The following is a 72,089-nucleotide window of genomic DNA, read 5'->3' as shown; positions in this document are numbered from 1 at the left end:
CTGGAGGCGGGAAAAGCAGACAGTTTAGTGTTGGAAGTGAAAGTGGAAGGAGGAAAGTGGTAGTAGAGCAGACTGAAGTTGGTCCGGGTGTGTGGCCCGGACGGATCAGCAAGGTTGGCAGACGGTGGTGACCGTCTGCAGGAGTGGCCTATTGGAGCTAGCCGTAAGCACCGTGGACGGGCGGTGGCCCGGCGGTACCGGACCGGTATGCAAAGAGAAGCCAGCACCATCCGGCAGGGGCTTACGGACCCCGGCAAGGCTAAGAGTCGCCGTGAATTTGCCAAATCCGTTAGCAAAGGGAACCTCCTGGGTTTCCCAGCAGCCAAGTCCCGTCAGAAGGCAACCGTCCAACCGAGAGAGGGAAACACAGTCACCGCCAAGGCTAAAGTTCCCAGGGCCAGAGTCTGCGGGCAAAAGGGGCTCCTTCGGCAACCATCCAAGCTGGGGAGCGTGTTACCGGTGGGAACCCATTGGAACCGTTACACTACATAGGTGCAGGGAAAGGCAGTCACCATCAACCTGCCGGGAGAAACAACACCGCAACCGTCTGTGGGACCCGTCCATCCAGCCGTGTGTTTTACCGAGAACTGTGTCCTCATCATTGGCTGAGTGAGTACCACCGTGCCGTGCAGCACAGCGCTGCCCCCGCGACCCTGCACCTCACCAGGCCCCGTAACCCGCCTGCCATGCATCCCTACCCCCTCACCGGGCCCCGGGACAACCAAACCCCTACCCACGGAGGGGAGAACTAACATCAAAGCTGCTCCCTGTCATCGCTCCCGGGATCCCCGTCCAGAGCAGCGGTGGTGTCACCAATATCACCACAACCGTGGGTGGCGTCACGGACAATCAAATCCCCACAATCAAATCCCCTTTTCACTCACGGGCGAGGAACGCCGCTCGAGTCCCCGGGATCCGGCCCACCGCTCGAGCCACCACCGAGCAGCAGCAGCAGTCGGACCCGAGCAGTGGGAGAGCGCAGCGTCCCCTCCTCCGCCCGTGACATTTCCATCATGTGAAATCATCAGATGTTACTTGAAAACTCATTTCTTCAAACAAGCTGGCAGCCTGCAATGACCCCTCCGCCACGTCACCCCCTGGACCCGTGGATGTTATGGTTAGTTGTGTATGGTCAGACTTTAAAAAAAAGTTTGGTTCGGGACCAGAAAATTACCCCAGATACTGAACACCAAATAAGTAAATGGAGACTCAAACTTGTGTGTTATAAAATGGCTGTAAAATGGTCGTAATAAGGGCTAAGGAGTTGCAAGTACACAATGGTTTCTTGATTTAGAAGAAGGTTTCAGCTCCATGCGACTCTGCACAAACAGCCATGTTTTCTCCCGGGGATGTTGCCAGATCCAATCGTTTAAAAAGACACAGAGAAAAGTTGAATTTCCAGTTTTTCCATTTTCCATCAAATTAAATTTCATGTGAAAAAAATATGTTTTTACATTTATTTCTGCAGTGTCTAGCATTGCATTTCAGCCACTTGTAATACTTGAAGTTCAGGTCCTGGGGTGTAATTAGCACTACAATCAATTATAGTGGATTAATTATAGTGCATAATGGTGCTCGACAATGCTTGTGTGAGCTCGTGACATTTTATCATAAATATGTTGTTGCCTAAAATAGATAATATGTAATTTGAAAGGGGTTCTCCATTTTTTTATTTTTAGAACTCTGCAATCAGACAGGTTATAAAAGTAAATGCAACCGATACCCTCACCCCTCTACTGTAAGTAAGAGCCAGAGAACTCAAGCCTCTATTTTTGGATAAAGACATGCACTGTCCTTCTTTGTTGCCAACCGTCCATTTATCTCCATGGAAAGGGACATCTAAGGACAGCTCACCCTGCTGTCCACCTGAGAACAAGAAGATAGGACACTTTGATTGTGATATATCTTAAACAGTCACCTGCCATAAATATACAGTGGCATGTAAACGTTTGGGCACCCCTGGTCAAAATTACTGTTAGTGTGAACAGTTAGGCAAATTGAAGATCAAATTATCTCTAAAAGGCATGAAGTTAAATAAGACACATTTCCTTTATTTCCATTCTTCCTTGGAGATGTCTTCCAGTTCTGTGAGATTCCTGGCTCGTCTTCCAGTTCTGTGAGGTTCCTGGCTCATCTTCCAGTTCTGTGAGATTCCTGGCTCATCTTCCAGTTCTGTGAGATTCCTGGCTCATCTTCCAGTTCTGTGAGATTCCTGGCTCGTCTTCCAGTTCTGTGAGATTCCGGGCTCGTCTTCCAGTTCTGTGAGATTCCGGGCTCGTCTTCCAGTTCTGTGAGATTCTGGGCTCGTCTTCCAGTTCTGTGGGATTCCTGGCTCGTCTTGCATGCACTGCTCTTTTGAGGTCTAGCCACAGATATTTAATTATGTTCAGATGAAGGGACTGTGAGGGCCAATGTAAAACCTTCAGCTTGTGCCTTTTGAGGTAGTCTATTGTGGATTTTGACGTGTGTTTAGGATCATTATCCATTTGTAGAAGCCATTCTCTTTTCAACTCAGCTTGCGCTTTTTGAGGTCGTCTATTGTGTTTAGGATCATAATTAGTGATGAGCGAGCATGCTTGTAACTACTCGGTACTCGCACGAGTATCGCTGTACTCGGGCTGCTAGGCGGGGACCGAGTAATCTCGCGATACTCGTGCTGTACTCGTGGTCTTCATTTCTGCATGTCGGCGCTCTTTTGAGAGCCAGCCCTCATGCAGGGATTGGCTGGCAGACCACTGCAATGCCACAGCCCTGTTAGTTGTGGAATTGCAGTGATTGGCCGGCCTGCACAGCGTGACCGAGCCTTTATACCGGCCGGCGCGCTGTGCTCTGCTCACAGCTATCCAGACAGTCAGTGCAGGGAGAGTGTCGCTTATTCAGGGAAAGCTTTGCGGCCCTTTATAGCTTTTTCAGTTGCAGGGCTGCAAACAGTGTGACCAAAAGTCCTTCTCAGGACTATTCTAGTTGTATACAGGCAGGCAGGGTATAGCCAGGTCGGAGTACAGTAGCAGAGTCCTTCTCAGGACTATTGTTGCTATATACAGGCAGGGTATAGCCAGGTCTGAATACAGGCTAGTGACCAGAAGAGTCCTTGTCAGGACTATTGTACCAGTATACAGGCAGGCAGGGTAGTGGTGACCGTATACCAGCCTTCATCATATCTGGGGCTGGTGTACACAGTGTAAAACAGTCCAGATAGTGTCTGACTTGTCTGTAATTGTCGCTCCCCAAAAAAACCTGTTAGGTTCTTATTGCGTCCGTGCTTGGTTTTTAAAACCGCACGTGTGTGCCTGTTGGTGGCAGCGTACAGGTGCACTTGTGTGCAATTTCCACAAACTTTGATATAACGCACAAGTAGTGAATATACACGTCAGCAGTGCACAGCATTGCAAAATGCGCAAGGGCATTGGCAAGGAACAAGGAAGTGGACGTGATGGTGGTGCAGGCAGAGGCCGAGGTCGTGGGCAAGCTCTAATTTCGCCACAACAAAGGGCCACATCTAGTCGCTCGCACGTCCTGTCCCAAATTCTTGGGGACCGCAGCAGTACACCGCTCTTGAACCAAGACCAGTGTCAACAGGTTGTTAGTTGGATAGCAGATAATGCTTCCAGTCAGATTGGCACCACCACAAACACTCTGTCTTCCACACGGTCAAGTGTCAGTAGCCGTGATACTGCACCGCACATTTCTGAACCTGATCCTCCTTCCTACCACCAGGCTGAGTACACGTCCTCCTCGGACATTAATGATCCCACACTTGGACACTCGGAAGAGCTGTTCACGTTTCCATTCACACATTCTGGCCTCTCGCCAGCTCATATTGAAGTGGGTCATGAGGAGATCGTCTGTACAGATGGCCAAATATTTGAGCAGCCACGTTCTCACGAAGTTGGCAACGTGTCTCAACAAGTGGTGGACGATGATGAGACACAATTGTCAGGAAGTCAGGAGGAGGAGCAGGGTGCGGAAGAGGAAGACGACGTGGTGGATGATCCAGTAACTGACCCAACCTGGCAGGAGGATATGCAGAGCGAGGACAGCAGTGCACAGGGGGAGGGAGGCGTAGCATCACAACAGGCAGTAAGAAGCAGGGTGGTGGCCCCAGGCAGAAGTCAGGCAACCGTTCCCTGGAACAACACGACGACACAAGGTGCCTGTACAAATGTTAGGTCTTCCCGAGTCTGGCAGTTTTTTAAGTTGGATCCAGATGATTCAAAAAAGGCCATTTGCAACACCTGCCGTGCCAGCATCAGCAGGGGTACCAAAACTAGCAGCCTGACCACCACCAGCATGATCAGGCACATGTCAGCCAAGCACCCGACTTTGTGGGAAGTACAACAGAGTCGAGGAGCAGTGCTTGCTGATGTCACTGCTACGTCTTCGCTGGTTGTGCATGCGAGCCAATCCCCTGTCCATGCTGCCTGCGAACAAGCCTCCTCCACTCCTGCACCTGCAGTTGCCTACGCAGAAAGAACACCATCATCAAGCACGTCCTTGTCCCAGCGCAGCGTTCAGTTATCCATTCAGCAAACCTTTGAACGCAGGCGCAAATACACTGCCAACACCCCACATGCCACAGTTCTAAATGCTAACATTTCGCGACTGCTTGCGCTGGAAATGTTGCCTTTTAGGCTGGTGGAGACAGAAGCATTCCGTGACCTGATGGCGGCAGCTGTCCCACGTTACTCGGTCCCCAGCCGCCACTATTTCTCCCGGTGTGCCGTCCCCGCGTTGCATAACCACGTGTCACAAAACATCACACGTGCCCTGAACAACGCTGTTTCACCCAAGGTCCACCTAACCACAGACACGTGGACAAGTGCTTGTGGGCAAGGCCGCTACATCTCGTTGACGGCACACTGGGTTAATATTGTGGAAGCTGGGACCCAGTCGGAGCGAGGGACGGAACACGTCCTTCCCACACCAAGGTTTGCAGGCCCTACCTCAGTCAGTGTTTCACCCACACTCTACAGCTCCGGAATGTCATGCTCTTCAGCCTCCTCCTCCTCCTGCGCATCCTCATCCACTGTACCCTCCACACCAGTCACAAGCTGGAAGCACTGCAGCACTGCCTCGGCGAAGCGGCAACAGGCTGTGCTGAAGCTAATCTGCATAGGTGACAAACCCCACAATGCAGAAGAGCTGTGGACAGCTCTGAAACAGCAGGCAGATCACTGGCTCACACCTCTGAACCTAAAGCCAGGAAAGGTCGTGTGTGACAATGGCCGGAACCTGGTGGCGGCTTTGAGGCGAGGCCAGCTGACACATGTTCCATGCGTGGCCCATGTGCTCAACCTCGTGGTTCAGCGGTTTCTAAAGTCATACCCAGAGCTGTCTGATCTGCTGGTAAAAGTTCGCCGCCTGTCTGCACATTTTTGAAAGTCACCTACTGCTTCAGCCGGCCTTGCCGGCTTTCAGCGCAGTTTGCATCTTCCGGCTCACAGACTGGTGTGTGATGTCCCCACGCGTTGGAATTCAACTCTGCACATGTTGGTCAGGATATGTGAGCAGAAGAGGGCAGTTGTTGAGTACATGCATCACCTAAGCCGTCGGGAAATGGGTCAAACTCCACACATAACACCTGAGGAGTGGAGATGGATGTCAGACCTATGTACCATCCTCCAAAACTTTGAGGACTCCACCAAGATGGTGAGTGGTGATGACGCCATTATTAGCGTCACCATACCGCTACTCTGCCTTCTAAAACGGTCTCTGCTGAAAAACAAACATGATGCATTGCAGGCGGTAACAAAGAAAAGGTATACCAAAAAGGGATCACAGCACCAAAGTTAATAGAAAAAGACTTTATTACAACATGAATACATTAATCACATATAGCCACACTTTGGAGTGAGGCACACAGGAGAACATGATTAAAAACACTTAAAAAGCCGATGGCATAGTGAACCAACCCGCCAGGAACAATATATTGAAATCACAATACAAGATAAATTTATGATATAAAACTCTCTTATGGACAAAGTTAATGTCCAGTCATACACCCAAAATGAACAGTGTTTAAGGAAGAAGGCAGTAAGTCACGTAATATAAGGACCAGTAACCGAATTCAGGCTGGTATTTAATGTTAAAGAAACAAAATTATATTCCAGTTGGTCTCTAATTGCATGTATAGCACAATTTGTACTAGTCAGATACTCGATATATTTACACAATGTGTGAGCCAATAGCAAAAGTTGGAATTTGCACTTAATACTAGACAAACAAAAGGCATATATGCAATATAGCTGGTCCACAATCACAAACAGACAACAACTGGATAAATCAAAGGAATCGCGCTCAGTTATGCCCCCAAGACTGTGCACTATAAGCCAGTAATAAATGGTAGCAATGAACTACCTAGGAAAATATCACATAGGCAAGTCCTGAACACTAGGTAGAAATACGACAGCCCTGACCTTGAATGGTAAGGGTATTGCAAACCTAATAAGGCAGGCTGGTGATGGGAGGCTGCCTACAGCATGACAATCACAGTCCCGTACTTACTACCAGGGGTGTCTAACACCCATGTGGGCAAGGGTGATGAGGAGAGTAAAGGAGTTCCTGGCGTGGTGACCCCACGCGTATCGCCACCTGTAGTGGTGGCTTCCTCAGGGGAAAAAAAATGAATTCATTTTTTTTCCCCTGAGGAAGCCACCACTACAGGTGGCGATACGCGTGGGGTCACCACGCCAGGAACTCCTTTACTCTCCTCATCACCCTTGCCCACATGGGTGTTAGACACCCCTGGTAGTAAGTACGGGACTGTGATTGTCATGCTGTAGGCAGCCTCCCATCACCAGCCTGCCTTATTAGGTTTGCAATACCCTTACCATTCAAGGTCAGGGCTGTCGTATTTCTACCTAGTGTTCAGGACTTGCCTATGTGATATTTTCCTAGGTAGTTCATTGCTACCATTTATTACTGGCTTATAGTGCACAGTCTTGGGGGCATAACTGAGCGTGATTCCTTTGATTTATCCAGTTGTTGTCTGTTTGTGATTGTGGACCAGCTATATTGCATATATGCCTTTTGTTTGTCTAGTATTAAGTGCAAATTCCAACTTTTGCTATTGGCTCACACATTGTGTAAATATATCGAGTATCTGACTAGTACAAATTGTGCTATACATGCAATTAGAGACCAACTGGAATATAATTTTGTTTCTTTAACATTAAATACCAGCCTGAATTCGGTTACTGGTCCTTATATTACGTGACTTACTGCCTTCTTCCTTAAACACTGTTCATTTTGGGTGTATGACTGGACATTAACTTTGTCCATAAGAGAGTTTTATATCATAAATTTATCTTGTATTGTGATTTCAATATATTGTTCCTGGCGGGTTGGTTCACTATGCCATCGGCTTTTTAAGTGTTTTTAATCATGTTCTCCTGTGTGCCTCACTCCAAAGTGTGGCTATATGTGATTAATGTATTCATGTTGTAATAAAGTCTTTTTCTATTAACTTTGGTGCTGTGATCCCTTTTTGGTATACCTTTTCTTTGTTACCTACTGCTGTTTTGTATACCAGGTGATCCCACCGGGTAGTGCCCTTCCCTCTTTTTCTAGTTGGATGCATTGCAGGCGGAGCGCGATGAGTTGCAGCAAGAAACAGTAGTGGGTGTGGGTGATAACACACAGCCCAGCCTCGTCTCATCACAACGTGCAGTGGAGGACTATGACGAGGAGGAGGATGAAGACATGGAGCAACTCTCCGGCCAAATTGAGGATATGACATGCACACCAGTCATATCCTCGGTTCAGCGTGGCTGGCCAGAGGACAGGGTAGATGAGGAGGAGGAGGAGGAGGAGGAGGACAGCATGTTCAGTCATCTTGTTGGTCAGGCTACTGAAGTCCTGGCTGTTAAGAGTCTGGCGCACATGGCTGACTTTATGGTAAGCTGCCTGTCTCGTGACCCTCGCGTTAAGAACATCTTGGCCGACAATCATTACTGGTTGGTAACACTGTTAGACCCACGCTACAAGGAGAACTTTTTGTCTCTTATTCCCGTGGAGGAGAGGTCAACCAAAATGCAGCATTTCCGGAAGGCCATAGTCACGGAAGTAGGCAAAGCATTCCCCTCACAAAACGCTAGCGGCATAGGTCAGGAATCAGTGGACAACCGAGGCGTACAGCCGAGAGAGGCACAAGTCCAATCCGCCAGAGGTAGGGGAACAGTCTTTAAGATGTGGGACAGTTTTCTCAGCCCCTCACGTACCACAGCCCCTGAGGTGCGGGGTAGTGCCACAAGAAATCCTAAGTTTGCCCAGATGCTGAAGGAGTACCTTGCAGATCGAACAACTGTACTCCGACATTCCTCTGTGCCTTACAATTATTGGGTATCCAAGCTGGACACGTGGCATGAATTGGCTCTCTACGCCTTGGAAGTCCTGGCCTGCCCTGCTGCTAGCGTTTTGTCAGAGCGTGTTTTTAGTGCCGCAGGTGGAATCATTACAGATAAACGCACCCGCCTGTCAACTGAAAATGCTGACAGGCTGACTCTGATCAAGATAAACAAGGGTTGGATTGGGCAGACTTCACCACACCACCAGCAAATGAGAGCGGAATTTAAAGTTTGCCATGTACCTCCACTCACCCATGGGTACACACTTCTGGACTTTGGATAATCGCTGGACTGCTCCTCCTTCTCCTCATGCGCCACCATGATGATGACCGTTACAAATTGCAATACTTAGGCCTTTGTTTCAGGTATACCCCCAGTGGTAAATTTTTTCGCCCATTCTTTGCAGAATGGACATTACAACGACAGGAGACCCGCTCCTTTGCAATGGGAACAATGTTTTGAGGCCCTCATGCACGTCTCTACCCAGGGACAACGTGGAGCCTCCCAATTTTTGGCTGCCCTGCCTAAGGGCTATACTATAATACACCCACTTCCTGACAATGGACACTTAATGTTTTGAGGCCCTCATGCACATCTCTACCCAGGGACAACGTGGAGCCTCCCAATTTTTGGCTGCCCTGCCTAAGGGCTATACTACAATAGACCCACTTCCTTACAATGGGCACTTCAGGTTTACAGGCCATCATGCACGTCTCTATCCAGGGACAATGTGGAGCCTCCCAATTTTTGGCTGCCCTGCCTAAGGGCTATACTATAATACACCCACTTCCTGACAATGGACACTTAATGTTTTGAGGCCCTCATGCACGTCTCTACCCAGGGACAACGTGGAGCCTCCCAATTTTTGGCTGCCCTGCCTAAGGGCTATACTACAATAGACCCACTTCCTTACAATGGGCACTTCAGGTTTACAGGCCATCATGCACGTCTCTATCCAGGGACAACGTGGAGCCTCCCAATTTTTGGCTGCCCTGGCAAAGGGCTATACTAAAATAGACCCACTTCCTTACAATGGGCACTTCAGGTTTACAGGCCATCATGCACGTCTCTATCCAGGGACAATGTGGAGCCTCCCAATTTTTGGCTGCCCTGCCTAAGGGCTATACTACAATAGACCCACTTCCTTACAATGGGCACTTCAGGTTTACAGGCCATCATGCACGTCTCTATCCAGGGACAATGTGGAGCCTCCCAATTTTTGGCTGCCCTGCCTAAGGGCTATACTACAATAGACCCACTTCCTTACAATGGGCACTTCAGGTTTACAGGCCATCATGCACGTCTCTATCCAGGGACAATGTGGAGCCTCCCAATTTTTGGCTGCCCTGCCTAAGGGCTATACTACAATAGACCCACTTCCTTACAATGGGCACTTCAGGTTTACAGGCCATCATGCACGTCTCTATCTAGGGACAATGTGGAGCCTCCCAATTTTTGGCTGCCCTGCCTAAGGGCTATACTACAATAGACCCACTTCCTTACAATGGGCACTTCAGGTTTACAGGCCATCATGCACGTCTCTATCCAGGGACAATGTGGAGCCTCCCAATTTTTGGCTGCCCTGCCTAAGGGCTATACTACAATAGACCCACTTCCTTACAATGGGCACTTCAGGTTTACAGGCCATCATGCACGTCTCTATCCAGGGACAATGTGGAGCCTCCCAATTTTTGGCTGCCCTGCCTAAGGGCTATACTACAATAGACCCACTTCCTTACAATGGGCACTTCAGGTTTACAGGCCATCATGCACGTCTCTATCTAGGGACAATGTGGAGCCTCCCAATTTTTGGCTGCCCTGCCTAAGGGCTATACTATAATACACCCACTTCCTGACAATGGGCACTTCAGGTTTACAGGCCATCATGCACGTCTCTATCCAGGGAAAATGTGGAGCCTCCCAATTTTTGGCTGCCCTGCCTAAGGGCTATACTACAATAGACCCACTTCCTTACAATGGGCACTTCAGGTTTACAGGCCATCATGCACGTCTCTATCCAGGGACAACGTGGAGCCTCCCAATTTTTGGCTGCCCTGGCAAAGGGCTATACTAAAATAGTCCCACTTCCTTACAATGGGCACTTCAGGTTTACAGGCCATCATGCACGTCTCTATCCAGGGACAATGTGGAGCCTCCCAATTTTTGGCTGCCCTGCCTAAGGGCTATACTACAATAGACCCACTTCCTTACAATGGGCACTTCAGGTTTACAGGCCATCATGCACGTCTCTATCCAGGGACAATGTGGAGCCTCCCAATTTTTGGCTGCCCTGCCTAAGGACTATACTATAATACACCCACTTCCTGACAATGGACACTTAATGTTTTGAGGCCCTCATGCACGTCTCTACCCAGGGACAACGTGGAGCCTCCCAATTTTTGGCTGCCCTGCCTAAGGGCTATACTACAATAGACCCACTTCCTTACAATGGGCACTTCAGGTTTACAGGCCCTCATGCACGTCTGTATGCAGGGGCATTGGTGAACCTCACAATTTTGGACTGCCCTGGCAAAGGAAAATACTACAAAGACTCACTTCCTCAAAATGGGCACATTAGACTCAAGAGGCCTTCATGTACGTCTCTTCTCAGGGACATCGGAGTGCCACACAATGTTTTCACGTAAAATCTTTCATGTATTAATCTCAAAAAGTAACATACACCAGCTCTATCTCACTATTGGGTATGTGCCCTTAACATTTCCGCCATGAAAAATCATTTTGGGGTCATTTTGGAAGGTTTTCTGGTGAGTCCGTAAAAATGGCGTAAAACGCGGACAAAATTGTTCACAGCTGTGACTTTTCAGTGATAAATGCTTCAAGGGGTCTTCCCCATGCTGTTGCCATGTCATTTGAGCACTCTTCTGAGACTTTTGTGACATTTTTAGGGTTTCTCCATGCTGCCGGGGGGTCATTTCACAAAAATACTCGGGTCTCCCATAGGATAACATTGGGCTCGTTGCTCGGCCCGAGTACACGAGTATCTTGGGAGGCTCGGCCCGAGCTTCGAGCACCCGAGCTTTTTAGTACTCGCTTATCACAAATCATAATCCATTTGTAGAAGCCATCCTATATTCAACTTCAGCTTCCTTGCTCATGGTGTTATGTTTACAACAAGAATTTTTTGAAATTTCACTGAATCCATTTGTCCCCCTACCTGTGAAATATTCCCCATGCCATTGGCTGCAACACAACCCCAAAGCATGACTGATCCATCCCTTAATGGTTGGTGAGATGTTCTTTTTCTGAAATTCAGTGCCCTTTATTTGCCACACATACCTTTCTTCATTGTGGCTAAACAGTTCTATTTTAACCTCATCCGTTCACAGGACTTGTTTCCAGATTGCCTCAGGCTTGTTTAGATGTCCTTTTGCATAGTTCTGATGCTGAATTTTATGGTGAGGACACAGGAGAGGTTTTGTTCTGATAACTCTTCCATTAAGTCAATTTTTATGCAGGTGTATATGAACAGTAGAACAATGTACCACAACTCTATTTATGACAAGTGAAAGGTTCTTTTTAAAGAAGCTCTGTCATCGGGTCAAGAAGAGGCCAGTTTGTGCTCTTACTTTAACCCTTGTCTGGTACCATGCAGTCAATATTACCTCACGTAGATTGGTACAATCAGTGTTTTTTTTCATAGTACCAGACAAGGGTTAATCCTGTTGCTCTTGCTCTCCTGAGTAAATCCTACTGACAGATTCCCTTTAAAGTCTTTGCATTATACATCAAAAGGGTTTGTTCCACCCCTACTCAAGATTACAAATTATCCCATCATTAAAGCTCTATCTGAAAATTAACCTTTCCAAAACGGAACTACTTCTATTCCCTCCGTCTCTAACCTTCCTAAACCTGACATCTTGCTCTGTGTGTGTGGCACCACAATAACTCTTAGGCCGCAGTCTCGCTGTCTGGGTGTTATACTTTACACCAATCTCTCCTTCACCACCTATATACAATCTCTCGCCCACTCTGGTCACTAGCACCTGAAGAACATCTCTAGAATCCGCCCCTTTCTCACCATGGAAACTACAAAACCCCTCACCGTGGCCCTGATCCACTCCCGCCTTGACTATTGCAATTTTCTATTAATTGGTCTCTCCCTATCTTGACTTTCTCATCTCCAGTTCCTTCTTAATGCTGCAGCCAGGTTCACCTATCTGGTTAATCGTTATTCAGATGCTTCTGCTCAGTGTTAGTTATTGCACTGGCTGCCCATATATTACAGGATCCATTCAAATTGCTTGTTCTCACCCACAAAACTCTCCACACTACGGCAGCCCCTACATCTACACCCTCATCTCTGTCTATCATCCTACCCGTTCTCTACACTCTGCAAACGACTTTCGACTAACACTAATCACAGTAAGGCTGCTTTCACACCTCCAGTTTCTGCAATGCGGCACAATCCGGCACTTTGCAGGAAAATCGCAACCGTTTTTTTTTGCTGCCAGTTGCGTTTTCTATGCATAGACTTTAATTAGTGCCGCATTGTGCCGCAAGGCCTTGCGTTCCATCCGTTTTTTGCCGTATGCGGCAGATTTAGCCGATGCGGCGCATTTTTCAATGCATGCCTATGGCGGCCGGATGCGGCGCGATGCGGCAATAACCGCATCCGGCAGCTGCATGCGGTTTTTGCCACTGCGCATGCTCAGTAGCATGCTGCAAGCGGCAAAAACCGGACTGGCCGCAAAGGAAAAACTTATGCAAAGGATGCGGTGTTTTCACCGCATCCGTTGCATAGCTTGCACAGCCGGATTGAGCCGCAGAGCTCAAGCCGGATGTGTGAAAGCAGCCTAATCCGAACCTCCCACTCCTGGATCCAAGACTTCTCCCGAGCTGCACCAATCCTCTTGTCTACCCCAAGAAACTTGGACGATCCACAACTTAATCAGCTTCAGACGCTCCCTAAAAACACATCTTTTTAGGGTGGCCTATCACTCCACTCCCTAATCAAAGTCAATTTATATAGTCCCTCCACAACTTCTCAGAACATAACTCCCCATCAAACTTCACCGCACCCAACAGTATTTCAAAGATTATCGGACTGGATCAGGCAGCCTTTACCTATCCCTCATTTCTTTGAGATGGCTGGATTATCATTCTAAATAAGCACCTGTACTTTGTCCCCCCACCCCACCTCATTGTAGATTATAAACTCTCATGAGCAGGGTTGTCTTTTTTTGCTCTAATTATTGTATTTTTTTTATAACTGTTACTTGCTTGTATATGAACCTCTGAATTGTAAAGCGCTACCGAATATATTGGCGCTATCGAAATAAAGATTATTATTATTATTATTATTATTAATAATAATAATTTGAGTCCCACTAATCTGATAAATCAACTTGATAAAATTGTGATAGCAAATAATCTACTCTCTTGCCCCATCTGTCTTTCTCTGTCTGTTTTTCTCTTTCTGTCTGTAACTTTCCCCGTCTGTCTCTTTCTCTCTGTTTCTTTCCCCATCTGTCTCTTTCCAGGTCTGCCTCTTTCCCAGGTCTGTCTCTTTCCCTGTCTGTCTCCCCATCTCTTTTCCTGTCTCTTTCACTATCTGTATTTGTCCATCTCTTTGTCTGTGTCTTTTGCCTGTCTGTCTCTTTCTCTGTTGTCCTGTCTCTATCCAGGTCTGTTTCTTTCCCCATCTGTCTTTGTCTGTCTCTCTGTCTGTGTCTGTCCCTGTCTGCCTGTCTCTGTCCCTGTCTGTCTGTCTCTGTCCCTGTCTGCCTGTCTCTGTCTGTCTCTTTCCAGGTCAGTCTCTTTCCCCATCTGTCTTTGTCTGTCTATCCAGGTCTGTTTCTTTCCCCACCTGTCTTTGTCTGTATCTCTGTCTGTGTCTGTCCCTGTCTGCCTGTCTCTGTCCCTGTCTGTCTGTCTCTGTCCCTGTCTGCCTGTCTCTGTCTGTCTCTTTCCAGGTCAGTCTCTTTCCAGGTCAGTCTCTTTCCAGGTCAGTCTCTTTCTAGGTCAGTCTCTTTTCCCGTCTGTCTCTTTTCCCATCTGTCTCTGTCTGTCTCTTTCCCCGTCTGTCTCCGTCTGTCTCTTTCCCCATTTGTCTCTGTCTGTCTTTTTCCCTGTCTGTCTCTTTTCCTGTCTGTCTGTCTCTCTCTGTCTGTCTCTCTCTATCCGTTTCCCCACCGACATCACATTACCTCACACATAAGCTTCTTATACTGTGACTGTCCTTTGTTCCTATAGCAACCATAGCAACAAAAAGAGAAGATAAAAACTCCCCCAAAAATGTATTATAAAATATACTCACAGCAGAAAAGAGGGCAACCAGTCCAGTTAGCCCAGGCCAACACATCTAATGCACAAACAGGATGCAGACAAACCTCTCAACATGATGGACACTTCACAGGTGCAAGGTAAATTGCACACTAGTGGCGTGCATAGGGCGCTGTTCACACTTGTATGCACTTGGTGTCCAGCCAGCAACCTATTACCACGCCCTTACTATTAGATATGGCGGGTTACTCGGACACTACTCACTGCAGCGGAGTGAAGCTAAGCACACAGGCAGGGCCATCGGACCCCGACCAGGCTTGGAGCTGCCGACAAAAGTCAAATCCAAATGTGACAGGAACCCCCGGGGTTCCCTAACAACTAACTCCCGATTGAAGGCAACGGCTCACACCGTGAGGATATACAGCCACCGCCACTGGCTAGTGGCTAGAAATCCGAGGGCCAGTGCCTGCGGGCAAAAAGGGCTCCTCCGGTATCTATATACCGGGGAGCTGACTACCGTTGGGAAGCCATTGGAGTCAACTCAGTACACAAAAGTGCAGGGAGAGACAGCCACCATCACCTGTCTGGGGAGAGACACTGCAGCTGGCTGCGGGACCCGTCCATCCAGCCGTTTGGTTTACCGGAGACTTTGTGCATCTTTTGCTGATTGAGTACACCCGTGCCATCCGGCACCCCGCCGCGCTGTCCCTGCAACCCTGCACCTCCTCAACCCTGCCTCCCCGTCTCACCACCGGGACCCGGGACCACCAACCCTACCCACGGAGGGGGAAAACAACATCCCAGCTGCTCCCTACCATCGCTCCTGGGATCCCCATCACCAGCCGCGGTGGTGCCCATCTTCACCACAACCCGTGGGTGGCGTCACAGACTAAATCCCCAAACAAACCACCCCCTTTTCACTCACGGGCGAGGAGCGCCACTCGGGTCCCCGGATCCGGCCCACCGCTTAAGCCACCGAGCAGCAGCAGCAGCGCCGGACCCGAGCGTTAGCGAGCGCAGCACCCCGCCACCCGCGACATGTCCATCATGTTGAGAGGTTTGTCTGCATCCTGTTTGTGCATTAGATGTGTTGGCCTGGGCTAACTGGACTGGTTGCCCTCTTTTCTGCTGTGAGTATATTTTATAATACATTTTTGGGGGAGTTTTTATCTCCTCTTTTTGTTGCTATTTTTGATATTTATCAGTGTGGGGACCCGCAAGCATGAGGATCCGTAATGAGGATTGCGGGCTTACGTACATTGGCCAATTTACAAACTAATACCTCATATATATTTTATATGTATTTTTTGCACTTTTTTATACGGGGTGCAGTCGGGCCTCTCAGTACGGCCGTGCATAGTGGAATCTCTGTCCCTTGCGTGCTGCAGTGAGTAGTGTCCGAGTAACCTGCCTAATCTAATAGTAAGGGCGTGGTAATAGGTTGCTGGCTGGACACCATGCGCATACAAGTGTGAACAGCGCCCTATGCACGCCACTAGTGTGCAATTTACCTTGCACCTGTGAAGTGTCCATCATGTTGAGAGGTTTGTCTGTATCCTGTTTGTGCATTAGAAGAAGGGCAGTGAGCCCCATAGGGGTGAATGGACCCCATGACGATCGGGAGGGTGCAAGGTTAGGAAAGGGTTAATAGGTTTGCATGGGATGGGGGATGTGTGGGAGTACAGGATTGGTAGTAGGGAGCTGTAAGGGGATTGGGGGGGGAGCAAGGAAGGGGTGGGGTGTTGGGAGAGGTATAAGAGAGGGGGGTGTGCTGTTTACCTCCCCTTTCGTCGATAGATCTTTGTGTCCCAGGACGTAGTGCTGCTGCTGCTTCCTGCCATGGCTGCCCTTGCTGAACTCCTGGAGATGGTGCGGGGGGCATCCGAGGTCGTGGGAGTGGATGCCCTGAGGCAGCAGCTGGCAGCGGTCGGTGGGGCTGGAGCGGCGCCGCCTGCTGTTCCAGCGCCCGGGCCGTGGCTACGTGCTCGGCGGGCGCGACCGCCGGAGCGCTACTCCCCCAGCTGGAGGGGGAGAATCAGATCAAGGAGCCCCTGCGGGGACCCTCCGGAGCAGCGGCGGAGCCCTCCAACTAACCTAGGGGAGCAGCCGGCCACCGGGAGGAATCCGCGACGGAGATCCCGTGGGTCGGGGGTGGGCGGAGCCTCTGCGAGGCCCACTTCCGGTCCGCGGCCTGCGCAGCACCAGACCGGAGCATGGATGACGGCAGCCCCCAGTGATGTGCCGGCTGGGGGTGGCGCTCGGCGTGCCGGATTGCCGGAGGAGACTCCCTGCAGGCCGCAGGGGAGAGCAACAGGACGGGGGACGGGAGCGGATGTGAGCGGCGAGGTCAGGAGATCGGAGGAGGGGTACGGTGGCCCGCAGGCACAGAGGAGATCGGTAGTCACGGTCCCCCCCGGCGAGGAGCGTGCTGGGGGTGGGTCCCGGCGAGGAGCAAGCTCGGCACGGCCTTCCTGCAGTCGGCAGGGAGGGAGCCCACTGAGGACGACAGGAGAAAGGGCGGCGCAGCAGTATATCACGATTACAGCGGGAAGAGACGGCGGCAGGGCGCCACGGCGGGAGAAAAGGAAGAGGTCAAGCAGGAGTCGCCCGGACGAGCGGGGTGCGGTGACCGTGGGGGTCGACGGCCGCCAGGTGCGGGCTGTCCCCTCGCTGGTTCCCCCTGAGGATTTGGGCAGCGCATCGGACTCCAGCGAGGAAGAAGGAGCAGCGGCAGGTCGGACGGAGCGGCAGCTGGAAGATCGTGGCACGGCTGTTCCGGCGTCGACTCAACGGCAGCCTGGTGAGCAGACAACAGAAATGTTACATGCTGTGGGTAGCGCGGGCGAGGGCGGGGGTTCCGTCGCGGGACGCGTTGCGCTGGGGGCGAGTGCGGTCGGGCAGTCTGGTTTACCGGGTCCAGAGTTTTGGGGGCAGCTTTTGGGGGTGTTGCAGGGGTTGTCTGCGGAACGGGGTAGTCGGACTGGGCCTGGGGCTCCGGTGGGGGCGTGGGTGGGCCCCACGGAAGTGGTGCGGACAGAAGCGCCGGTGCGCGATGTTGCGGCGGGGGACACGACCTCGGCGGCAGGTACGGGACAGGAGGCTGGTGGGGCGGCTTCCGTGGGTGCGAGTAAGGAGGCGGAAAAGGAAAAAGAAAAGGAGGATGAGGTAGTGCGTTTGGATGATAGGGCACGGAGTGAAATTTATGTGTGCTTTGAAGGGCAGTTAGGGGTTCATTTAAAAAAGGAGGTGAGGGAAAAGATTTGGAAGGGGGAGTATGTGGAAATTTTTTCCCTGCTTCCCTTGGAAAAGTTTAATTTGGATAAGGTGAAACCTAGTGATACAAAAAAGGAGAAGGAGGATGAGGAAAAACGGCGGTATAGGTTGATCCCGAGGACGTTTACTAACTGGCTACAGGCCTTTGCTATCTTAGCCAGTGTGATCGGGGAAAAGGAGCCGGAGCATTGTTCCGCCCTATTTGGATATATGGACGCGATAGGGGAAGCGTATAGAGTATACGGCGGTTTGGGGTGGTTGAGATATGATGAGCAGTTCCGGCAGCGGAAGGCTCTGCGGCCGGGAGTCCAGTGGGGCCACAAGGATATTTCTTTGTGGATGCGGTTAATGACGGCGCCGGCTCAGCCCTTTCGAGGGGGTGCCGGGAGCCCGGGTGCGAGTGGCGGGTCCTCGGCTGGACAGAAAAAGGGAGCTTGTTGGCAGTATAACGAGGGACAGTGTAAGTTCGGGGCCTCTTGTCGGTTCAGACACGAGTGTTCCGGATGTGGAGGGTCCCACCCTCTGGCCAGGTGCTTCAAGAAAGGCAAAGGAAAGGCGGGGGAGGGGTCTGGAAAAAGGGAGGACGCCAGTGAGGGTAGAGGCGATGCTTCCCTATTTAAGTAGATACCCGGATGTGCGGGCGGCGGAGTTGTTGGAACGTGGTTTTACAGAGGGCTTTCGGATTCCGTTTGAATCTGAGGCGCCGGTGTTTCGCCCGGGAAACTTGCGGTCCGCAAAAGAACATCCGGCGGTGGTGAAGGATAAGCTGCAGAAGGAGGTGGAGTTGGGGAGGATGGCGGGCCCATTCCAGGACCCGCCATTCTCTAATTTACGGATTTCCCCCCTTGGGGTGGTACCTAAGAAGGAGCCGAACAAATTTCGGCTCATTCATCATTTATCTTATCCGGCGGGATTGTCAGTGAATGATGGGATATCACCGGAATTGTCGGCGGTATGTTATGTATCGTTCGATAGGGCCTTGGAGCTGGTAAGGGTAGCGGGGCGGGGGGCCCTGATGGCAAAGGCGGATGTGGAAGCAGCTTTTCGTTTACTCCCGGTGCATCCAGAGAGCTTTCATCTCTTAGGGTGTATGTGGGATGGTGAATACTATGTGGATCGTTGCCTGCCGATGGGCTGTTCCATTTCGTGTGCTTATTTTGAGGCATTCAGTACGTTTGTGGAATGGGTAGTCAAGGAGGTGGCAGGAGTCCATTCGGTGATTCACTATTTGGATGACTTCTTTTGCGTGGGTCCGGCGGGCTCTTCGGTTTGCTCCTTGTTGTTGTTTACGTTAGAGCGGATCGCGCGGAGCCTGGGATTCCGTTGGCAAAAGACAAAACAGAAGGGCCGGTGACGGTATTATGTTTCTTAGGTATCGAAATTGATACACTGGCAATGGAATGCCGGTTGCCGGAGGGAAAGCTGTTGGATTTGAAGGCGTCGGTGCGGTTCTTGTCTCAGGCCAAGAAGGTGCGGTTGCGGGAGTTGCAGTCAGTGCTCGGAAAATTGAATTTCGCTTGTCGCATTATGCCGATGGGGCGGATATTTAATAGGAGACTGGCGAGCGCAACTGCAGGGGTAAAAGCTCCAAATCACTTTGTCAGAGTGACAAAAATGATGAAAGGGGATTTGTTGGTGTGGGAGGAGTTCTTGGACCGGTACAACGGTCGGACCCTTTGGATGAGCGAGGCGGTGTCCAATAGCCAGCTGGAATTGTACACGGATGCGGCTGGGGCGACAGGTTTTGGAGCAATTTTTCAAACGCGCTGGTGTGTGGGAAAGTGGCCGCGGCGGTGGGTGGAAGCAGGTTTGGTGAGGAATTTGGCGCTGTTGGAATTGTTTCCCATTATTGTGGCGGTGGAGTTGTGGGGCCCTGTTTTTGCTGGAAGAAGGGTTTGCATGCATTGTGACAACATGGCGGTGGTGCATTCCATCAACGCACTGTCGGCAAAATCCCCGCCGGTTGTGGGGTATTTAAGGCATCTAGTGTTGCGTTGTTTGGAGTTAAACATTTGCGTGGTGGCTCGGCATGTGCCTGGGATTCGCAACGAGGTGGCTGATGCGCTATCACGGTTTCAGTTTTGCAGGTTCAGGAAGCTGGTGCCGGAAGCGGACGCGGAGGGGGAACCTTGCCCGAACTGGCTGTGGGACCTGGCATCGGTGTAGCTTTTGAGGGAATTCGGAGATCGGTGTCTGAGGCTACTTGGTGCCGATATCAGGCGGTGTGGCAGGAATGGGCAGAGTTGGAAAGTAGGCAGTTCATGGAGTCGGGTTACCAGGGTCGAGTGTTGGGGGTACTGATGTTAATAAGTGGGGATTTTTCGGAAGGCAGGTCTGTTTCGGTGATTGGTTGCAAGTTGGCGGCGTTGGCCTTTTTGTTCCAGATGCAAGGGGTTCGGGACGCGACTAAGGATTTTCTGGTGCGACAGGCGATGAAGGGTTTTCGAAAAGGGGCTCAGTCGCGTGACTGTAGGCGGCCGGTGTCATTGCCATTGTTGGTGCGTTTGGTGGGGTGTTTAGGGGAGTTGTGTTCGTCTCCTTATGAGCGGGTGTTGTTCTCGGTAGCTTTTGTACTGGCGTTTTTTGGGGCCTTTCGTATTGGCGAATTGGTCAGCCCGACTAAGCAAGCGATGGGTGGTTTGCTGTTGGGTGATGTGATGCTGGGGGAGGATAGAGTGGAATGTCGGCTTCGTTTTTCTAAGACGGATCAGAGGGGCCGGGGGCGCTTAGTAGTGTTGTACGCTTTACCGGGGCACCAGTTGTGCCCAGTGTTACATGTGTCAGAGTTTTTAAAGGTGCGCGGCGGTTACCCTGGTGTTTTTCTTAGACATACGGACGGATTGGCTTTGTCGCGGTATCAATTCAATGCGGTGCTGAAGATGGCTCTAGCAAGGGTGGGGGAGGAGCCACGTGAGTACGGGTCTCACTCCTTCCGGATTGGGGCGGCAACGGAGGCCGCCAGGTGGGGTTTGAGTGAGGATTGTATCCGGCGGATTGGGAGGTGGGAGTCTTCCAGGTTCCGTTTGTACATTAGGCCTCACTTGGTCAGGTGATGGTCAGGGGTGGGGGATTCAAGGTTGGTGTTAGATGCCGGTTTGTGGGCAATTTCTTGTGCTGTTGCTGTTTTTATTCGTGGTCTTTGTATTTTATAGGTCCATGCCTTGTGTGGATCCTCGGGCACTCCTATGTGTATTGGGGAGCGTTACGGGCGGATGTGCGGCGTGACGGTCGGCAGCTCGGAGTGTCGGTGTCGGAAGCTCGAGTAAAGTGGCTCGGAATTCGGGGCATGACCTGGGGTAGGGTGCGCCCTGAGGTGGCTTATTATAGCCGTATGGATCGTGTCCCTGATGTGTTAATTTTGCATGTGGGAGGGAACGATTTGGGAGTAAGGTCGGCGAGGGAATTGAAAAGGGATATAAAGCTGGACCTGTTACATTTGTGGAGGGCGTTCCCGGGCATAGTTATCGTTTGGTCGGACATTATAGCTCGGACGCAGTGGCGTTTTGGGAGGTCGGTGGACCGTATTAATAGGGCTCGGAGCAAGCTGAACCGGGCTATTGGCAGGTTTGTGGCGAGAAATGGTGGGTTGGTGGTGCGGCATAGAGAATTGGAGGAGTCCACGGAGCAGTATCTAAGGAGAGATGGGGTTCACCTGACTGATGTGGGTCTGGATTTATGGATGTTGGGTTTGAGGGATGGCCTAGAGCAAGCACTGGGGTTGTGGGGGGCCCGGGCCAAGTAAGGGTGTCACTTGGCCGGCCTGTGGCGGGGTGATAGGTCCGTCTGAGAGGTTGGGAGTACCGACAGTCGGCTTGTTGGTACGAAGTCGCTCAAGGGGAGTGGCTTCGGAGTGGATGGGAACTTGTGGGCGGAGGTCCCGCAGGTTCTGGGTAGGGGTAATTAACGATGGAACGTTGTTACCCCTCACCTCGGGCCGGGTGGTCACGGCCGAGGTGGTCCTCTGGGCCGGTTTGGAGGTTACGGCCGGGGGGTTAGGAATGATGGTTTGCCTCTCGGACGGATCTATCGGTGTTTCTGGTTATACGGGTATATATGTATAAGGTTAAGTTTAACAATTGAGTGGCATGTTGGGCCACAAGTTTGGTATACATATATACGGTAAAATAAAACTGTGGCCATTCCTGCAATAAAGTCGTGGTTCTCGTCTTCATTTAGGTAGATATGGTACGGGGGGTGTGTTTTACAGGATAACCTGATTATCCCTTATAGATGCGTCATGTGTTGGCCTGGGCTTACTGGACTGGTTGTTCTCTTTTCTCCTATAGCAACCAATCACAGCTGCTATTAATATCCAGTAGTTTCAGGCTCCATTCACTTTAATGTAGGCAGGTTTTTTGGAGAGTATCTGTAAAGCGCGGGGTTACATTTTTCCGTCAAAACATAGTCTACGACGTTCCCTGGGTCACATGGAGTGTCTGTGCAAAATTTCGTGATTGTAAATGCGACGGTGCGGATTCCTTTAGTGGACATACACACATACATACATACATAGATACACACATACACACATATACACACATACAAGCACTCAGCTTTATATATTAGATGAATTGCTGAATCATTTTGGACATTTTTTTTTTTTTTTGCCGGCGTACAGTTAGGTCCAGAAATATTTGGACAGTGACACAATTTTCGCGAGTTGGGCTCTGCATGCCACCACATTGGATTTGAAATGAAACCTCTACAAAAGAATTCAAGTGCAGATTGTAATGTTTAATTTGAAGGTTTGAACAAAAATATCTGATAGAAATTGTAGGAATTGTACACATTTCTTTACAAACACTCCACATTTTAGGAGGTCAAAAGTAATTGGACAAATAAACCAAACCCAAACAAAATATTTTTATTTTCAATATTTTGATGCGAATCCTTTGGAGGCAATCACTGCCTTAAGTCTGGAACCCATGGACATCACCAAACGCTGGGTTTCCTCCTTCTTAATGCTTTGCCAGGCCTTTACAGCCGCAGCCTTCAGGTCTTGCTTGTTTGTGGGTCTTTCCGTCTTAAGTCTGGATTTGAGCAAGTGAAATGCATGCTCAATTGGGTTAAGATCTGGTGATTGACTTGACCATTGCAGAATGTTCCACTTTTTTGCACTCATGAACTCCTGGGTAGCTTTGGCTGTATGCTTGGGGTCATTGTCCATCTGTACTATGAAGCGCCGTCCGATCAACTTTGCGGCATTTGGCTGAATCTGGGCTGAAAGTATATCCCGGTACACTTCAGAATTCATCCGGCTACTCTTGTCTGCTGTTATGTCATCAATAAACACAAGTGACCCAGTGCCATTGAAAGCCATGCATGCCCATGCCATCACGTTGCCTCCACCATGTTTTACAGAGGATGTGGTGTGCCTTGGATCATGTGCCGTTCCCTTTCTTCTCCAAACTCTTTTCTTCCCATCATTCTGGTACAGGTTGATCTTTGTCTCATCTGTCCATAGAATACTTTTCCAGAACTGAGCTGGCTTCATGAGGTGTTTTTCAGCAAATTTAAAGGGAACCTGTCAGCAGAAATTTCGACTAAAACCTAACAGATTCCCCCTCTGCAGCTCCTGGGCTGCATTCTAGAAAGGTCCCTGTTATTATTGTGCCCCCTTTCTGACCCAAAAAAAGAGTTTATATCGAGGTACCTTTTTGGCTTCTGATTCTCTAAATGTGTCACGGGGGCGGGCTGCCTGATGGCCGTTATTCTGCCCCCTGTTCCTGTATGCCGCCCCCATCGCCGATTTCTATACTTCTGGACGCCGCCCACTGCTCCAGCCATCCCCGCGCATGCCCAGTGCTCATCTCTCGTGGATGAGCACTGTGCCCAGTGTCACCGGTGGTGACGTGCGCGCAGGGTTTAGATTATGGGCGGTGCTGTGATGTTAATTACCAAGCAACCGCCCATAATCGCGGGACCGCGCATTCCCCCTCGGCCTGCTTCTTTCTGCGCAAGCGCGCTGCAGCTGAACTCCTCCTGATCGGTGTAGTCACTGCTCCGCGCTCCTCCCATCTATTTCCTGCCTCAGGGCAAGATGGGAAGGAGGTGACGTGAGTTCAGCTGCAGCGCGCTTGCGCAGAAAGAAGCAGGCCGAGGGGGAATGCGCGGTCCCGCGATTATGGGCGGTTGCTTGGTAATTAACATCACAGCACCGCCCATAATCTAAACCCTGCGCGCACGTCACCACTGGTGACACTGGGCACAGTGCTCATCCACGAGAGATGAGCACTGGGCATGCGCGGGGATGGCTGGAGCAGTGGGCGGCGTCCAGAAGTATGGAAATCAGCGATGGGGGCGGCATACAGGAACAGGGGGCAGAATAACGGCCATCAGGCAGCCCGCCCCATGACACATTTAGAGAATCAGAAGCCAAAAAGGTACCTCGATATAAACTCTTTTTTTGTGTCAGAAAGGGGGCACTATAATAACAGGGACCTTTCTAGAATGCAGCCCAGGAGCTGCAGAGGGGGAATCTGTTAGGTTTTAGTCGAAATTTCTGCTGACAGGTTCCCTTTAACTCTGGCCTGTCTATTTTTGGAATTGATGAATGGTTTGCATCTAGATGTGAACCCTTTGTATTTACTTTCATGGAGTCTTCTCTTTACTGTTGACTTAGAGACAGATACACCTACTTCACTGAGAGTGTTCTGGACTTCAGTTGATGTTGTGAACGGGTTCTTCTTCACCAAAGAAAGTATGCGGCGATCATCCACCACTGTTGTCATCCATGGACGCCCAGGCCTTTTTGAGTTCCCAAGCTCACCAGTCAATTCCTTTTTTCTCAGAATGTACCAGACTGTTGATTTTGCTACTCCAAGCATGTCTGCTATCTCTCTGATGGATTTTTTCTTTTTTTTCAGCCTCAGGATGTTCTGCTTCACCTCTATTGAGAGTTCCTTAGACCGCATGTTGTCTGGTCACAGCAAAAGCTTCCAAATGCAAAACCACACACCTGTAATCAACCCCAGACCTTTCAACTACTTCATTGATTACAGGTTAACGAGGGAGACGCCTTCAGAGTTAATTGCAGCCCTTAGAGTCCCTTGTCCAATTACTTTTGGTCCCTTGAAAAAGAGGAGGCTATGCATTACAGGGCTATGATTCCTAAACCCTTTCTCCGATTTGGATGTGAAAACTCTAATATTGCAGCTGGGAGTGTGCACTTTCAGCCCATATTATATATATATAATTGTATTTCTGAACATGTTTTTGTAAACAGCTAAAATAACAAAACTTGTGTCACTGTCCAAATATTTCTGGACCTAACTGTATATATTTTTTTAGCCTAATTGGACTTCTACATTGATTAGAATAAGTTAAAATTAAAAGGTAAAATGTAAAAGAACAAAACAATAATAAATTCTAAAAATAAAAATGCCCTTGCATTTGCCAATATCAACATTTTTCTCTTTTGCTAAGGGTCTGAATATGGGGAAATTCTGTCTAAAATGCTGCACTGCTGAAATAATCTCTGGTTTTCAATAATATAGAAGGATTGTGGAGTATAAATCTTGACCTTTATGAAGACAGTCAATAACCAGAATGTGTGCATATGACAGCAGAATTTATCACAATGCTTCCAGCATATCAAGTCATTTAACAGGGAAACATATTTTGACAATAGGATGAGCGGTTTACGGCCCTGTAGGTCATTACAGGAGAAATACAACCAATAATAGGTAAAGTTTGAACACTTCTAAATAATGTGCAATATCCCCTGATGTTTTTTTTACTTGTCCTCAGATATAATTGTAAAATACAGACTGCATTTATTTATTACCTATATGTCACGTCGTAAACCATTCATTTATGGGGCTGACTGCTGCCAAATGGAGGCAATCAACACTAATGTACAGATTGCGGTGGCAATATTTTGGGATACAAACAACATTTAGGAATTGCATTCATTATGAGTTAATTAGAGAGGAGCGTTTCAATTCGCAGAGGATCAAGTTTGAGTTACATTTACTGAAATTCGCGGTTTCACGTGAATTCAAAGATTTTGAAATTCAATTAACAGTAAAAAATAAATAAAAAATTGCCTGCCATCATTTTCCACACTGTTGAAGCATCAGAGAGCAGAGCAGGCCAGGACTGACCATAGGGCAATTCTGGCAAATGCCAGATGGGCCGGTGCCTGTAGTGGGCCGCTGTATCTGCAGTCACCTCCACGCTCCTCAGCAGGCCGGGCACACTAGCTGCAGCAGGACCAGGAGGCAGCGTGCTGTGCTGTGCCGGCCCTGCTGTGTGATAGTGTGCCCGGCATGCACACACTGCTGAGGAGCGCAGCGGTGGCGGAACCGGTGACCGCAGCTTCGCTCCTTCCTATTCAAATGTATTGGCATCTCTCAGATGTAAATACATTTGAACAGTGTAACGCCGGGACTGGGCCCCGCCCCCGATGTGCAGCAATGTGATGAGATCAACACCTTGCTGACGTCATCACAGTGCTGCGGGCAACACAGTGCTGCGGATACATCAGGCAGCGGTAAGCGCTCCAAAGAGGAGCCAAAGAGGAAAGGTGTAATTATTGGGATTGAGTGGGGAGGGGCTGAGGACACATAACAGGGAACATTTGTGAAGGAACACAGCTTTGTGACAAGCAGGGGTGGAGTACTGTATTCTGAGGGTGGGGGGAGGCAGGAGTGTTATGATCCGGAACCATGGAAGATCACCACAAATCATTGGCAAAAAGGTGACAAGAGCCTTGGCAACTAATCTGGCCGCCATCCCCTTACTAACCAACACAACTAGAAGTAGCCGAGGGGTGAACTAACATCCTGTGCACCGCGAACCCAGCCGGAGAACTAACTATCCTAAAGGTAGGAAAGATGAATAACTCTCTGCCTCAGAAAATAGACAAGAATAGCAAGCCCCCCACATTCAAAGACTGCGGTGATATAGGAAAAACACAATACACAGGTAGATGACAGGATTAGCAAAAGGTGAGGCCCCCGCTGACTAAAATAGGAAAGGACAGGAAAGGGACTGTTGGTAGCCAGAGAAAAACCCTGCAAAATACCAACTTCCTGATAGTACAAAAAGGCCCTCAGATCGCTTGATCTGAACTCCGTCCTATACCAGGTGCCCTTGTCATACCAATGAACAGAAAACAAGAATTATAACAAATTCAACAAGCCATAAACACATGGACCCAAAGGAGCTATACTCCACACAGAACTGCAGGGAGTTCCTCAACAATCCACTGAGGGGAAAAATCCCTGGAAGGAAATAAACTGAAACCAACCACAACAAATGACAAACCCAGATAAGCAAAAGAACCAAGCAATAAATAAAGAGCAAGAACTTATCTGGAGTGGAAGTGATGTAGAGCAGGATTAAGCAGGCTAGAGATACAAAGAACAACTGACATCCAGCAACAGCCTGCAATCAGACCAGGACTTAAATAAGCAGAGAGTTAGGAAAGGAAACACCCACTGCACAACCCACCTGGTCTCTGTCCAAACCCTTCCTGGCCACCAGAGGGAGCCTCCCAGCAGCCAAGACATAACTAACATTCACAACACAGGAGTGTGTAGTGATGGGGTAGTGTAATTTGTGTGTGTAGGGGGTGATGGGAAGTGGATTGTATTATGTCTCGGGAGGGGTGTGTTGTATTGTGTGTGTAAGGGGGCAGGGGTAATGGAGGGTGCATTGTATTATGTGTGTGTGGGGAGGGGTAATGGAGGGTGCATTGTATTGTGTGTGTTTGTGGGGGAAGCGGTAATGGAGGGTGCATTGTATTGTGTGTGGGGGAGGGGTAATAGAACGTGTAGTGTGTGTGTGTGTGTGTGTGTGTGTAGGGGTAATGGGGGTGCATTGTATTGTGTGTGTTTGGGGGGAGGGGTACTGGAGGGTGCATTGTATTGTGTGTGTGGGGGGGTGTAATGGGGGTGCATTGTATTGTGTGGGGGGTAATGGAGGGTGCATTGTATTATTGTGTGTGGGGGGGGTTACAAAAGAGCAGTTTGGGGGGAATATATAAATAAATAATAATAAAGGGGGCAATATGGGGGGATATTATGGAGAGAGGCAGTGTGGGGCTATATTATAAAGAGAGTAGTGTGGAGGGGACATTATGGAGAGAAGCTGTGTATGGGGACATTATGGAAAGAGGCAGTGTGGTGGTATATTAAGGAGAGAGGCAGTGTGGGAGGTATTTTGGATAAGATCAGTGTTGGGGGATATTTTGTGAAGGAAGCACAGCAATTATTTATTCAGGGGCACAGCATGTGAGATATTTATATTTATGGGGCAGTATAATGACACTTTTTATTTGTAAAGGTGATGTGTGGAGAAGTGCTGCTGAAGAATAAAGAGGGAGGGCTTCAGAGACGAGCTGTGGGCACGAAACCTCATCATGGCGTCTGTACTGCGTAGAGACAAAAAGGATGGGAACGACTCAGAAGATGTCACTTATAAAGGTACCTGGATGTAAATGATTATTTGTGATATTGCCTGTGTCTTATCTGTATTGTGGTTCCTGTATGGTCCGAAATCTGATAACAACAACTCTCAGCATCTCCTTACCATTGTTAAGGACAAGCTGGGAGTTTTAGATTCCGGCGTCTTCTGAGCCTTCCCATTGATCTGCATTGTAAAATACAGAGTGTTTTCCGAGTGGAAAACACCAGAAGAATGGAGCGGTCACTTCTTTTAATCACTTGGTGGTTTTACAAACCTGAAGTGGGTAAAAGATGCTCAAAATCCTGAACCTGTGCACAGCGAGTAGATGCATATGGTCATTCCAGGATTTTTCATAGTGGTTTCCATGGTGGGATCTGCCCCCAAAAAATGTCATTGCACCTTCCCTAAGTGGTATGTGTCCAAAATTATCACCAGTGATAACAACAGCTTCCCTGATCACCTATCTGTAGAATGGGTCATCAATATTAGTTCAGGGGGATCTGATGTTGTATCCCTGCCCATCAGCTATGTGACCGTAGCATTATATGGAGAGCAGCATCCTCTTCATTATCTGCGAGACCCAGCTCTGTAGGGAAAATAGCGGCTTCACCAGGTCCTGTTGCTAAGAGCAATAAATAGGCCTGAGCTGTAACACTGGACACAGCCGTGACTACATGTTATATGGTCATGTTACACAATCTACAAGTGCACAAAGATATTACACATTCACCACGCAAAAGTGGCCTGTGCACCCCCAAATGCCAGGGCTGAATGCGAGTCCCAGTCCGGAACTGGAGCAGAGTGTAGAGTGTAAGCTCTTATGGTCAGTGGGATCCTCTCTCTCTTATAGAGTGTAAGCTCTTATGGTCAGTGGGATCCTCTCTCTCTTGTAAAGTGTAATGGCTTATGGTCAGCAGGGTCTTAGCTTACTCAATCGGTGTCCTGTAGATTGTAAGCTCTTATGGTCAGTGGGGTCAGCTCTCTCTCCTGTAGATTGTAAGCTCTTATGGTCAGTGGGATCCTCTCTCCCTGATGTTGAGTGTAAGCGATTATGGTCAGCGGGGTCCTCTCTCTCTTCTGTACAGTGTAAGTTCTTATGGTCAGTGGTGTCCTCTATCTCTCTCCCCTGTAGAGGGTAACATAATATGGTCAGTAGTGACATCTCTTTCTCCTGTAGAGTGTAAGGTCTTATGGTCAGTGGGATCCTCTCTCCCTCTTGTAGAGTGTAAGCTCTTATGGTCAGCAGGGTCCTCTCTCTCTCCCGTACGTGTAAGCTCTTATGGTCAGTGGAGTCCTCTCTCTCTCCTGTACAGTGTAAGCTTTTAAGGTCAGTTGGGTTCTCTCTCACTCTCCTGTAAAGTCAAATCTCTTGTGGTCAGAAAGGTCCTTTCTCACTCTCCTGTAGAGTGCAAGCTCTTATGATCAGTGGGGTCCTCTCTCTCTCTATCTACACTGTAAAGTGTAATCTCTTATAGTCAGCGGGGTCCTCTCTCTCTCCCGTATGCGTAAGCTCTTATAGTCAGCGGGGTCCTCTCTCTCTCCTATAGAGTGTAAGCTCTTATGGTCAGCACCATCCTCTCTCTCCTGTACAGTGTAAGCTCCTATGGTTATTGGTGTCCTCACTTTCTCTCACTAGGCTCTAACGTGTAAGCTCTTATGATCAGCGAGGCTTTCTCTTCTCTCCCCATGTGTATTTTGCATGCAATTACATTGTATTGAAATCTATGCAAATTTATTCCCTGTGAATCAAATTATTTGGCAAAATTCAGTGAAAATGGCAAACTTGAATTTTTAAAGATCTGCTCATCTTAAATGAAAAAGATGTCATAGACTTTTACAGTCTCTAGGGAATGAAGAGGTACAATGAGGGCCGATCTGTGACTGAAATTCAGCCTTGGCATTTAAAAGCACACTGACCCATGATGTCCTCACACCCGTGGCCCAGTTTGTGATCTTTATTTTATATATATATATATATATATATATATATATATATATATATATATATATATATATATATATATATATATATACATATACATATATATATAAAAACTGTCCCTCTGTTACTCTCCCTGTCTCTGTCTGTCTCCCTCTCTGTCTGTCTCTCTCTATCTTTTTCCCTTTTTGTCTCTGTCTGTCTCTTTCCCTGTCTTTTCATGTCTGTCTCTTTGTCTGTGTCTGTCTATTTGTCTGTCTATCTGTCTCTTTCCCTGTCTGTCTCTTTCCCTGTTTGTCTGTCACTTTCCCTGTCTGTCTCTTTCCCTGTCTTTCCCTGTCTGTCTTTTTGTCTGTGTCTATCTGTGTCTGTCTGTTTCTTTGTCTGTCTCTTTTCCTGTCTGTCTGTTTCTTTCACTGTCTGTTTGTCTCTTTCCCTCTCTGTCTCTTTCTCTTTGTCTGTGTTTGTCTCTTTGTGTCTATCTGTGTCTGTTTCTTTCCCTGTCTGTCTCTTTCCCTGTCTCTCTGTCTGTCTCTTTCCCTGGCTGCATTGTGACATTCCAACATTTCATTCAAGGGTGTGGCTGTGCATTCTTCTGAAGTTCTGTCTGCACTGTGGCTCCATTGACTTTAATGTAGACAGTTTTTTTGGCAAATAACTGTAAAGCGCGGGGTTAAAATTTCCCCTCAAAACATAGTGTATGACGTTCCCTGAGTCAAATGGAGTGTCTTCAAAATTTCGTGATTGTACATGCGACAGTGCAAATTCCTTTAGTTGACATACATACATACATACATACACTCAGCTTTATATATTAGATAGTGGGGAACATAAATATTTGATACACTGACGATTTTGCAAGTTTTTCCACCTACAAAGTATTGGAGGTCTGTAACTGTTATCGTATATACACTTCAACTGTGACAAACAGGATAAAAAATCCAGAAAATCACATTCCATGATATTTAAATAATTAATTTAGATTTTATTGTATGAAATAAGTATTTGATACAATAGAAAAACAAAACTTAATATTTGGTGAAAACCTTTGTTTGCAGTTACAAAGGTCAGACGTTTCCTGTAGTTCTTGCCCAGGTTCGCACACTCTGCAGCAGGGGTTTTGGCCCAGTCCTCCATACAGATGTTCTCCAGATCTTTCAGGTTTGGGGGCTGTCTCTGGGGAGCATTGAGTTTAGTTTCCTCCAAAGAATATTTATTGGGTTCAGGTCTGGAGAATGGCTAGGCCACTCCAGGACCTTGACATTTTTCTTATGGAGCCACTCCTTAGTTGCCCTGGCTGTGCGTTTTGGGTCATTGTCATGCTGGAAGACCCAGCCATGACCCATCTTCAATGCCGTTACTGAGGGAAGGAAATTGTTGTCCACGAACTCACAATACATGGCTGCATCCATGCTCTCTTCATTATGGTGCAGTTGGCCAATCCCCTTTGCAGAAAACCATCCCACAAAGTATGATGTTTCCACCCCCATGCTGCATGGTTGGGACAGTGTTCTAGAGGTTGTACTCATCCTTCTTCTTCCTCCAAACACAGTGAGTGGAGTTGAAACCAAACGTTCTATTTTGGTCTCATCTGACCACATGACCTTCTCCCATGCTTCTTCTAGATCATCCAGATGGTCACTGGCAAACTTCAAAGGGGCCTTGACATGTGTTGGGCATGAGCAGGGGGACATTGCGTGCCTTGTAAGATTTGAATCCATGATGGAGTAGTGTGTTACTAACTGTAATCTTTGAGACTGTGGTCCCAGCTCTATTCAGGTCATTGACCAGGTCCACCCATGTAGATACTTGCTGATTTCTGACCTTTCTCAGAATCATCCTTACCCCATGAGGCAAGATCTTGTATGGAGCCCCTGGATCACTTCTTCCCCCTCTAACTCATTTCTGCAAAATGGAACACACAGACATCTTTCTCTCATCATTTTTCTCTGAGCCCCCCTCCTCACAATCCCCCACCTCTGCGCAAGCCACATAGGGCTATAACCAGAGCCCTAATCAGTAATAATACCTCCTCTGTGCCCTGTATAATAATAACAACGTTCTTTAGTGCCCACAAAATAACAGTTCCCACTCTGTGCCCCTACATACTAATAATGTTCACTCCATACTTCATCATTGTAATAATGTCCCCTGTGTCTCCTTTAAAAATAATCCTCCTTGACCCCTTATAATAATAATGACCTCGCACCTCCTTATAATAATAACCCCCCATTCATATTAACAATAATGCTTATTGATGACCTCGTATCATTATAATAAGAACACCCCCTATTGTGCTTACAATCATGATCCTCAGGGCCTTATTATTTTAATAATGCAATGTAGCAGGGGTGTATACAGAAATCAAGCCCATACATGCAGTCACAGAACTCCCGAGGGATATGTATTATGGCACTTACAAATATTTTGCCACTTAGTGTTCTTACACTTTATGATACGCCTTTCATGGCATATGAAATATGAATACTCCATAGAGTATGAATAAACTAAAGAAATGCTCACACAAAGTCTGATAACCCACCACACAAAATACAGGTCCCCACATTCGTCTACCTACACAGAATGATAGCGCCACAAATTTTGTTCCCCCATACAGTCAGAAGGTCACCACTGCCTGCACACACAGTATGGGTATGGTAGCCCCCATAGACACCACATAATACGATGGTCACCACAGCCTCCCCACAATACAGGGTGATGGTCACCGCAGCCTCCCCACCGTACAGTATGATGGTCACCACAGCCTCTCCACCATACAGTATGATGGTCACCACAGCCTCCTCACCATATAGTATGATGGTCACCACAGCCTCCTCACCATACAGGGTGTCCCTCATACATAGTGAAAATACGGCTGTCTGCATGACCCCCCCCCCTCTAGGGTATAATAACACAGTTGTATGTTTTAATGGTTAGGTGTCGACTCGAAAGTTTTGTACCGTCTGAGCTGAAGCTCAAGCTACATCTCTAATTATATTTCTATACTTATCTAGTAGCACGCCTGAATGCTTAGTTTGTGTAAAATATTGCAGGTTGGCATGAGCCTTGAAAAGTAACTACTTTGGTGTTGATGTAATAGTCATACCAATGATGCCGTGTATTAAAACGTGTAAATAGTGTGTGAATTGGCATATGCAACCTTAGCAAAGTGTAATACATGCAGCAGAGAGGGTCGTTAGTAGGTGCCCGATTAGTTGCCAACCTTTAATTATCAGTGAACACCACCTTCTTTAACTTATTTTTTCACCTTTTCCTACAAAGGTATAACGCTTTCAGACTAAAATGGAAGCAATTCAGACTTGGTTTTACATTTTCAATACAAAGCGTAATTTATGAATTTCAATGCTTAGTATCTGGATTTTTTTATAGGTCTACCGAGGACATGTATGTAATAGATGTGATTTCTAGAATAGACAGTGTTATTGATAGGAGTTACGCATGTTCGTGAGCGGACCTGGACTTACCCTGATGTGAGAGGGCCTTAAATAAGCACCTACTGGTATATACCAGTGCCCCAGATGCTGAGGATGAGCTTAGCTGCTGTTGAAGGCAGATGTTACTCCCAGGGCAATGTCCAGGACTGTGGCAACTGACACTCAGTGCAGGGACAGACTAAGGCTGCTTTCACACATCCGGTTTGAGCCGTGCGGCTCAATTCGGCTGTGAAACCTATGCAACGGATGCGGTGAAAACACCGCATCCTTTGCATAAGTTTTTTACATGCGGCCCGTCCGTTTTTTGCCACTTGCGGCATGCAACTAAGCATGCGAAGTGGCTAAAAGTGCATGCGGCGGCCGGATGCGGTGTTTGCCGCATCGTGCCGCATCCGGCATCCATAGGGATGCATTGGGAAAAGCGCCGCATCGGCCGGATGCGGCACGATGCGGGTTTTTTTTGCCGCACAAAAAAACGTGCCAGGCAACGTTCTATCCGGCCGCCGCATCGGCTAAATCTGCCGCATGCGGCAAAAACCAGACCGAACGCAAGGCCATGCGGCACAATGCGGCACTAATTAAAGTCTATGCAGGAAAAACGCAACCGGCAGCAAAAAAAAACAGTTGCGTTTTTCCTGCAAAGTGCCGGATTGTGCCGCATAGGAAAAACCGGATGTGTTAAAGCAGCCTTAGGTTGAGACAGATACAATCTCTAATGCAGGCAGGCATAGACCGGACGGCTGGTACAGACAGAACGGCAGATAAAAGCATGTACGGATGGCATGGTAGAAACTGAGAGTTATGGAAAGGCAGGCACAAGAAAAGGTAGTAGGCACAGGTACGGGTACCTTACCTGAGTTCATTGAGGACCCCTAAGGACAGGTTACCTGCGGTCACAGGTGGAGGACCAATGGAACCCCCAGCTGTGGCCACAGCTAACTTGAGTGACGTCATCGCTCATCGCTGCTCAGTCTCTTCCTGAATTTACAGCGTTCGGTTATGTATCATGATCGCATGCTGTGATTCAAATGTAGCAGAGTTAGAATCGTCGTGGAACCTCATGTGGAATACGTTGGACCTGCAGGGGTGTTATGGGGGTTAATAAAGTGGCGAAAACAGTGTTTTTTGTCATTTATTTCAAATAAAGGACTTTTTCTGTGTTTGTGTTTATTTCTTTTTACTTACAGATTAGTAATGGGGGGGTCTTATAGACACCTGCCATTACTAATCTAGGGCTTAGTGTCATCTGTGAGCTGACATTAATTTGTTATTACCCCAATTGCCACCGCACCAGGGCAATCGGGAAAAGATGGGTAAAATGCTGAGGTTGTCACATCTTATGGCTGCGACAAATCTGGGCAGCTGTAGGCTGATATTTTTAGGTTAGGGGGCCCAATAAGCATGGGCCTCCACAGCTTGAGAATACCAGCCCCCAGCTGTCTGGCTTCATCTTGGCTGGGTATCAAAATTGGGTGGGGACCGCATGCCGTTTTTTTAATTATTTATTTAAATAATTAAAAAAAAAAAAAGCTATATATGGTTCCTCCTATTTTAGTACACAGTCAAGATAAACGCACAGGTGGGGCCTGCGGCCTGTAGCCGTGGCTTTACCTGTGCTGGATATTAATCATAGTATGGGGGGACACTACACCAATTTTTTTTAAAATGTATTTATTTTCTGATTTTTACCGGGTCTGTGACTGGAAGCATCAGACACGCTGTCACTCAGCGTGGGGGCACGTCTGTCTGCAACCAAACTTAGAAAAAATAACCTCAGCACCAAATGAGACAAGTGAAATGCATGAATGCTGGAAAAAGTGAATTTTTTTATTATTATTCCAATTTGGCACTACAGAAAAGATCTAACGTTTCGACCTATTCAAGGTTTTTGTCAAGGCTGTGGAAATGTCCAATAGCGTTCAGGAGTAGCGCTGAGATCTACCACATGTATGGAGCGCTAGGTGCCACAGCCTGGCTCCCTCCACACAGATATCCTTGACAAAGACCTTGAATAGGTCGAAATGTTGGATCTTTTCTGTGGTGTGAATTGGAATAATAATAAAAGATTTCACTTTTTGCAGCATTCATGCATTTTGCTTGGCTCATTTGGTGTCAAGGTTATTTTTTGTGACATTGATGTTCTTTCCTCGACCACATCTCTTGCAGTGTGTCGGCTTCTCTTGGTATTTTGCAACCAATCACAGATGCCGATGGGCGGGGGAAGCAGTGAATATTCATGAGCCTAATGAGTGAACCAGGAAGAAGTATGAGAGGCCGTGTGAGTGTACAGCTGCGCTGGTAAATTGGTAAGTATGAAACGCTTGTTCCTTCCTACCCCTCTGTGCTTGATTCTGGTTCCCAAAGATTATACAGGAACTGGAACCCGGACAGATACCAGAGATCAACCCCGCTCTGACCCCGAGTCAGCAGGGGATTGATTTGCAAGTCCTCCCATCACTAATGAGAAATACATGGATAAAAAACAAAAAGTATAAACACGCTACAGTTTATTTGAAAGAAGTTTGCGACAAATAAACTGCAGACAAAAAAAACTGCAACGTGCGCACAGAAAATCTGGATTCTCATATACTTTGCTGGGAAGTCAAAAGTGGGAACTTTCTGACAACAAAACTGCACCAAAAAACGCGTCAAAACATGGCAAAAAAAGCCAGCGAGCGTATGAAGCCTTAATCCTTGGGATAACCCAAGCGAGAGCCTCCCACCGAGGTTCAACATTAGAAATGCCATTTTGGCCAGGTCCGAAGAAAACTGTTAGGCCAACATTTCAAAGTGCAGCTTGCATTGATTGATAAATCCTCGGCACTGCTTAGGCTGCTTTCACACTACTTTTTTTAACATGCGTCATGAACTTTTTTTTAACGCAAAAACGGATCCAGTGCAAATGCGTTTTCATTTCAATGCATTTGCAATGGACTCGTGTCAACATGCGTTCACATGCGTTTGCGTGCGTTATAGTAAGGATCCAGTGACTTGCAGTTTTTTAACTTTTTTCAAAAACGCTACTTGTAGCATTTTTGAGCTGCGTCCAAATACTGTTTTTCACTGGATCCTGACTATACTGCACGCAAACGCATGTGAACGCTGGCATGCTGATAGACAGGATCCTGCTTGCTCTACTGAGCATGCCCAGAAACCAGCTTGGCGTGATCAGTCTCTCTCTCCCCCTCCCTCTCTCTCCTCTCTCTCAGGTAAATATCAGGTAACCAAGCAAAGCGCTTTGCTTAGTTACCCGATGTTTACCTTTGTTACGTGTGCAGGGAGCAGGCAGCCCGGCTCCTAGCAGCTACGGACGCTCGTAACCAAGGTAAATATTGGGTATCCAAGCAAAGCACTTTGCTTAGTTACCCGATGTTTACCTTGGTTACCAGCGTCTGCAGCTCTCAGATGTCGGCTCCCAGTCTATCACGTTCACTTCCCCTCACTCCCGATCACATGACTTCAATGTCCGCCCATAAACTTCAAGTGGCAGGATCCTGCAAAATAACACATGCTTTTGCATGCGTTTTTCTTTGTAAAAACAGGATCCACGTTTACAGTAAAAAAACGTTCATGACGCATGTTAATAAAACGTAGTGTGAAAGCAGCCTTAGGGTAACAATTGAAACGAGGTGGAGCAGACAGGCGGGCACGTATGCTGGTGGTGCTGAAGCTGCAGGATGGACAAATGCATTTGCAGATTGCAGAAACGACAGAATGTGATCTTGCTGTTCCCACATGTGCGACATCGCTCAGTATAGCGCTGAAAGTGAAACGGTGTTGGAGTCAGCGGAGTCTATGGCCTAAAACAAACTGTAGCGGATGAGGCGGTGAGTGAGAGTGGACACATTGGACCACAAAGGGAATACAAGCTTACATTTACATGGGAAGGGATTAAATACCTGCCTACCAGTATACACCAGAGCTCCAGATGGATAAGAGGAGCTTGGCAGTCAGCAAACACTAGGTGTCATTCCCAGTGGACTGTGGCAGGAACGGACTCAGGTACGGACAGGTACAGTCTCTAGTACACTCAAGGTTACACGAGACAGCTGGTACAGACAGGACAGCAAATGAAGGCAGGTATGGATGGCATGGCAGATACTGACAGGTATGGGAAAGCAGACACAGGAAAAGGTAGTGGGCACAGGTATGGGTAGCAGCTAGTGGGTACAGTATAAATGGGACCTGAGAACAAGCTAGCAAGCAAGACTAAATGAACAAGTTGCTCAGGCACCTCCCTTAGTAGGAGGATGAATTAAGCATCAGGAAATAGTGCACTGGCCCTTCAAGAGCAGGGAAGGCGCGAGCACCCTAAAAGTACTCCTGGGGGACTTGTGCAGCGTGTACAGGCCACGGAAGCAGGAGGCAGGAGGAGACCATATGGAGGACCGCAGTGAGGCGGGAGAGGTCACAGTCCGGCCATGGCAGTCAGTATGTTGGCGTCCCTGCAGCAAAGGAGAAGTACGATAGCTCAGGGATGCCGACATTACAATAGGATCATGGTAAATGACAGTGCAGGGTTAGCAGTTTTTTCCAGACCCTTAATATGAGAGGCAGGGGCCTTAGTCTAGATTTTGTTTTGTGCTGTTGAGCTTTAAAGGGAACTGGTCAGCGGATCCATGCTGCCCAAACCATGAGCAGCACGAATCAGAGCCTGGTTGCACAATAACAGTCAGGTATATTATTCTACAGAACATAGAAAATGTACTTTTCTGCCATATCTAAATTTTCAGCAGTACCATAAAGCTATCATTTACTGTAGTAAAATTGAAGTGGCTCTTGTCATTCTGGCTCAGTCTACACTGCAAAGCTGAAGAAGTTCCCAGAACTGCAATAGGTGATTGATAGGTCTCTCTCCATGCAGACAGAGTCAAATTAATCACTTGCAGCCACTTTCTGAAGCGCAATGGTTCCTGGCTATACAACCGTAGACTCCCATTCTGACTGATACGGGAACATTCAAAACAGGATGTTGCCTGCGAGATAAGGTTTTTGTATCCTTTTAGACTTTTCTCAAGTGTATTAACTGAATAATGTTTGACTTTCTACCAACTTGGCCAATTTCCTAAGTTTGTTGACTGTTGGCTTTTACATGACCTTATATATTAGCTTTCCATTTGGATTCCAAGCCTCAGAGGGGCTCAAAGACATAAAGAATGAACATTTCTGCCTAAAAGATAGATAAAAAATCTTCGAAAATAGCAGAATGTACCGAACATTAGTGAAGACAGTACCTGTAATAGTTAATACATACATATTTATGAACGATATTCTGCAGTGTGCTGCTTTGATCTCAAAATGCATCTAAGAAAGCATTCATCTTACAAGTAAAATTACAGTAAACTGAAAATCATTAAGGATAACACCACGTTGTCATCTTCACACATGCACAGCACATCCTCTCCTACGCACTGACATTACTAATGCATTTACATCTAAACCCATCGTCACGTCCACGCGTGGTTCTCCCTCTACTTAAGCTAAAATGCACTTATTATAATGTTTTTCCTTTTTACCTCTCTCGTTTTCTTACGTTGACCCAGGTGACCCTTGTTCTTTCTCCGATCATCAACATTATATGTTTCTGTTGCTACAATCTTTGTCCATTAGCGAAACAGCAACATAGTAATATGAGAATGGAGCAGTTGAAATGTCAGCAAAAGCCAAGAGCTTAGGAAAAGTAAACTTTTACACTTACTCTCCTCTTGTATAAAGACAAAGGCCCTGAATCATCAAGACTGGTGTTCTTCGTGGCGGTCTTGAAGAGGAGACTTCCTGGAGTCTGACCCGCCTGGTCCATGCTGAAGCACATGCCTTTTATTGAATCTGGCTAGAGTTGAGCGAGTATCTAACTATTCATACTCGCTATACTCATAACGAGTCCTGTCTACTACTCGCGTATTCGTTCAATGCAAGTCAATGGGGAAAACTCGCAATGTAACGAGTAACCTGAATTCTGCACTATTTGCTACTCTCACGAATAGTAAGGCATTAGGGTTACTCATTACATTGCGAGTATTCCCCATTGACTTGCATTGCACACGCTATGCAGAACAAATACGCGAGTATTAGACTGCACTCGTTATGAGTATAGCGAGTACAAATAGTTAGGTACTTGCTCAACTCTAAATCTGGCGCATCTGAAAAGTGGTGTGTGCCTCCATATGCACCTGAGTAAGAATTGTGTCATAAGTAGAGATGGTTGAGAAGTAAAATGCTCGGATGCTCGGTTTATGTAATAAGATGTTCAGTGCCCTTCCGCCCCCAAATATGTATTGTGAATCGGTTTCTCAATATATACTGTATTTCGGATGTGCTTGGTTTTACTGTATTTTATTTTGTACGTGTTCTCCTGTGTAGTATGGCCGGCTGCCACTAGGTGTCACTGGGTCCCTGGTCCCCTAGGTTGAGGGAATGTAGAGGGAGTGGCAAGGCGGCAGGGGTTACGTGGGGAAGCATGGTCCCCAGCACAGGAGGAGATATAGGGCAGAGGTTTCCGGGTACAGGCTGCTAGGGAGACAAAGAGCCAGTGAGTAGTGACAAGAAATAGGACCTGCAGGGTCGGATGAAGCAGATTGGACTGGGTGGTGTGGAGGTGACTGAGGACAGAAAAGTAAAGAAAGAGGGGAGGAAGATAGAGGGGAGGGTGAGCTATTCTGCAGTGAGGTGTAATTCCAGTCAGGAGTAAAGGGGGAGAGCATCCCTTTCCTGGGCCGGTAGCAGTAAATACTTGTGGGAACACTAGCACAGTGGAAGCAGTAGCAGAAGAAGCATCCTCCCAGTGCCTAAGAGCCGAGCCGTAAGACCAGCCATCATGCTGAAGAATTGGGTCAGAGAGGAGAGGATAAATCACCTCTTGGTTGCCGTAGCTGCAGAGCCGGGTTCGGTACAGAAAAGAATGTATGTAGATGATGATGATGACAAATCTGCCTTAAAGAAATGGAAATTAACTGTGATTTGACTGTTCAGTAAAATGGTAGTCTCATTCCTGACATTGCAGTGCGCAGGGCCGATTGAAGTGAACAGGACCCTGTGAAGCCGGCTGAAGACTCAGAAAGGTACCACCTCCACATTCCCTTCCTACACGACTCTGCCCCCCGTGTCTGTACTGTGCCAGGTTGGGTTGAGGACTGCAACTCTTGCCCACGACTGCCCCTCCCTGGCACTTTACACATATACAGAGCATTTCCAGGGTCCAACTACACCTGAAAACGTTGCTTTTGTGAGTGAGTGAGAGCCATTTAGAGACTTTGAATAGCTCTCCCTGGGGTACCTGTGCACATCATGCAGTGACGTTAGCCTGTGCATTGTGGCCATTGTTTTATGGATGAAACATCTGAGCACTGCGAGTACCCGAGCATCCCAATGCTCAATCGAGTAACGAGCAGTGACGAGGACGTTTGTTCATCACTAGTCATAAGGAATGCCACTGCTTGTCATGAATTTGTTCAGTAGGGGTGTTATGCCCCATTCCTGCCCCAGTTTTCACCATCCTGAGATGGGCAAAAATGGCATGAGAACACAACATTTTTGCAACTCAAAAGCTTTTTACTCCTAAATTTTGCCGTAAAAGGCTTTGATAAATTGGGCCCAAAGTGAATAGTTATGTAGAATCTATTGCATGACAACCACTATGCTTGTCCTCTGCTAGGGCACATGGATGTCCAATGAGAATGATAGAGGAGACCCTTCCTTCTGCCCACCTTCGGACCAAACAAATGCTCAACAGGAAGTTAGCGCAGCTGCTGCACTCATTTCCTGTTGATTAACCTGTTTGGTAATAAGGCGGGCAGAAGGAAGCTGATTGGACTCAGGGCTCGCTTATGAAGTTACCACCCCAAATGAGCCTGATACCGCAATCTCGGACACTGCTGGAAGGGCGCCAGTGTAGGTGGTGAGTATAGTCTTTATTATTTTACCTGGGGGAAACATGGAATAAGAAGTGGTTGTCCTAGTAGTGGACAAACCCTTTCATTTTCTCCTGGATGCTGCAATACAAGATACCTTCATAACGCTATTAACCTACAGATTAACATTATATCTACAGCTTAATAGCGTTATCAAACTGGCAGGTTCCCTTTAAATCTTCCAGAACACTAAATTAATCAATTGATTGAATGATTAAATCTGGACCGTTGTGTATGAATTGGATTGGATAATGGGGAATTAAGGTTATAATTCGATCATTTTTGGTCTCCAGTCTGCATACGAGGGACATGTCTTATCTCGGTCAGCTACACTAGGCAGTCGCAAAGACTATAAATGGAGTGATAGTGTAGTTGCTCAAACTCCACGTACGTGATTTTTTTCCGTGACTCATAAAGTGAAATAAAATGGACACTTCCATAATTTATTTTATGGACACAGGGTCTAAAACAAAAATTACAGATACGTGAACATCACCATAGACTAGAATGAGCCTGTTTTCTGGGTAGAACTCATACATGAAGTCAAGTAAGGCTAGTTTCACATATCCGACTTTTAGCCGGTTTGACGGATTTGGCGCATGCCAATACAGTGTATACAGTACAATGGCAGTGCGGCAACTTCCACGTCACATGCTCCTTAAAGCCAGATGTGTGAAACTAGCCTAAAGCGGGCTTTACACGCTACAATTTTGCTATAGCGATCTTGTTGGGGTTACGGAATTTGTGACGCACATCCGGCCGCTGTAGCGATCTCTTAGTGTGTGACTCCAAGGAGAGATTTTGGATCGTTGCAAAAACGTCCAAAATCGCTCCTCGTTGACATGGGGGTCCGCTCCCAATTATCGATACTATCGCTTTGCCGTTGTTGTTCCTCGTTCCTGCGGCAGTGCACATCACTGTGTGTGACCCCCGTAGGACCGAGGAACATCTCTTTACCTGCCGCCGGCCACAATGAGGAAGGAAGGAGGTGGGCGGGATGTTCGTCCCGCTCATCTCCGCCCCTCCGCTTTCATTGGGCGGCCACTTAGTGACGTCGCTGTGACGCCGAACAGACCGCCCCCTTAGAAAGGAGGCGGTACGCCGGTCACAGCGACGTCGCTCTGCAGGTAAGTGTGTGTGACGCGGGTGCGCGATTTTGTGCGCGACGGGCAGGATATGCCCGTTTAGCACAAACAATGGGGGCGGGTCGCATGCTATCGATATCGGTAATGATATCGTAGCATGTAAAGCCACCCTTAAGGGTTGGCATTTCCAAGACAGAGAATGGTGGGGTGGATTCAGGGCTCTCATTGCATGTGGCATTATATAAGTATTCAGTTCTTACAAAACTATTATATTTTTTACCATTTTTATCTTATTAAATGATTTTAATGCAACAGTTTTGTACTGAGTAAAATATATTAAAAATAGTTCATGGGGATGAAATTACTTTAATGAAACAATGTAATCTTTTATATTTGCATTAGTCACTGTGCATACCGTGGAACGTCTTATATATAAAATAATATCCGAGAGACAATAGACATTTTATCATAACTAATCATAAAGTGAATCTTGAATAAAAGATGTATTTAGCCAATTTGTTATACAACAGTTAATTGAATTGGCAAAGTGAATTTAAAGAGATCAATGCAAAAGCAATCTGCATCCATTTCAAACAGATTGGAGGAAATATGTCTTCAGTTCCACTCCACTGCAGCGAGTTGCTATATATTATCTTATATTATTAGATTTTGAAGATATATATCAAGTAACATTCTACCTGCAAATGTTAAGTATAGAGCAAACCCCACAGATTAAATGTCTTAATAAAATAAAAATGATATGTAACAAATGAAGAAAGGGATGATGGAGAATAACATGGGGCCCCAAGAAGACAGTGTCCTAGGCCCCTTACTGCTAATATATATATATATATATATATATATATATATATATATATATATATATACAGTGCCTACAAGTAGTATTCAACCCCCTGCAGATTTAGCAGGTTTGATAAGATGCAAATAAGTTAGAGCCTGCAAACTTCAAACAAGAGCAGGATTTATTAACAGATGCATAAATCTTACAAACCAACAAGTTATGTTGCTCAGTTAAATTTTAATAAATTTTCAACATAAAAGTGTGGGTCAATTATTATTCAACCCCTAGGTTTAATATTTTGTGGAATAACCCTTGTTTGCAATTACAGCTAATAATCATCTTTTATAAGACCTGATCAGGCCGGCACAGGTCTCTGGAGTTATCTTGGCCCACTCCTCCATGCAGATCTTCTCCAAGTTATCTAGGTTCTTTGGGTGTCTCATGTGGACTTTAATCTTGAGCTCCTTCCACAAGTTTTCAATTGGGTTAAGGTCAGGGGACTGACTAGGCCACTGCAACACCTTAATTTTTTCCCTCTTGAACCAGGCCTTGGTTTTCTTGGCTGTGTGCTTTGGGTCATTGTTTTGTTGGAAGATGAAATGACGACCCATCTTAAGATCCTTGATGGAGGAGCGCAGGTTCTTGGCCAAAATCTCCAGGTAGGCCGTGCTATCCATCTTCCCATGGATGCGGACCAGATGGCCAGGCCCCTTGGCTGAGAAACAGCCCCACAGCATGATGCTGCCATCACCATGCTTGACTGTAGGGATGGTATTCTAAGGGTCGTATGCAGTGCCATCTAGTCTCCAAACGTCACGTGTGTGGTTGGCACCAAAGATCTCGATCTTGGTCTCATCAGACCAGAGAACCTTGAACCAGTCTGTCTCAGAGTCCTCCAAGTGATCATGAGCAAACTATAGACGAGCCTTGACATGACGCTTTGAAAGTAAAGGTACCTTACGGGCTCGTCTGGAACGGAGACCATTGCGGTGGAGTACGTTACTTATGGTATTGACTGAAACCAATGTCCCCACTGCCATGAGATCTTCCCGGAGCTTCTTCCTTGTTGTCCTTGGGTTAGCCTTGACTCTTCGGACAAGCCTGGCCTCGGCACGGGTGGAAACTTTCAAAGGCTGTCAAGGCCGTGGAAGGCTAACAGTAGTTCCATAAGCCTTCCACTTCCGGATGATGCTTCCAACAGTGGAGACAGGTAGGCCCAACTCCTTGGAAAGGGTTTTGAACCCCTTGCCAGCCTTGTGACCCTCCACGATCTTGTCTCTGATGGCCTTGGAATGCTCCTTTGTCTTTCCCATGTTGACCAAGTATGAGTGCTGTTCACAAGTCTGGGGAGGGTCTTAATTAGTCAGAAAAGGCTGGAAAAAGAGATAATTAATCCAAACATGTGAAGCTCATTGCTCTTTGTGCCTGAAATACTTCTTAATACTTTAGGGGAACCAAACAGAATTCTTGTGGTTTGAGGGGTTGAATAATAAATGACCCTCTGAATAAACTTTTCACAATTTAAAAAAAAAATAAAAAAAGAAATAACATTCTTTTTTGCTGCAGTGCATTTCACACTTCCAGGCTGATCTACAGTCCAAATGTCACAATGCCGAATGTGTTAATTAAGTTAATTAAGTTAATTCCGAATGTGTAAACCAGCTAAATCTGCAGGGGGTTGAATACTACTTGTAGGCACTGTATATATAAAGTGTATACATTCAGTGGCTTAAAGCATGGCCAGCTGATATAATATAACTATGGAAGGGCATTGAGTTTTACGGGACAAGCTAACACTTAGGAAGATAAGGGCATTTAAAGGGCCCTGTCACCAGGTTTTTTTTTCATGTAAAGTATGGCATACTGGAATGCTGTAAAAAAAAAAAATCAACAGTCCCTTCTGAAGATCCCAAAAAAGAGCTTTTCTTCTACCCACAGATGGTGTGATCTGGTCAGATTGGTCACTCTTCCTACAATGGCCATCTTCCAGTTTGCTTCATGTAGATGCAGTCTGTAGAGTGCATGCGTCAAGATAGGCCAAAGAGTGCTGATGATCCGTAAGTAAACTTGATACAAGCGCACTACAGTGCTTTGCTCTGCACTCGCAAGGGTAAAGAGAAGTACGCCTGTGCAGAACTATCTATCATCTATATCTCTATCATCTATCTATCTATCATCTATCTATCTATCTATCTATCTATCTATCTATCTATCTATATTTATTATCTCTATAGCATTCATTGCTGTCCAAAAATGCATCAAAAACACACCAAAAAGTCAACAAAAAACACATGAAAAGTGTGCATATTGTACTCTGCATTTTTCTTGCCAGGAGATGTAGAATTGGTGCGGAAATTTTTGCATCCAAATACTCAACATTTGCACATACCGTTACATAAAATCATTATAAATAAATACTTAGTACGTGAGTTTTATGTGAAAAGGATAATGGGACACTTTTTCAAGGCAGTGTATTCACACACACACACATATATATATACAGCTCTGGCAAAAATTAAGAGACCACTGAGCAGGAGGAATCATCTCTTTTTCCAGGATAGCCTTGTATACGGCTTCATTCATACATCCTTCGCAAAGTTTAATCTGCCCAATTGGACCATAGAGGACTGGAGTAAGGTAATCTTCTCTGATGAGTCTAATTTTCAGCTTTGCCCAACACCGGGTCGTCTAATGGTTAGACGGAGACCTGGAGAGGCGTACAAGCCACAATGTCTTGCACCCACTGTGAAGTTTGGTGGAGGATCGGTGATGATCTGGGGATGCTTCAGCAAGGCTGGAATCGGGCAGATTAAACTTTGCAAAGGATGTATGAATCAAGCCACATACAAGGTTATCTTGGAAAAGCAAATGCTTCCTTCTGCTCAGGCAATGTTCCCCAACTCTGAGGACTAGTTTTCCAGCAGGACAATGCGCCATGCCACACAGCTAGGTCACTCAATGTGTGGATGAAGGACCACCACATCAAAACCCTGTCATGGCCAGCCCAATCTCCAGACCTGAACCCCATTGAAAGCCTCTGGAATGTTATCAAGAGCAAGTTGGATAGTCACAAGCCATCAAACAAAGAAGAACAGCTTACATTTTTGCACCAGGAGTGGCATACGGACACCCAAAAGCAGCGTGAAAGACTGGATGGAAAGCAGCCAAGACGCACGAAAGCCGGGATTAAAAATCATGGTTATTCCACAAAATATTGATTTCTGAATTTTTCCTGAGGTAAAACATTATTAGTATTGTTGTTTCTAAATGATTATGAACCTGTTCTCTTTGTATTATTTGAGGTGTGAAAGCACTGTGCATGGTTTTGTTATTTTGACCAATTCTCATTTTCAAAAAATAAATACAAAATTTATTGCTTGGAAATTCAGAGACGTGTTGTCAGTAGTTTATAGAATAAAAGAACAATTTACATTTTACCCAAAAATATACCTATAAAAAGAAAAATCAGAAAAACTGTCAATTTTGCAGTGTGGTCTTAATTTTTGTCAGAGCTGTAGATAAATGGACACACACATATACAGTATATACTGTATGTCTTAGATCTTTGAGTTCAGCTCGTGAAAAATGGTAACAGAGGGAAAAGGGTTACATTTATATTTCTGTTCAATAGATATCTATTAGTGATGAGCGAGTACTAAAAAGCTCGGGTGCTCGAAGCTCGGGCCGAGCCTCCCAAGATACTCGTGTACTCGGCCCGAGCAACGAGCCCAATGTTATCCTATGGGAGACCCGAGTATTTTTGTGAAATGACCTCCCGGCAGCATGGAGAAACCCTAAAAATGGCACAAAAGTCTCAGAAGAGTGCTCAAATGACATGGCAACAGCATGGGGAAGACCCCTTGAAGCATTTATCACTCAAAAGTCACAGCTGTGAACAATTTTGTCCGCGTTTTACGCCATTTTTACGGACTCACCAGAAAACCTTCCAAAATGACCCCAAAATGATTTTTCATGGCGGAAATGTTAAGGGCACATACCCAATAGTGAGATAGATCTGGTGTATGTTACTTTTTGAGATTAATACATGAAAGATTTTAAGTGAAAACATTGTGTGGCACTCCGATGTCCCTGAGAAGAGACGTACATGAAGGCCTCTTGAGTCTAATGTGCCCATTTTGAGGAAGTGAGTCTTTGTAGTATTTTCCTTTGCCAGGGCAGTCCAAAATTGTGAGGTTCACCAATGCCCCTGCATACAGACGTGCATGAGGGCCTCAAAACATTAAGTGTCCATTGTCAGGAAGTGGGTGTATTATAGTATAGCCCTTAGGCAGGGCAGCCAAAAATTGGGAGGCTCCACATTGTCCCTGGATAGAGACGTGCATGATGGCCTTTAAACCTGAAGTGCCCATTGTAAGGAAGTGGGTCTATTTCAGTATAGCCCTTTGCCAGGGCAGCCAAAAATTGGGAGGCTCCACGTTGTCCCTGGGTAGAGACGTGCATGATGGCCTCAAAACATTAAGTGTCCATTTTAAGGAAGTGGGTGTATTTCAGTATAGCCCTTAGGCAGGGCAGCCAAAAATTGGGAGGCTCCACATTGTCCCTGGATAGAGCCGTGCATTATGGCCTGTAAACCTGAAGTGCCCATTGTAAGGAAGTGGGTCTATTTCAGTATAGCCCTTTGCCAGGGCAGCCAAAAATTGGGAGGCTCCACATTGTCCCTGGGTAGAGACGTGCATGAGGGCCTCAAAACATTAAGTGTCCATTTTAAGGAAGTGGGTCTATTTCAGTATAGCCCTTTGCCAGGGCAGCCAAAAATTGGGAGGCTCCCCATTGTCCCTGGATAGAGCCGTGCATTATGGCCTGTAAACCTGAAGTGCCCATTGTAAGGAAGTGGGTCTATTTCAGTATAGCCCTTTGCCAGGGCAGCCAAAAATTGGGAGGCTCCACATTGTCCCTGGGTAGAGACGTGCATGAGGGCCTCAAAACATTAAGTGTCCATTTTAAGGAAGTGGGTGTATTTCAGTATAGCCCTTAGGCAGGGCAGCCAAAAATTGGGAGGCTCCACATTGTCCCTGGGTAGAGACGTGCATGAGGGCCTCAAAACATTAAGTGTCCATTTTAAGGAAGTGGGTGTATTTCAGTATAGCCCTTAGGCAGGGCAGCCAAAAATTGGGAGGCTCCACATTGTCCCTGGGTAGAGACGTGCATGATGGCCTCAAAACATTAAGTGTCCATTTTAAGGAAGTGGGTGTATTTCAGTATAGCCCTTAGGCAGGGCAGCCAAAAATTGGGAGGCTCCACATTGTCCCTGGGTAGAGACGTGCATGAGGGCCTCAAAACATTAAGTGTCCATTTTAAGGAAGTGGGTGTATTTCAGTATAGCCCTTAGGCAGGGCAGCCAAAAATTGGGAGGCTCCACATTGTCCCTGGGTAGAGACGTGCATGATGGCCTCAAAACATTAAGTGTCCATTTTAAGGAAGTGGGTGTATTTCAGTATAGCCCTTAGGCATGGCAGCCAAAAATTGGGAGGCTCCACATTGTCCCTGGGTAGAGACGTGCATGAGGGCCTCAAAACATTAAGTGTCCATTTTAAGGAAGTGGGTGTATTTCAGTATAGCCCTTAGGCAGGGCAGCCAAAAATTGGGAGGCTCCACATTGTCCCTGGGTAGAGACGTGCATGATGGCCTCAAAACATTAAGTGTCCATTTTAAGGAAGTGGGTGTATTTCAGTATAGCCCTTAGGCAGGGCAGCCAAAAATTGGGAGGCTCCACATTGTCCCTGGGTAGAGACGTGCATGAGGGCCTCAAAACATTAAGTGTCCATTTTAAGGAAGTGGGTGTATTTCAGTATAGCCCTTAGGCAGGGCAGCCAAAAATTGGGAGGCTCCACATTGTCCCTGGGTAGAGACGTGCATGAGGGCCTCAAAACATTGTTCCCATTGCAAAGGAGCGGGTCTCCTGTCGTTGTAATGTCCATTCTGCAAAGAATGGGCGAAAAAATTTACCACTGGGGGTATACCTGAAACAAAGACCTAACTATTGTAACGGTCATCATGATGGCGCATGAGGAGAAGGAGGAGCAGTCCAGCGATTATCCAAAGTCGAGAAGTGTACCCATGGGTGAGTGGAGGTACATGGCAAACTTTAAATTCCGCTCTCATTTGCTGGTGGTGTGGTGAAGTCTGGCCCAATCCAACCCTTGTTCATCTTTATCAGAGTCAGCCTGTCAGCATTTTCAGTTGACAGGCGGGTGCGTTTATCTGTAATGATTCCACCTGCGGCACTAAAAACACGCTCTGACAAAACGCTAGCAGCAGGGCAGGCCAGGACTTCCAAGGCGTAGAGAGCCAATTCATGCCACGTGTCCAGCTTGGATACCCAATAATTGTAAGGCACAGAGGAATGTCGGAGTACAGTTGTTCGATCTGCAAGGTACTCCTTCAGCATCTGGGCAAACTTAGGATTTCTTGTGGCACTACCCCGCACCTCAGGGGCTGTGGTACGTGAGGGGCTGAGAAAACTGTCCCACATCTTAAAGACTGTTCCCCTACCTCTGGCGGATTGGACTTGTGCCTCTCTCGGCTGTACGCCTCGGTTGTCCACTGATTCCTGACCTATGCCGCTAGCGTTTTGTGAGGGGAATGCTTTGCCTACTTCCGTGAGTATGGCCTTCCGAAACTGCTGCATTTTGGTTGACCTCTCCTCCACGGGAATAAGAGACAAAAAGTTCTCCTTGTAGCGTGGGTCTAACAGTGTTACCAACCAGTAATGATTGTCGGCCAAGATGTTCTTAACGCGAGGGTCACGAGACAGGCAGCTTACCATAAAGTCAGCCATGTGCGCCAGACTCTTAACAGCCAGGACTTCAGTAGCCTGACCAACAAGATGACTGAACATGCTGTCCTCCTCCTCCTCCTCCTCCTCCTCCTCCTCATCTACCCTGTCCTCTGGCCAGCCACGCTGAATCGAGGATATGACTGGTGTGCATGTCATATCCTCAATTTGGCCGGAGAGTTGCTCCATGTCTTCATCCTCCTCCTCGTCATAGTCCTCCACTGCACGTTGTGATGAGACGAGGCTGGGCTGTGTGTTATCACCCACACCCACTACTGTTTCTTGCTGCAACTCATCGCGCTCCGCCTGCAATGCATCATGTTTGTTTTTCAGCAGAGACCGTTTTAGAAGGCAGAGTAGCGGTATGGTGACGCTAATAATGGCGTCATCACCACTCACCATCTTGGTGGAGTCCTCAAAGTTTTGGAGGATGGTACATAGGTCTGACATCCATCTCCACTCCTCAGGTGTTATGTGTGGAGTTTGACCCATTTCCCGACGGCTTAGGTGATGCAGGTACTCAACAACTGCCCTCTTCTGCTCACATATCCTGACCAACATGTGCAGAGTTGAATTCCAACGCGTGGGGACATCACACACCAGTCTGTGAGCCGGAAGATGCAAACGGCGCTGAAAGCCGGCAAGGCCGGCTGAAGCAGTAGGTGACTTTCGAAAATGTGCAGACAGGCGGCGAACTTTTACCAGCAGATCAGACAGCTCTGGGTATGACTTTATAAACCGCTGAACCACGAGGTTGAGCACATGGGCCACGCATGGAACATGTGTCAGCTGGCCTCGCCTCAAAGCCGCCACCAGGTTCCGGCCATTGTCACAAACGACCTTTCCTGGCTTTAGGTTCAGAGGTGTGAGCCAGTGATCTGCCTGCTGTTTCAGAGCTGTCCACAGCTCTTCTGCATTGTGGGGTTTGTCACCTATGCAGATTAGCTTCAGCACAGCCTGTTGCCGCTTCGCCGAGGCAGTGCTGCAGTGCTTCCAGCTTGTGACTGGTGTGGAGGGCACAGTGGATGAGGATGCGCAGGAGGAGGAGGAGGCTGAAGAGCATGACATTCCGGAGCTGTAGAGTGTGGGTGAAACACTGACTGAGGTAGGGCCTGCAAACCTTGGTGTGGGAAGGACGTGTTCCGTCCCTCGCTCAGACTGGGTCCCAGCTTCCACAATATTAACCCAGTGTGCCGTCAACGAGATGTAGCGGCCTTGCCCACAAGCACTTGTCCACGTGTCTGTGGTTAGGTGGACCTTGGGTGAAACAGCGTTGTTCAGGGCACGTGTGATGTTTTGTGACACGTGGTTATGCAACGCGGGGACGGCACACCGGGAGAAATAGTGGCGGCTGGGGACCGAGTAACGTGGGACAGCTGCCGCCATCAGGTCACGGAATGCTTCTGTCTCCACCAGCCTAAAAGGCAACATTTCCAGCGCAAGCAGTCGCGAAATGTTAGCATTTAGAACTGTGGCATGTGGGGTGTTGGCAGTGTATTTGCGCCTGCGTTCAAAGGTTTGCTGAATGGATAACTGAACGCTGCGCTGGGACAAGGACGTGCTTGATGATGGTGTTCTTTCTGCGTAGGCAACTGCAGGTGCAGGACTGGAGGAGGCTTGTTCGCAGGCAGCATGGACAGAGGATTGGCTCGCATGCACAACCAGCGAAGACGTAGCAGTGACATCAGCAAGCACTGCACCTCGACTCTGTTGTACTTCCCACAAAGTCGGGTGCTTGGCTGACATGTGCCTGATCATGCTGGTGGTGGTCAGGCTGCTAGTTTTGGTACCCCTGCTGATGCTGGCACGGCAGGTGTTGCAAATGGCCTTTTTTGAATCATCTGGATCCAACTTAAAAAACTGCCAGACTCGTGAAGACCTAACATTTGTACAGGCACCTTGTGTCGTCGTGTTGTTCCGGGGAACGGTTGCCTGACTTCTGCCTGGGGCCACCACCCTGCTTCTTACTGCCTGTTGTGATGCTACGCCTCCCTCCCCCTGTGCACTGCTGTCCTCGCTCTGCATATCCTCCTGCCAGGTTGGGTCAGTTACTGGATCATCCACCACGTCGTCTTCCTCTTCCGCACCCTGCTCCTCCTCCTGACTTGCTGACAATTGTGTCTCATCATCGTCCACCACTTGTTGAGACACGTTGCCAACTTCGTGAGAACGTGGCTGCTCAAATATTTGGCCATCTGTACAGACGATCTCCTCATGACCCACTTCAATATGAGCTGGCGAGAGGCCAGAATGTGTGAATGGAAACGTGAACAGCTCTTCCGAGTGTCCAAGTGTGGGATCATTAATGTCCGAGGAGGACGTGTACTCAGCCTGGTGGTAGGAAGGAGGATCAGGTTCAGAAATGTGCGGTGCAGTATCACGGCTACTGACACTTGACCGTGTGGAAGACAGAGTGTTTGTGGTGGTGCCAATCTGACTGGAAGCATTATCCGCTATCCAACTAACAACCTGTTGACACTGGTCTTGGTTCAAGAGCGGTGTACTGCTGCGGTCCCCAAGAATTTGGGACAGGACGTGCGAGCGACTAGATGTGGCCCTTTGTTGTGGCGAAATTAGAGCTTGCCCACGACCTCGGCCTCTGCCTGCACCACCATCACGTCCACTTCCTTGTTCCTTGCCAATGCCCTTGCGCATTTTGCAATGCTGTGCACTGCTGACGTGTATATTCACTACTTGTGCGTTATATCAAAGTTTCTGGAAATTGCACACAAGTGCACCTGTACGCTGCCACCGACAGGCACACACGTGCGGTTTTTAAATGCAAGCACGGACGCACTAAGAACCTAACACAGGTTTTAGGAGCAAAAATTAAGAACTCTGACACTATCAGCCACTGCTGACTGACGTGTATTATACACTACACTTGTGCGTTATATAATAGTTTGGTAAAAACGCACACCAGTGCACCTGTACGCTGCCACCAACAGGCACACACGTGCGGTTTTAAAAACCAAGCACGGACGCAATAATAACCTAACACAGGTTTTAGGAGCAAAAATTAAGAACTCTGACACTATCAGCCACTGCTGACTGACGTGTATTATACACTACACTTGTGCGTTATATAATAGTTTGGTAAAAACGCACACCAGTGCACCTGTACGCTGCCACCAACAGGCACACACGTGCGGTTTTAAAAACCAAGCACGGACGCAATAATAACCTAACACAGGTTTTAGGAGCAAAAATTAAGAACTCTGACACTATCAGCCACTGCTGACTGACGTGTATTATACACTACACTTGTGCGTTATATAATAGTTTGGTAAAAACGCACACCAGTGCACCTGTACGCTGCCACCAACAGGCACACACGTGCGGTTTTAAAAACCAAGCACGGACGCAATAATAACCTAACACAGGTTTTAGAAGCAAAAATTAAGAACTCTGACACTATCAGCCACTGCTGACTGACGTGTATTATACACTACACTTGTGCGTTATATAATAGTTTGGTAAAAACGCACACCAGTGCACCTGTACGCTGCCACCAACAGGCACACACGTGCGGTTTTAAAAACCCAGCACGGACGCAATAATAACCTAACACAGGTTTTAGGAGCAAAAATTAAGAACTCTGACACTATCAGCCACTGCTGACTGACGTGTATTATACACTACACTTGTGCGTTATATAATAGTTTGGTAAAAACGCACACCAGTGCACCTGTACGCTGCCACCAACAGGCACACACGTGCGGTTTTAAAAACCAAGCACGGACGCAATAATAACCTAACACAGGTTTTAGGAGCAAAAATTAAGAACTCTGACACTATCAGCCACTGCTGACTGACGTGTATTATACACTACACTTGTGCGTTATATAATAGTTTGGTAAAAACGCACACCAGTGCACCTGTACGCTGCCACCAACAGGCACACACGTGCGGTTTTAAAAACCAAGCACGGACGCAATAATAACCTAACAGGTTTTTTTGGGGAGCGACAATTACAGTACAGACAAGTCAGACACTATCTGGACTGTTTTACACTGTGTACACCAGCCCCAGATATGAAGGCTGGTATACGGTCACCACTACCCTGCCTGCCTGCCTGCCTGTATACTGCTACAATAGTCCTGACAAGGACTCTTTTGGTCACTAGCCTGTATTCAGACCTGGCTATACCCTGCCTGTATATAGCAACAATAGTCCTGAGAAGGACTCTGCTACTGTACGCCGACCTGGCTATACCCTGCCTGCCTGTATACAACTAGAATAGTCCTGAGAAGGACTTTTGGTCACACTGTTTGCAGCCCTGCAACTGAAAAAGCTATAAAGGGCCGCAAAGCTTTCCCTGAATCAGCGACACTCTCCCTACACTCACTGTCAGAATAGCTGTGAGCAGAGCACAGCGCGCCGGCCGGTATAAAGGCTCGGTGACGCTGTGCAGGCCGGCCAATCACTGCAATTCCACAACTAACAGGGCTGTGGCATTGCAGTGGTCTGCCAGCCAATCCCTGCATGAGGGCTGGCTCTCAAAAGAGCGCCAACATGCAGAAATGAAGACCACGAGTAAAGCACGAGTATCGCGAGATTACTCGGTCCCCGCCGAGCAGCCCGAGTACAGTGATACTCGTGCGAGTACCGAGTAGTGACAAGCATGCTCGCTCATCACTAATATCTATCTATATATATATATACACACAGTGAGGGGAATTATTTTTTGATCCCTTGCTAATATATAGAGCTGAGTGTGTGTGTGTGTGTGTGTGTGTGTGTGTATGTCCACTAAAGGAGTTTGAACCTTCGCATTTAGAATCACAAAATTTTGCACAGACACCCCATGTGACTCAGGGAACGTCATAGACTATGTTTTGACAGGAAAATTTAACCCCGCACTTTACAGTTACTCTCCAAAACACCTGTCTCCATTAAAGTCAATGGAGATAGGAGCTACAGCTTATTAATAGGAGCTGTGAGTGGTTGCTATAGGAACAAAATAAATTGTTAGTATAAGAAGCTTATGTGTAAGGTATAAAGATGTCGCAAAAAAGGAGGGGAGCCAGCACTGCTTATGAGTGGCATGCAACAATGAGAAAATAAAAAGTGTAATATTCACAAATTCATTCCTACTGTATCAATTCAATGAGATTTTTTGCAAATAATTGATCAATGATTTGAGCCCCCCTGCCCCGTCACGGCAAATCTCTATAGGGGGGTCCCTACACTATATTTATAATTTATATAAATTTACCATAAGGTCTCGTGTAATGCGCAATACCATATAAGATCACCACCTACCTAAGAAATGTCAGAACCACTCCCATGCTGCAAGGACTGACAACTGCGAGTATGGCTATATGTGCACGTTGCGTATCTGCATGCAGTTATGCTGCGATCTGCACCGCAGCGTAAGCGCATGCGTCCTGCGTCCCCAGCATAATCTATGAAGATTATGCAGGAAACATGCGCACGTGGCGTATTAGAGCGCAGCGCTTCGGCTGCTGCCCGAAGTGCGCGCTCTAAGAAGTGACATGTCACTTATTCCGTGCGCTCTGCATGCATCCCCCGCTCTGTCTATGGGAGGAGCTGCAGTCAGAGCGCATGAAATCGGCTTTTTTTTTTTCTCATTACGAACTCTTTCTGCAGCATTTTGAAGCGCACGTGTGCTGTTCAAATCACTGCAGAAATTTCTGCAGGGACAGAACGCTACGTGTGCACATAGCCTAAAAGGGCAGCTCAGGTGCCAGTGTGTGTGGCAGAACCACACACCAGCAAAATGTCAGAACTGGCCCCCACAGTGCCAGGCCAGCAAACATGGATGAAGGGCGGAACAGCCTCAGGCAGGTGGTGCTTAAGTAATAATGCCTATGGACCAGGGGACGGTGGCTGTATGTGAACAGGCACCAACATAGATTTTGATGGCAACAGAATGAATTTGCAAACCACACTGGGCGTGCACGGCAAGGTGGCGGTCAACCACCGACCAGCTAAACGCAAAAAAGGAGGTCCTGCGCATTACAAAAGACCTTATGGTACTTATATAAATTATTAATATAGTGTAGGGCCCCCCTATAGAGATTTGCCATGACGGGGCAGGGGGGCTCAAATCATTGATCAATTATTTGCAAAAGATATCATTGAATTGTTACAGTAGGAATGAATTTGTGAATATTACACTTTTTATTTTCTCATTGTTGCATGCCACTCATAAGCAGTGCTGGCTCCCCTCTTTTTTGCATAATAAGATGTTGGTGGTGAGATGTATAGAGAGAAACAGAAAGAGACAGACAGATATAAGCACAGACAGAGACTGACAGACAGAGAGAGAGACAGTCAAAGAGATAGACAGAGGGGAAAAGAGACAGAGGGGGAAAAGAGACAGAGGGGGAAAAGAGACAGAGGGGGAAAAAAGACACGGGGAAAAGAGACAGAGGGGAAAAGAGACAGAGGGGAAAAGACAGAGGGGAAAAAGAGACAGAGGGAAAAGAGACAGAGGGGAAAGAGACAGTCGGGGAAAGAGACAGACGGGGTAAGAGACAGATGGGGTAAGAGACAGAGGGGCAAAGAGACAGAGGGGCAAAGAAAAAGAGGGGGGAAAGAGAAAGAGGGGAAAAAGAGAGAGAAGAAAAGAGAAAGAAGGGGAAAAGAGAAAGGGGGGAAAAGAGAGAGGGGGAAAAAGAGACAGGGAGGAGAAAGAGGGGGAAAAGAGACAGAGGGGAAAAGAGATAGAGGGGAAAAGAGACAGAGAGGGAAAAGAGACAGAGGGGAAAAAGAGACAGAGGGGAAAAAGAGACAGAGGGGAAAAAGAGACAGAGGGGAAAAAGAGACAGAGGGGAAAAAGAGACAGAGGGGAAAAAAAGACAGAGGGGAAAAAAAGACAGAGGGGGAAAAGAGACAGAGGGGGGAAAGAGACAGAGGGGGAAAGAGAAAGAGGGGAAAAAGAGAAAGAGGGGAATAAGAGAGGGGGAAAAGAGACAGAGGGGAAAAGAGACAGAGGGGGAAAAGAGACAGATTGGGAAAGAGACATAGGGTGAAAGAGACAGAGGGGAAAAGAGACAGATGAGGAAAGAGACAGAGGGGGAAAGAGACAGATGAGGAAAGAGACAGAGGGGGAAAGAGACAGACCTGGAATGAGACAGACAGACACAGAGATAGAGAGACTGATACAGAGACAGAGAGAGAGATAGACACAGACAGATCGACAGACATGGATAGAAACTGACACACAGATAGACAGGGAAAGAGACAGACACACAAACAGAGTCACACACAAAGACACTCACAGAGGCAGACACACAGACAGAAAGAGATTGACAGACAGAGACTGAGAGACAGAGACAAAGAGACAGTTACTATCCCGGGCAACACTCGGGTTCTACAGCTAGTCCAAAATAAAATCCAGAAAACCACACTGTATAAATTATATAAATATTTTTTCATTTTTCATAGAGAAACAAGTATTTGATCCCCTTGTCAAAAAAGACTTAATACTTGGTGGCAATACCCTTGCTGATAAGCACAGGAGTCAGACTTTTTTTTGTAGTTCATAATGTAGTTGACGTACTGAAGCTAGCTTTCAGGCCTTACATCACAGAGGATAACAGAGGATAACCACCCTTGTGATACATATCTCCCCTCCATGATGTGTCCAGTTGTCATCTTACTTTATATATAAATATATATATATATATATATATATATATATATATACTGTAACTATAAATATATATATATGTATGTATATATAAAAACATATGTTGTATACTATAGTATTATAACTAAGTTGCTGCCTTTGTGTAATGAGCCAGACATCTCTGGGTTCGCTCTACATTTGAGGTTGTCCCACAGCATTAATCTGTTATTCTCTACAAGGTGAAGTATATCTGTTACATTTGCTAAACATTTCCAATGTACAATGAGAGATGAGCTTTGCCTGTAGCCAATATTGCCCACTAGGGATGGCTAGTGAAAATTTGCTAAGGGCAATCCTATAGGGGAATATAAGACTGAAATGTGGCTAATTCTGGTAAAAGAGGAGTGAATGCTGACAGAGCATTTCTATGCATTTAGCCCCAGGGTTTCTATGCAGAGGGATTAAGCCATGTATAAAAACCATTAGCCTTGTAAGATGTGTAAGAACATTAACTGTTTATAAGGTGTTGAACGATAAACCTCCCGATGAGATCAAACAACAACATTATGTTCGAGATTTCTGCAGATTAATTTGCAACGTGTTCAACTCAAATGTTCAGAATTAAAAGTACGGAAGTTAAAGGAATAATTCAATAAAAGATGAAACATTGCACTGCACGCCATCGCGTAGTGTCAGCGTCTGCCCAAGTCTTTGGGAGCATGAGCTGAACTGCATAATAGATTGCCATTTTTCCTTTTAATTATTGTATCCTCTATAATTGTTACTTGTTTGTATATGTTTATGTATATGATATGTATATGTTCCTCCTGAATTGTAAAGCGCTGCGGAATATGTTGGCGCTATAGAAATAAAGATTATTATTATTATTATTATTATTATTATTATAGATGAGTTGGAAGGACGTGGTGATGGTCTGCTGCTGACTTTGCTAGTTCCAGTAAAGTGTCGCAAGTATTAATAAAAGTGTTGAAAGTTTGGTTAAGTCAACCAGTGGCCTCCTGTGCGTTTGTTGACTATATCAAGCTCATTGCCTCATGTGAGACTCTGCAACCATCAAGCTTCTTACCTCCCTGTGATTACATTTATTGAAGCATCATCTCTGTGCTACTGCTTCCTTCTGCCATCCCTGAGTTTGGAACCACTCTACAACCAAGGACTACTTCATTCTATGTTATATTTAAATCCCAAAGGGCTTTGCAAGAGATTCGTAGGTGGATTTGAGCAGTCTATGTATTACATATTTAGCAATTTGTCTAAATGACCATAATGTAATGCTACTGTGACTTCAGGGGTACATTGAGCGCCTGTCACAGGTGTGTCACGGATGACAGACAGTCATGTGGTTTCGGACCATAGACGGTCACAGCGTTGGGCTACGCAATATGCTGCCTGACTTCCCATTGTTTCTGCTGTCAGTATTCATTGGTATAGGTAGCTTTCTTGCTGGATTCACCTCTCCCCATTTTGAACCCAGCAGGAGCTCGACTTACATCCAGCTGCTGACCATCAACAGTCTCTTGGTGCTTATATATTCATTCCTTCATTTGACTGGTTCTGGTGATATTCTTCAGTTTATTCAAGCCCTGGATGCAAGTGTGATGCCCTGGACTAGTCAGGTCGTCCCAGGCAGTCCCATGCACACACACACCCCCCTCCCCTTTAGCAAGGTGACAGCAGCCAAATTACAAAACTCTTGTCACCACCCTCCGGGTTTGATGTTCACACCAGGGGGGCGGAGCCAGGTAGTTGTCTCCGCCCACCGCGGAGTTCACAGTCCCGGAGGCGGGAAAAACAGTGAGATGAGTTTGAGTCAAGTTCAAGGGCAGACCTGTGTGCAGGCCTGCCAAAAAGTCTACACCAGGTGTCTGGGTCGGAGCCCAGTCACCTCTGGCAAGGAGGCAGATGGTGGTGGCCGCCTGCAGGAGCTGAGATTACAGCCGGTGGAACCATAGGGATCGGGGATGGGCGGTGGCCTGCTGGTACTGAACCGGGGAACCGATTGGAAACCGGAGCACCAGGAGGGGTACTCAGACTCAGTACGAGGCCCAGAAACAACTAGGCTAAGTCAAATCAACTGATTGAGGACTGGACTTTAGGACCTTTCCCACACAAGACCCGACTGAAGGCAACAGCCCAACCATTAGGGTAAAGCCACCGCCAAGGCATAGAGACCCAAGGGGCCAGCGTCTGCAGGCAAACAGGGCTTTCCCGACACATAACAAGCTGGGGAGTGGACTACCGTTGCTCAGGCATAGGAGTCGTGATTTTACACAAGTGAGGTGCAGGAGAAAGGCGGAAACCACCAACCTGTTAAGGGGAAACTGCAGCCGGCTGCGGGCACCGTTCACCATCTTGTTTGGTTTACCAGAGACTCCAGCGTGTTTTCTCATAGTGAGTACAACAGTGCCTTCCTCCCCCCTACCCACAGAGAGGGTCAACACCAAGCTGCACAACACCGTTCCCGGGAGCCTAGTCAACGGCAGCGGTGGTGTCCATCCATTCACCACAACCCGTGGGTGGCGTCACAAACTTAAATCCCCTGCAAACAACCACGGCTTTGGCCGTGGTCCTCCCCACCGGAGTCCCTACGTGTAGCGCCAACCCCCTTTCAGAGCGACGTGACCCCCGGGTCCGTGGAAAGCTCGAGCCACCTATCCACGAGCACGGATCCGAGCGGCTCGGCGGCCAGCCAAGCCCCGGGGCAGTACACAAGCAGATGGCATGTACTCCTCTGTGGAATTGTAGAAAGCTTTGTTGAACTTCTACCTGAGTCATCTGTAGATAAGTAGTTCATACATTTTCTCCCTATGTGTCCTTCTTATGTTGTCTATAGTTTTAGTGGGGTTGAAGAAGAGCTCATCCTATGCTTTCCCTATTTAGGGCCCAGCACTAGGGATACCTAGGGTTAGGTATCCGGCTTGGCACATAGGTGAGGGACCCCAGGGACCAACGTTAGGTTTGGTCAATGGTCACCATCTTCCCTTTCCCTTGACACAGGGTTTCCCTTTGCTTTCACCGTGCACTTGGTACTTCCCTGTACCTAGCATGACAGTGCTATCTATATTAAAGAGGTTTTCTTGGACCCCTTTTAAATATTACTCAGAACAGAAAAATACACATACACTATATGGACAAAAGTATTGGGACACTTATTACCCCCTAAAGTGGCTTTTCTGTTATGCGATGATAAATTCATAGGCATTAATGTGGCTTTGGTCCTCCTTTGCTGCTATAACAGCTTCTATTCTTCCGGGAAGGTTTTCTACAAGATTTGGAAAGTGTCTGTTGTATTTTTTTGTTCCTTTATCCAGTAGAGTATTTATGGGGTCAGAAACTGATGTTAGATGAAAGAGTCGGGCTCAGAATCTCCATTCCAGTTCATCTCCAATGGGCAGACAGTTAGGTTCTTCCACACCAAATTCACCCAACCATGCATTTATGGATCTTGCTTTGTGCCCTAAGGCATTCTAATACTGGAACAGAAAAGGGACAACCCCAAACTGTTCTAACAAAGTCAAAAGAATTCAATTTTCCAAAATGTATTGCAATAAGCTTTTCATTCACTAGAACTAAGGAACCTGAAAAATAACCAAACAGCATTACCCTTCCAACACTGTTTATTGGCTGGTGCCCAGTGCTGCAGATCAGCTCATGGGCGTACCCGGCGAGGAGCAGGGGGGGCAGCTGCCCCCCCCTAGAAACAGGGGCACGCACCTATTATGACCTGTCTTTGTCAGGTAGCGGGTGCGTCAGGCAGCGCGGGTGGTGAGGAGAGGACAGGGCGGCATGGTGCATCGGCACCCACCACCCACTAGTAGCGCAGGGCAGGCTGAACGCTGCTCCCGCAGCCGCTCCTAGTAGGAGCTGTAAAATCCCGTCCTCAGTGCCTGCCGGCCGCTCTGCACTGCAAATCAGCACAGCGGGGACTGGACTGGAGTGATGACATTGACATCATCACTCTGCGCCCCGTTGTGTCGAGTCCTGCAGTGCAGAGCGGCCGGCACAGTCACAAGCTGGGGAGACTGCTGGGAGGCTGAGCTGCTGCCACAAGTAAAAAAAATGTAAATATTAAATCACACAGTCTGGGGGTCTGGGGAGCTGTTGTATGTGATGGGGGGGCTGAATATGGGAGCCCTATGTGGGGCCTTATGTGAGATACAGCCCCCAATAGGGCTCCTATCATATGAGCCCTATGGAGGGGCTGTATATGATATTGGAGCCCTATGAGGGGCTGTATATGACATGGGAGCCCAATGGGGGTGCTGTATATAAGATGAGAGTCCTATGGGGGGCTGTATATGAGATGGGTGCCCTATGGGCCGGGCTGTATATGAGATGTCTATGAGAGACAGCTACTGTTGAACAATCTTTTAGTACCCTTCGAAGGGTAAAGACCTGGCTCAGAAGTACAATGGGAGAGGACAGACTGACTGGGTTGTGCTTGATGAGCGTCCATCGGAAATTCTTCAAGGAAAATCGGGACTGGATTGAAACAAAAGTTTTTAACAAGTTTTCTTCAAACCCAAGAAAAATTATATTAGTATAAGACATGTAATCAGAATAAAAATCTAAATTTATTTGCAAGCAAATAATTGTAATAACTAATAAAGCACTGCTATAATTACCGTACATTTAATTCTCTTAAAATTTTCGTTTCATTCACCTTTTCCGTTCTAATATTTTACAACCTAAACGATCAAGGCTTTCCCCCCCTAGTTTTGATCCTGGGTACGCCCATGGATCAGCTCCTACTGAAAACAATAGGAGCTGATCTGCAACACTTTAGGTGATGAATATGTGGCGCCCTGGACAAGCCAGGGGCCACAGGTAACAACACACACACACCCCCACCCCCAGCAGTTTCACAGCAGACATCCCCAGTGAAACTTGATTCCTTTCCTTGGGCTCAGACTGACACACCAGGTGGGCGGAGTCAGGAGATGGAGACGCCCACCCAGGAGTGAGCTGGCCTGAGGCAGGAAACAAGCCCAGTCAAGTTCAGGCTGAGGAGGAGAGAAGAGGTCTGCAGAGAGGCAGACGCAGACTGGGGCCTAGGATTGGAGCCTAGGGCCCTCGTGCAGCAGAGAGTCAGGCAGACGGTAGTGGCCGTCTGCAGGGATCCGGGGAGACAGTTGGTGGAACCGTAGGTAGCCGGGGCTGGGCGGTGGCCCACCGGTACCGAACCGGGGAGCCAGCTGGAAGCCGGAGCGCAGGAGGAGCGTGCACGGAGGTGGAAGAAAGGACTTACACCACCAAACTGGGTCAGGGGAGAAACAACAACCGCAGCCGTCTGTGGGCACCCGTCCATCCAGCCGAGTGTTTTACCAAGGACTGTGTCGTGATTACTGGCTGAGTGAGTACCCCGTGCCGTGCGGCACAGCGCTGTCCCTGCGACCCTGCACCTCACCAGGCCCCGTAACCCGCCTGCTACCCATCCACCTACCTCACCGGGCCCCGGGACAACCAACCCCCTACCCACGGAGGGGAGAACTAACATCTAGCTGCTCCATACCATCACTCCCGGGATCCCCGTCCAGAGCAGCGGTGGTGTCACAACCTCACCACAACCATGGGTGGCGTCACGGACAATCTCCCTTACCAAATCCCCTTTTACTGTGGAGCCTGGGATCACAGACCGGGTCACGCTACCGTGATACCCACAGAAGTGACCTCGTGGCCCGGATCTGAGTACCCCTGGTCCCCGGGCGACACATTTGGCGTCACGAACAGGATCCTACCGCTCTGCCGTTTGGTAGAGGTGCGCCTTGTTACCGCCGGAGGTGTCCGGCCGGAAAATTTCAGAAGCCGCCATCTTTGGCGCGAAAATTTCCTCCCGCTCGAGCGTCTTCCCCGAGCAGGAAAGGTGCGAAAGTGGAGCCCCGCCCCCTGAAGAAGGAAGTGCTAAAAAGAGGCTAAGGGGGACGGGATGGCGTCCGGCCGCATGTGAACCGCGGCTGTGGAAGCAGGGACGCCAGGACTCTGCAAGTGTTTTGTTCCTGGAACACCGCTGCGCGAGATGTCCTGTCCGTCCAGCACCGCTGATGACAACGGCCCCGGCAGTCCGCCCGGCCGCGACGGAGATGACGACGGCTCCGGCAGTCCGCCCGGCCGCAACGGCAGCGAAGCACCCATCCCGTTAACTATCTGGGCAGCCTGGTTCTGGACTGGGGTCAAGGGGTGCTGCCCATTTGCTTAGGGGCAGCATCAGGGCCAGGTTGTTTGGGTGGGTGACTAAAAAGGACCCGTTCCGTTGCCATTATTAAAAGTGTTTATTTTTGTTGCAACGTTAAAGTAATGTGCATCCCGTTGCGGGAAGATTGAAAATGCATGTGTGAAAATGTTTAAAACGTTTTATTCTTTTTGCAGTTTAAAAAAGAAAAATAAAACCGGTGATGGACGGGCAGCCCGAGGACGGTCTGCATTTTGCTAAGGGGGAATGTGGCGCCCTGGACAAGCCAGGGGCCACAGGTAACAACACACACACACCCCCACCCCCAGCAGTTTCACAGCAGACATCCCCAGTGAAACTTGATTCCTTTCCTCGGGCTCAGACTGATACACCAGATGGGCGGAGTCAGGAGATGGAGACGCCCACCCAGGAGTTAGCTGGCCTGAGGCAGGAAACAAGCCCAGTCAAGTTCAGGCTGAGGAGGAGAGAAGAGGTCTCCAGAGAGGCAGACGCAGACTGGGGCCTAGGATTGGAGCCTAGGGCCCTCGTGCAGCAGAGAGTCAGGCAGACGGTAGTGGCCGTCTGCAGGGATCCGGGGAGACAGTTGGTGGAACCGTAGGTAGCCGGGGCTGGGCGGTGGCCCACCGGTACCGAACCGGGGAGCCAGCTGGAAGCCGGAGCGCAGGAGGAGCGTGCACGGAGGTGGAAGAAAGGACTTACACCACCAAACTGGGTCAGGGGAGAAACAACAACCGCAGCCGTCTGTGGGCACCCGTCCATCCAGCCGAGTGTTTTACCAAGGACTGTGTCGTGATTACTGGCTGAGTGAGTACCCCGTGCCGTGCGGCACAGCGCTGTCCCTGCGACCCTGCACCTCACCATGCCCCGTAACCCGCCTGCTACCCATCCACCTACCTCACCGGGCCCCGGGACAACCAACCCCCTACCCACGGAGGGGAGAACTAACATCTAGCTGCTCCATACCATCACTCCCGGGATCCCCGTCCAGAGCAGCGGTGGTGTCACAACCTCACCACAACCGTGGGTGGCGTCACGGACAATCTCCCTTACCAAATCCCCTTTTACTGTGGAGCCTGGGATCACAGACCGGGTCACGCTACCGTGATACCCACAGAAGTGACCTCGTGGCCCGGATCTGAGTACCCCTGGTCCCCGGGCGACACAAATATAGATAATGTTTTAGCTGATGACATTTGATAATGAAACAGATTAATGTATAGAAACATCAATATAAAACTACTGTAAAACCCCTTTTATTGTCTCAAATTTAATCCGGAGCTATTGTTTTATTTTTTGTATATATCCAATGGTAAAAAGTAGAAAACCTGCATAATTATATCCATTTCTTTACTTCTTTAAAGTATACATTTGCTATAACTTTTTAGTTTCCATCTGTCTTTTTTATTTTTAGTTCAATTTTTATTTTTGGAAATGCGCCACCGGCAACAAGTACGTGACAAGATTTCTCAGTATCCCACAACATTTCATATATTCTCCTCTGAGTTAATGGCAAAGACTGCACAAGATGTTATACTCTATATATGTGACATTTGTAGCTATTCAATCTAGATCCATGTGGAGAGCACTTTTATAACTAATCTATGTTTTAGAAAAATAATCTTGCGAAATATGTCTGCATTTATTGGCCAGAACACCACCCCAATGACTAAAAACCTAACACTGCTGGGGGAAATATAGTTAATTTTCTCCTGGCAGTAGAGCTCTAAAGGGTGCTTTACACGCTGCGACATCGCTAGCGATCTCGTTAGCGATGTAACACGCCAGATCGCACATACGATTTGCCAAGATCGCACATGTGACCGGCGGTATAAAATAAAATGACCTATGTGCGATCTCGGCAAATCTCATCTGCGATCATCGTGTCACATCGATAACGAGATCGCTAGCGATATCGCAGCGTGTAAAGTACCCTTAAGTGTGAGTCCCAGGCAGGTTATAGGGAATATGTCAGCAGGTTTTGCTATCTAATCTGAAGACATTGAGACATGCAGGCGCATGGAAAATCACAAAATCAATCATTAGCAACAACTCATATATCATGAGAACCAAGAGGAACAGAGTCTTTAAATTCACTTAGTAACGAGCCCATACAAGCAAAATTATGAAAATATTAAATATTTTATTGTATTAAAGTGCTGTTGGGTACAAAAATATATATAAATACATATGGACCAAGGGAGCGGTGCTGAAGGGGAAAAAAACCCACGTGTCCCAGAGAGTAAAGAGGAAGATTCCTCAGCAAAGATCTTTAGAAGGTTTATGAGGGGTGACTATTAGCTAAGAGTAAGGCTGCAGCACAAATAGTGGGAACGAATATACAAACTGTACAAGCATTTCCCCAGATACAAGCAGCACAACTCACCTCCTCAAGTCTATTCAGATCACTGCACCACCGGGGTAACCACGTGGGGACCAGCGTCTCAACACGTGTTTCGCGTTTAGCTTCGTCGGGAGACGGGTAAAAAAGTGTGCAAGAACTGACCTTAAATAGGCACCCGGAATACATCAAAACAACCCACCCTGAGCGCGTCACGGGAAGCCCTGAAGCCCGGAGATCCGCCCAGGTTCAGCGTCCACAGGAGGGGCCGGACGGAAGAAAACTTCCTGTGACGTCAACATTGTTGTTCCGGCCCCGCTGTTAAGGACGCCACCGCAGCGATGTCCAGGCAACAGGCACGCCCCATGACGCGTCTCAAAATACCACCATTATAAAAACATCTGGTATTGAAAATTTTAGAACCTGATACTTTTCCATATACTTTTAGGAAGGTGTTACATTTTAGATGTTGTGGGGGGTTTTTAGCTCTTTTCCCTGTGTTCCCTCTAGGTTGGTAGTCTGACAGGACCCTGTGTTTTCCTTATACTCTCACTACATTTGGGCTTCCCCTGTGATCTGGGATAGCTAATAGATGATCGCTTCGAACTTGCTGCTTACTTATCTTCCCCTTGGGTGGATGGCAGGTCCCATTCTGTAGGGGGAGGGCCGGGTGTACCTATGAAGTATTTTGGGATTTATCGGTTGTTTTTGATACCACTGCGGCGGATATACTTGCGGGGATATGGGGTGAGTTTTCCTCTTGGTGGGCGGTATGGAGAGGTCCTTGCCTACCCTGGTAGTGAGTGGCGGTTCCACGCGTGGGGAGGGGATGATGGACGGGTGGGGGTGGTATTTTGAGACGCGTCATGGGGCGTGTCTGTTGCCTGGACATCGCTGCGGTGGCGTCCTTAACAGCGGGGCCGGAACAACAATGTTGACGTCACAGGAAGTTTTCTTCCGTCCGGCCCCTCCTGTGGACGCTGAACCTGGGCGGATCTCCGGGCTTCAGGGCTTCCCGTGACGCGCTCAGGGTGGGTTGTTTTGATCTATTCCGGGTGCCTATTTAAGGTCAGTTCTTGCACACTTTTTTACCCGTCTCCCGACGAAGCTAAACGCGAAACACGTGTTGAGACGCTGGTCCCCACGTGGTTACCCCGGTGGTGCAGTGATCTGAATAGACTTGAGGAGGTGAGTTGTGCTGCTTGTATCTGGGGAAATATTTGTACAGTTTGTATATTCGTTCCCACTATTTGTGCTGCAGCCTTACTCTTAGCTAATAGTCACCCCTCATAAACCTTCTAAAGATCTTTGCTGAGGAATCTTCCTCTTTACTCTCTGGGACACGTGGGGTTTTTTCCCCTTCAGCACCGCTCCCTTGGTCCATATGTATTTATATATATTTTTGTACCCAACAGCACTTTAATACAATAAAATATTTAATATTTTCATAATTTTGCTTGTATGGGCTCGTTACTAAGTGAATTTAAAGACTCTGTTCCTCTTGGTTCTAATCTGAAGACAGCATGCTGCAGGGGTTAACATACAGATTTCAGCGCTTGATCTCTTATCACACTGTGTGCTTTTGTTTACCTGCAATGTTTGTTTTAGCTTCAGAAGATTACCATTGCCAGACTAGGTCAGCTAGTCATGCATGCCCCCTGCTGTGATTAGAAGCTCATTGTCTATAGACATTGTATATTGAGAGCCTGGTGTGGGTGGGGAAGCTTTCTCATCTCTGCTACTTTGCTATATCTAAAAACTCTGATTGTGCCAGAATGTCTGCACCCCGTAAACTAAGTGATACATCATTGGATTCAGGGCCTCTTTGCCTACATCATGCTGCTTTCAGATGAAGTAGAAAAACAGCTCACAGATTCTCTTTACATTCAGCACCACTGATAGCTCCTAAGCTGTCACTTTTCTTTAGTTTTAGTCAGGTTTAATGCAACAGGCAAACATGTCACATTAACCTTCCTAAAAACATAATGCTATGATAAATAATATAACATCTCCTATATGGACTTGTTGAGTGAGCATCATGAGTTTTTGTTATCTAAATTAGATTTAAGCCCCTTTTCCAGTCTGGCCCAGGGACCGAGACAGCCAAAGGGCTGAAAACAGAGGACAGCGGGCCGCACCACACCCTCCGCTGCACCCAGCCGCCAATATCAACGGATGCAGATAGAGATGAATACATTGGTGGATGAGGGGACTGTGAAGTCACGAGGGTCAGTGGCTGCACTCGCCTGCTGGCATGGCTGTCTTCAGAAAGACCACATGGACCAGGGCATATCCCACTGAACAGCCACCCTCCTTCCCCATAGGGAGAACACTACTCAGGCAACAAAGGATGAGGGAAGCACACATTGGTAAGAACTTTATTGGTTCACCAACAGGCAAAACCATATAGTACATTCCCATCAAGAACACAAGATGGCACCAGCAACAGAGTCTCACTCTTCCGCTCGCCCGTCAGGGACTAGAATATTCGTGGCTTCAGGACTTCCAGGGCCAACTATCCCAGTCGAACAGCGCCCCACTGTTGGTGGGCACCAACTGAGAAGAGATAGCGGCAAGCTTAGGATGTTGACCAAACACAGCAAGATACAGTATGTAGCCAGACATCCAAGTTGTCCTAACCTGGGTTCTTCAAGTGAATTTGTGGGCTCAGCATTGAGCAGTGAAGCAGTTATGTGTTCCTTCGCCTGGAACTGTAGTTCTTGGTTGAAATATTGTAGAATATCCAAACTGAAGCAGTTTTGTGATCCCTCACAGCTAGAACCATAGCTCCTCAGCTGAGGTAATATAGAATATCCCAAGTGAAGCAGTTCTGTGATTTACCCAGTTGGACCCAAACTCCTCGGCTGGGACTATGTAGAATCTATCCCTGGTGACAGAAGCAAAACCCTTTTATACAGCTCAGTTCTCTTACAGGATTGGTGGAGATGGCTGTTCTCTCATTGGTTACAAGTTCAATCCGACTGTTTAATTTTCCTATGAATTGCATAGTCAGGAGGGCTGAGGGAATGTACATTTACAGACAATAGGCCTCCAATCAGTCTGGCAAGAGACAATGACTAACTTCTCTTTATTTAACAAACAAAGAACCCATATGTTTGGCCTAATTAAGAACAGTTCCCCCTCATATAAGTAGCCAAACGCTGAGTCATCACAAGGATACTAGCTCCTACTTCAACCAATCAGCCTGTGAGCTACCAGATATGATGCTATCCCACCAGCATGTCTGCTGTGCAGAGGGCCAGGGGAGGGGAGCGAGGTGAGTATGTGGTCTTTTTCTGTAAATATGTATGTGTATGGGCTCTTATTGTATATCGGAGGTTATGTGGGGCTAATGAATATAGGAGACTATGAGGGGTCTCAAAGTATATAGGAGGCTATATGGGGCTCATAATGAAAATAGCAGGCTATATGTAATGTAAGAAATAACAATGAGCTGGCTTTTTCATGCGCTTTATTGTATCTATTCTCTTCTACGCATATCCGCCCGTCTGTAATTTACTGCTAACATAAATGTTATGACTTATTAGTGTTGACGTCTGGATTCTTTTAATCAAGTGGACATATTGAATTAAATCACAATTATTTGCTGTATTTCTTGTATAAATACATTAGGATTACATTTTTTGTAGCTACAACAACAAACAAATGTACTGCCTTGTCTTTATTTCTTCATGTTTATTAGTGTAATTAATTGTGAAATTATTTTTTTAAAAAAATACCATGCAACCATGCCTGTGATTGGCTGCAGCGATCAGCTGACTAGAACAGGATGTTATTCTAGAAATATCTAGTGACATCCTGTTTCAGTAACCTTACCGCTGCAGCCAATCACAGGCTTCAGCGTTCAGGTGATCAAAGAACATCAGCTCTTCCTGAATGCGGTCACAGAGTTCTGAGGCATATAGTGCATAAATATTGTCGACGCCAACACCTTACTGACCCATGGCCCTGATCAGCGTTGGACTGGGGTGGCCAGTGTTCAAGTATTTGCAAAAATTACATTTAGCTATGCTTCTGTATAATAATAAATTGAATGGTTTGTTAAATAAATGAGATTCTGACAATGTTTGTGTCACGCCCGGCAAGCCGGACGGGGAGGGAATGGATCCACTGATTCAAGATACCATTCACTGAGTGAACCTGGTCGGCTAACGAGACTTCACTAAAGCCACAGGATGGGGAGATAGACAAGTGCTGGTAGGTAGCTGACAGGGGCAGCCCCAGTGGATCTCGGTACCTCGGCACCTGGTGCCACAGGGTGGAGATCAGATACAGGTTCAGATGAGGTTGTAAACTGAGCAGACAGGTACAGAAAGGTGCAGGCTGGTACTGGTAGCCACGGGCTGGTAAATGGATGCTTGCAGAGGTTGATAGGCACTGGAGGGATACACAAAGATTCCTTGGTAGTACTGGGTGGAAGCAGAGAGACAGACACTAGTGCAGATTAGGAATACGGGCAGCAGCAAAGGAACCTGACAACTAGCTAGAGCTTACGCAAACTAACTAGGACTCATTGTACAGGCACCTGCTGAGTGGTGGGCGATCATAGACTGTTGCCAGGGAGAGAACTGTAAGCAGAGCAACATTCCTGGTACCACCGGCCTGCCACCTGACTGCTGCCCCGTTCCTGAGTTGATCTTTTCCCGGGTGACTGTCAGTCACTGATGAACTCGTTGCTGTGCTGAAACCTGCCAGGACTTCTGTGGATCTGATACCCCTATTGTTTGGTACCGTAAGTCCTGAACTCTGGCCCCGTGCATATGTTTTTTTTATTTTTTCAGGGAGTGTGTATACACTCATTAGTTTTGGCGCTAAACCTGTTGAGATAAGCTGCAACCAGTTATACAAGACTGAACTTGATCCCCTATAAAATTGCTGTAAACAAAGCATTTGGCACCCGGGTAGCCTGCTACCTTGTACATGTGTGAATGTGAGAGGTGGAATAGTAATATAGTTAAGTTTGCTAGTCCCTGTGCTGGTCCAGCGACAAGTCCTACTGTACACTCAGTGATTTACAATCCTTATTTAGTTAAGAGGCTTAATTCTATCATTATTTTGGTTCTCTGTCAGGTAAATTGTTCCAGTAGTTCCTGAGACATTGGAAAGTGTTGCTGGGCCTGCATATCGATCCTGGCCTCCTTAGCCGTGTGTATGTACATTTGTTTGTGGTAAATTCTGTCTAGTATTCCATGTTACTTCATCCATATATTAATTGTTTATATAGAAAAGGATTCCCTACTCCAGTCATTGTCTGGTCTTGTTCCTAGTTTGCGACCTGCTGTATCCTGGGAGTAATCAGAGTAATCATCCAGATCCACAGGCCTAATAACTGCAGTGTTTCCATCCTCCTCCTCCGGCATTAACATGAACCCTACAACTTTACCGAGAACTTCATGGGAAGGATTTCCATGGCTGAGCAGCTGAATGCAAGCCTTACATTACCAAGAACGATGCAAAACATCAGATGGAGCGGTGTCAAGCAGCTGCCACCAGTCTCTGGAGCGGTGGAAATGTGTTCTGTGGAGTCCGATAGACGAGTCTTCTCTCTAACTGGCATCTGATAGACGAATCTCGGTTTGGCAAATGCCAGAAAGACTTTTCCTAACTGCATTGTGCCAACTGCAAGGCTTCATGGAGGAGAGATAATGCTTGTGGTTACTT

Source organism: Anomaloglossus baeobatrachus, chromosome 4 (genome assembly GCF_048569485.1).
Source record: "Anomaloglossus baeobatrachus isolate aAnoBae1 chromosome 4, aAnoBae1.hap1, whole genome shotgun sequence".
NCBI classification, from domain to species: Eukaryota; Metazoa; Chordata; class Amphibia; order Anura; family Aromobatidae; genus Anomaloglossus; species Anomaloglossus baeobatrachus.
This window is presented reverse-complemented; position numbering follows the sequence as displayed.